The sequence below is a fragment of the Lygodium microphyllum genome, chromosome 12 (assembly GCF_053477565.2).
Source record: "Lygodium microphyllum isolate KBCC chromosome 12, Lygodium_microphyllum_v1.1.10, whole genome shotgun sequence".
In the NCBI taxonomy this organism is placed as follows: domain Eukaryota; kingdom Viridiplantae; phylum Streptophyta; class Polypodiopsida; order Schizaeales; family Lygodiaceae; genus Lygodium; species Lygodium microphyllum.
Genome location: NC_141146.1, coordinates 125,246,090 through 125,318,178, shown reverse-complemented (window position 1 = coordinate 125,318,178; position 72,089 = coordinate 125,246,090). Strand labels below are relative to the sequence as shown.

The 72,089-nt window shown below is 38.8% G+C and overlaps 1 protein-coding gene across 1 annotated transcript; it reads right to left on the bottom strand.

Annotated features, from left to right (window-relative positions):
• Window positions 1–17,127: 17,127 nt before the first annotated feature.
• Window positions 17,128–53,447, bottom strand: LOC148028227 (pheromone-regulated membrane protein 10-like). The gene is made up of 8 exons (XM_087690004.1): window positions 53,045–53,447; window positions 52,269–52,522; window positions 41,132–41,388; window positions 40,789–41,004; window positions 18,742–18,952; window positions 18,491–18,660; window positions 18,051–18,407; window positions 17,128–17,622 (listed from the first exon to the last, which is right to left on the bottom strand). Exons 1-7 carry the CDS (start codon window positions 53,132–53,134, stop codon window positions 18,112–18,114), a joined length of 1,494 nt encoding a protein of 497 aa, XP_087546130.1. The 5' UTR covers window positions 53,135–53,447; the 3' UTR covers window positions 17,128–17,622; window positions 18,051–18,111.
• Window positions 53,448–72,089: the final 18,642 nt, after the last annotated feature.

Below are 72,089 nucleotides of genomic sequence, written 5' to 3'. Positions count from 1 at the left end.
GGAGAACTGACTCATGGTGGGTTATCAAAGACTCAAATGTTTTAGCTCCATCCTTTACTCTTGGATGAAGGTAGGGGTATTTTTTCCAAAATTTCTCCTCTAGATGTGTCCCCTGACCATAGTATGGGCATTTAGGCTTCTCTAAGTCAGAGTCAAAGCCTAAAAATTTCTCCTATTATTTACCCTTTGACTTTCCTTTCTTCTTCTTACCCCTCCCCAAACTTGCAACAAAAGCTTTGGTGGAGGTGGATCCACTAGCAACCTCCTCCCATAGAAGCTTCTCATGGGTCCTCGATGTAATAAGGTCGATATAGAAGACATCAAACTAAGGAGATGGAAGCTGAGTCAAAATAATCATGGCCATGTCCTCTGAAGAGATCACCCTTCCAAGGAATGCAAGCTCATCTCTCATATCCTCCAACCTGTTGATATGATCCTTCAAGGAAGGACAATCATCAACACCAAGCTTTCATAATTTCTTCTTGAGAGTAATCTGGTGGGCAAATGTCTTCGAAGAGTACAAGAAACAAGCTTTGTCCACACCTTTGCTGCTTTCTCCGTAACCTGCACACATGCACTAAGATAGAATCTTGTAAGCTCATAAAGAGGAAAGATCGTGCTCTAGAGTTGAGCTTATCTCATATGGCCACATGATCCATTGATGATCCAATGATCCCCCATTGGATGGGCAATAGGGTGGGTAATAAACTCCCAAAGATCAAAGGTATCAAGGATACACCCCACTTACACGACCAATGTGAGTAGTTTGAACCATCAAGCCAATCTCTTTCGGCAAAGAAGGAAGTACAAGCACCTATATAGAGGGTGCCATAAATGGCAGTTTGAGGCCAATAGAATGGCGGGCCTTTTGTGAAACATGGAGAGACTGATAGGATGATGGTCAATCTAAATGATCCTAAGCCACATGATCCACAATAGCATACACATCGGCCATAGATGTCCTTCAATAAAGTACCTACAAGAGAACAAAAAAGATGTTTGCCACTTGAATAAAAGTGACCAATAAGTGGTACCTTCATGATAATCTGTGTCCGTCAAGGCCACAGTACAAAAGAAATTTAACTAAGCTAAGGTAGACAAGGAGTGTCTGATATTGAAGGGAACACATAATGCCAAGCAGAAAGAGGGAACAATAAATGTAAAGTAAAATAGGTCTTTAGCCCTGCACATTAATGTGGGCACTAGATGGTAGTAGGGGGAAGAGAGAATGAAGAGGGCTAGTCGATCACAAAGGATCAATGGTCAATAATGGAGTGGGAGGACAAGCCGTCTATATATAGCCAAAAAGTGGCAAAACCCTAAAAAGGGTCGAATTCCTAAAAATTGCCAAAAGTACCCAAAAATAAATGCACTAATGTGCCCTCCATTTGAAGTGTGTAAAACACATAAAATGACAAACAAATACAATGTTAGATCTCCTAATGTCCTCATTTGACTCAAACCGAGGCTCACAAGTAGGATATGGCATAAGACACACATGATTACTTACATCCCCTCTCTGATCCTAGATGTGGCAGAAGGCCAAAGGGGATGGGGATCCGAGGGTAGCAGGAAAAGTGTCAATGCTAATGAAGTCTGTGGATGAAGGATGCCAACCAAGGAGCAAGATTCTCTCCATAGAAAATATTGATCAAATGGAAGGCCATCAAAGGGCAAAGGAAATAGAGAGCCCTCCAATGAATCACACCTAAAAACTCCAATCACATGAATGGCATGCATACACATTAGCTCAAATATAATACTCATATGAACCATTGCAAAAGGGAAGTCCACATGGGAACAAGAGCCTAAACCAAAAACACAACCAGTTGCTACTAATGGTAAGAATGACAAATCGCATCACATCAACAACAGCACACAATCGACATAATAGTGCCCAATAGTGATGGCATCAGTAGTGCTACGCAACCGATTTGCCACCATTTGTCAATTGTAGCTAGCTTAACCACATAAGCACACATGAAAATACGGTAGTAGCAATAGTAGTAGTGCACGCAAATACAACAACCATGCCAAATCCAAAGACAACAAGGTCAGCACAACCTCATCCAAGTCAACAACCAAGTCAGCATCATAATTGGTTTAAAAACATAGTACAATTGGTTAAAACATGCAACATGACTAGCAACAAGCTCCACCTTTGATAAGTAGAGACAACCTTCACACATAGTCCAAAGTCATCAACCAATAGCACATGAGCATAGGGCAAATGCAATCAACCATGATAAGGTGGCCAACTACAAGACAAAAAATGTAGTAGCAATATCTTGGAAAACGCAAAAGAGTACACCTTAAATAGACCTCTTTATGGAAATTAACTTGAATTATCATAAATCACAAAAAGAAAAAAACCAACACAAGGATGAAATCTCAATCAACAAATCGTAAACATGTGATACCATGTTAGAATAGCAAAACATACAATGGAATAATGAAAGGCATGTTGCTACTTTGTGTGTTGGATATTATAGTTGTGCTTGGTGGAGCATGAGATTGAGTATATGTCTATATCATCTTAGTTCACTCAAGGCCTATCAATGGCTTGAATGGACTATTCTTCTTCGCTTTAGGATGTTACATGCCCTCATATGCTTCTGGATAGAAGGGGCAAGTGTGAGGGTGAAGAAAGGGCATGTTAATGCTCTTTCTTTACTAGTGGATTTGATGTGTGTCATCAAGTTCACATATTCTAGAAATCCAAGCCTTGAACTAGTGTATCTAATACCAAGTTCATGCGCGAGTACCATGATGTGTTCGTATGGTCTCACACGAGGGGACCCGAAAGGGTCAGGTTGATGCTCTAATGGAGGATTATTGGTTTCATGATGAGCTATCCCTGCCTTGTGTGGCTACAAGAGGTGCAAGGTGGCTAGCTGACCTACTTTGCTTTCAGAGAGGGCTTATGGCATTTGGCCTTCTTCAAGGTGATTTCTTACTGAGGTGCATCTAGTGGAGTGCACATTGTTGGAGTTTCCATGGTGAATTCCTGGGTGTTCTTGTTCAATGCTTGTTTACCTATGCTTTGAGTGAGGGTGTTAGAAGTGATCATATCACATCTTCACAGGCATCCATGGCCTAATTTATGGGTACTCTCTTATTTGGTTACTAGCCAACCTATTTCATGGTAGGACAAATTCCTTTATTTTTGTCTATAAAAGGAGGAAGTGTGTCAATACGTTCATGTACTTGTTACAAATTATTGGTGTGGAGAGATGGAGCTTGTGGAGTGTGTGAGTCAGCCTTCAACCATTGTATTCTTGTCATAGTGGATTCCTATTCTCGATTGTACCTTGTGCATTGTCTCTTTCATTGATCTTGTGTCTTTTATTATTCCATTATATGTTTTGCTCTTCTAACATCTTGTACATTGTCTCTTTCATTAACCTTATGTATTTTATTATTCCATTGTGTGTTTTGCTCTTCTAGTAGTATACTCCCATATCTTAAAGCTTTTCAATAGGATTGTCATCTTGAGCAGTAAGCCATACATCCCTATCACATCATGGCTCCTTCACAACTTGGTTGGCACATTATATGGGTCAACTTCATATTCCATTAGGATCTCTACTACCACATATCTCACAAGAGAAAAAGAAACAAGGAGGGTTTGAGAGAGTGCAAGTAGAACAAAGAGCAATGTGAGAAAAGATAAAAAGACAAAAAGAGGGGAAAAATTTCCTTCATTGAGTAGAGAGTAAGACAAGCCGTGTCTTATAGCACTCGCTAGATGCCGAACCTTATAAACCCATTTGTAGCTAATAGCTTTATTACCTTCAAGTAAGGGTACTAACTCCCATGTGTCATTATCCATAAGTGCTGCCATTTTTTTTATCCATAGCATGATCCCAATACTCATCACCTCTACATCCTCAAAAAAATTGGGTTCCTCATCCTACACAACCTTAGCCATGTATGCATAGTGATGAGCTACATAGCTATCATATGTCAATCGTTGCATTGTCTTTCTCACTATAATTGACCTACATGGGACTGGATCACTACTAAGTGCTTTAACATTCTCTTATGCCTTCCATACATTAGGTGTTTTAATAGACGGAATCCGAAACTCCTCATCCAAGCTTTGCTCAAAGCCATCTGAGTCAAGATCAACATGAGAGAAACTTGATGATACATTTGTCACAATAGGTGAGTCCCTGACTTTCTCTCTATCTTTTCTTAACATGTATGATGTGCTTGGTGGATTAACCTATGACCTCAATTTGCCACTCCAAAGTCTATCAATAGAACCATGATTAGGAGACTCTTATGGTCCACTCAATATCTATGATTGCTAACATATTTTCTACATAGCCAGACTCTTATGCTCGTCAACCTCAATTGTATTTTGCACATTACTATACCAGCTATTCATTTCATCAAAAAACATCCCTGCTAACTCTTCATCTCATGTATAACAGGGTTATAACATTTATATTCCTTCTACTTAAGAGAATATCCAACAAATACACATGTGTCTGTTTTGGGATCTAATTTACTATACAAGTCATCAGGAATATGAATATAAGAAATACATTCTAATGCTTTTAGATAGGATAGATTTGATTTTCTACCTGTACACTTCTCTTCAAGTGTCATACCATGTACAACAGTAGTGGGTATCCTGTTCATAATGTATATAGTAGTAACAACTGCTTCAATCCAATAGTAATGAGATAACTTTTTTTTTTCTCATATCAATGCACCAACCACCTCTACAATATGCATGTTTTTCCACTTAACAACTTCATTTTGCAATAAAGTATATCTACATGTATGTTTTTCCACTCACCAACTCCATTTTGTTGCAGAGTATATCTACATGTATATTACCTCTGTATACCATTTTCCTATAAAAATTTAGAAAAATCATTGGAGATATATTTTTTCCCTCCATCCGATCTTAGGCAACAACTAATCTTCTTCTCAACCAAATTCTTAAAGCTTTTAAAGTGAGTCAACATCTCACTTTTCTCACACATGAAGTAAGCCCATACTTTGCGAGCATGATCATCAATGAAGAAAATATAATGCCTACAACCACTCAAAGTTGTAGTCTTTATAGAACCCCACACATCAGAATATATCAATTCAAGTGGCTTCTTGCATATATGCTTTTCATGTGGAAACACATGCCTTACTTTCTTTCCAAGTTGACATGCTTCACATAATTTATGCATCCCATCAACTCTAAACTTAGACAAGCCATCCACAATCTATTTTGACTACATGTCTTTCAACCGCTACACATTCACATGACCAATTTTCTTATGTCAAATTTCAATATCAACCACAACACCTAAACCTTGTGCAAACATGGCAACATCCATTTCCAAGAGTAAACAATCTGCCAACACGTTTTTTCTTTTACAATCAACATGCAATCAATTTTGAGATCTTATACATAATAACCATCAAATATAAACCAAATTTGCAATGTATGTTTTACCATATGACCAATAAAAACCAAGTTTTTTGTAATATTTGGCACATGAGACACATCAACAAAGTACTTAGTTTTATCATTCTACATACTCGAAAGAATATTTCCAATATGAGTAATGGAGTGAGTTGTATCTATCTTCACATAGCCTAGAGACTCTGGACTGTGCATCTCTCTAAACCACTCTCCATGAGAAGTCATGTGGTTAGAGGCACCTCAATCTATATACCATACATCATTTTTTTATGAACAATCAACTGTCCTAGTATTCATCAAGTGTTACACAACAAAATATTCACTTCCGTTATGATTGTTTTTGCTATTGGATGTATAATTACCTTACTATTTTTTTCCAGAATTAATTTTTAGAAATATGGCATTTTTTACCACCATGTCAATGCTCTCTATTATCACCAAATTTCTATTGCCTATTAAAATCTACAACTTTCCCTTTCTCGGGATTGTCCTTCTCTATTTTGCGATGCATCATAACCTTGACCCTAACCACCACCTTGGCCTCTGCCACAACCTCTACCTCTGTTAGTAGAGTAAAACACTTGTTTAGAATTGTTTTTGCTTTGAGAAGAAGAGGAATCCAACCAAGGTTCTTTTCCTTAAGTATCAGTATAGAAATCAAGTCTGCGAAATCAAGGATATCATCCCTTGTCATAGATGATCTCAAGCTCTTATATTCATCTCCAAGTCCATCTAAATATGCAAGCAAAACATCATCATCAACTACCACAGAGATAGATCCAAGAGCTTCCACAATACTCTTAATATTCAAGGCATAATCATTAATGGACAGGTTCTCTCTTTTCACTTGGTTAGCTCTCCTAACTTGAGCTATAGCTTTCTAGCCTTCGTATTTACTTCGAACTCCCTTGCCAAATTCTTCCATGCAATATCAAGGGTTTTAGATTCCTACAAATAGCCCATCATGCTATCTGTGACACTAACAAACAACCAATACATGACTTTATTCTATGTCCGCTCCCAATCTTTCCTAGCTTTTATTTGTTCTACAATAGCATTTTGTGTAGGAATCTCAAGTGCTACTACCATGTCTCCTTCAATGTAGTTCCAAACACATTTGTCCAAGAAATTTGTCATCCTGAACTTCCATGTAAGCTAATTTTTCTGACTAATCTTATTACTAATAATCTGATTGAAGTTGTCTAACATTTTGATAAAATAGAAAACCTTGCAAAAACTACAATTTGCAAGCAAGTTGATACCAAGTGCAGCACAATTAAACAAATGGCTACACAACAATAACTACAATCTAAGGTTCATATGTAGTTTTCTTTTGTATCCACAATCAAATAACGAGCACCTAAAACCTTACATATTCAAAATATGTAACATGTACACATGTAAGCAATGGACACAATCGAAACTACAGTATACCCAAAAACTACTAAATATCTAAACCACTTGCAGGTCCAAAATGAAGGCCAAAATTGCCAAAAATCACAACAAATAAGGTCTAAAAGGCAAGCATATAGTATATACACCATTCTTCCTACTTGCCAAGTTTCATTGCAATCGAAGACTACAGCTCTGCTACCAACCTCAGGAGCCTCCTGCGGCTATAACCTAAGGCAAATCGAGTAAGGTGAAAGAGCTTCTTACCCATTGCTCGCTTTCGTACTCCAATGCCTCTACTTAGCCTCCAATTAAGCTCCATATAGCCATGGGATAACTTTGATACCATGAAAACATCAAAAGAAGAGAGAGGTGAAGCACCCAAGAGCGCACACACACACACACACACAAAAGCAATTGAGACTTGAGAACACAAAGAGATAGGGTTGAATCTTCTTCTCCTTTTTTCTTCTTCTTCCTCACAAAAGAACTAAGTCTACAACATGATAAAAGACTAATATGAAAGTACCACAAAGTATATACACAAAATCACTAAGTGTAAACCCACTAAGAAAGAAGAGGTGGCACAGTAAATGTGCCATAACCAAGGATGGACTACGTGGGTATAATCCACTTGTAGAATCACCCGTGTATCCTCACATCGGTCACCTAACACCCCAGTGAATAATATCTAGCCATATCACCAAGGCACGTAATAGATGGCAGCTCATGTAGAGATCAACATCTCAACACAAATGAGTTAAGACCTTCATTCCTTTCAAAGATATGTACTCAAAGGTAATGATGCCATAAAGATACATACAGAATATCACAACCAATACATGGTCAACAAACCTAGAAACAAGCAAAGGGTAGAGACTATTAGCCTTGGTACCTCCACCAAAAAACAAACTGGCATAGGTGATCTTTCACCAAAGGATACATGATACCTAACAAGACTCTGCTTGTCACATAAAGATCACAAATCTTTTCCATAAAGCATAAGCACCACCCTCAATGTCAATGTCAATGATATTAAAATACACACACTTTGATTATGACAAAATTATAGTGAGCTTGCATAACTCATCAAGTTCAACCCACTCCTCTACATCATAAAGCTTGGACGTGATGCCCTCTAACTTCCATGGCTTAGCCTGCCTCTTCTCCACCAAGAGTTGCCATATCTGTGTCTTTCAATATTGGACAATATTGTCAAGCTTTTCGATGTTAAAAATGGCTCTATCCTACTAATGCATGAGAACGTACCATAATGATTGCAAATGTCTACAAATGACAAGACTATGAGCTGTTGTAATTACATAGAAATACACCCAAAAGTGATCCAAAAGAAGGTGCAGAAGGGCAAGAACAAAAGTGGGTATAGCTATCCACAAACTACAATCAATAGAATACCAAAGCAAAGTGTCTACTCTCCAAAAGAATGCTCAAAATAATAATTACAACACTGGTATAATAAATGCAATAGTTTATATCAATCCAACTATAGGTAAATAGACAAGAAAGCAAGATCCCATTGCCAAGGATATTTGGGTAGCGACTGGGATATAAAGAATGCAACTAGCAATTAATGGAGGCATAAACCATTGGCACCAAAGATTGTCATGAGCTCAAAGTATCAATAAAAAATATATCCCATAAGCATATACATCATGCATGTAAAAGATCTCAAGAAGAACTGCAAAGATCTACCAAATGCATGACTAACTAAGCAAAGAGAAGTGACACTCGGTACATAATCAATATGCATGTATACATCATTGACAAATTACTGACAAGGTAAGTGCTAATATCCAAAGTGTACAAAGTCAAATTAGCCCCACATGTGGAAGTAATGGCATTCAATAGCATATACATGGACCTTGGAGTCCCACTGTCTCAAAGAACCAAGCTCTACCAAGTAACTATAAGCTCTCCCATTCAAAGTGAGTTCATCGAATTGCAAAGTGAGCAAACAAAACTCAAGACATATACATCAAAGTATCAAGGAATCCCAAGTGCATCCAAGATGCATTTAAGAGCATGAATATCCAATGAGTCTTCAATGCCCGTAAGCAATCATTGAAGCTCAAAGCAACTAACCAAAGCCCAAGTACATCAAACATAGCTCAAATCTAAGTGCCAAAGCATGTAATAAGCATATCCAGGTACGTACATCAATGGTAGACATCACCATAGGCATGTAGTACACTCGAAAGACTAATAAACACAATATACATAAAGCTTCTCAATTAAAAAAACTTATTGTCCATACTATTACAGTAATGAATAGCCTATCAAAACTAAGCAAGGTTATTTTTGCATTAAAAATCCTAGTCCTTACTTACAAGTGTCAATGCCATATGAGAATAGTTGTTTACCCCTATTTTTGACATAATAATTGGGATTGAGGATATTTACTTTTCTCTGCATATATCCATTCTACCACAATCGTTCATCCAATTATAAGAATCAATAAATACTAGTAAGGGGTGTCTAACCTACATTCTACAACCATAGAGAGAGAAAGAGGGAGGTGGGATAAAAAAGTAAAATAAAAGAGAGCAAATGCTCCACCCTATATAGAGTCACCCACTGTCCACTACACCTAAGGGGTCCTCAAGCTAGATATGTCTAATGGCTTTGATAAGTCAACTCCACTTCTAACCCCCTAGCACTTTCTCCCACAACACAACATCAAGGATGAGACACCCCATGATTTCTCAAATAATATATCACCTTGGGAGCTACATTGCACAAGAAAATATTGTACCAACTGTGTCATCAAGTATGGGAAAAAATTCTAAGCTTGACTCATCTCGTAATTACACTCGCATGCACACTTCACACTACATTGTAAGATGGTAATATCCCCAAGGATTGCACCACTGATTGCAAGTACATTAAAGAGGACAAGGGTGATCTAGCCACATTGGTGACCACTCGTCCTCCATACCTCACCTCTTCTACAACAATGACAAGCCCATGAAGATATCATCACCATCATCAAGCCATCCTTGCTAAGAACCATGAAGTCATCTTCTACCTCTTCATTAAGGATACCTACCACTCCTTCACAAGACTACTACTACAGAACTATCCCTAGTATGAAGCACCTACCTTTGGCAATAAGTTACCAAGGGAGTGGTACTCACCTAGGAGGGTACAATATTAACCATATTTTTAAGGACCATACTTTTGAAGGATTAACACAAAAAAGACAAAAGGTAAGTGCTAGAATCTCTACCAAGGATGCATAAGTTTTCAACTTCAACAAATTATTTTATGGGACACATACTTTTTAAAAGACAATATGATTAAGTCATATTAAAATGAGATCTAAGCTTTCTTCCATACAAATTGTATTTATTTCAATAAATCCACAAGGTCAACACAAGATACACAATGTAATTTCAATCTTAGAAAGAGTAATGAATCTTAATATAAGAAATATGTAACTAGATTAGAACCCATCATGAGAGCATAAAAGGATATACCCCAGAGGGTGGAAACCCTAAAGCTTTTATGAAAAGAATAGAACAAGCTATTCATGTGTGTGCAAAATTCAAGGCTTCTTGCTCTTGTTTTCTTTTTGAATACTTATGAGAGAGTGAAGAAGAGGAACAAAGTGAGAGTAAGAGAAAAGTAGAGGAAGAGGAAGAGAGAGAGAATAAGAGAAAAGAAGAGAAAGAGGAAGAGAGGGAATGAGGGACTAGGAAAGTAAATCCCACTGCCCCTTCTCATCTTCTTTCTTTCTATTTATCCCTTCTTGGGAAGAGGTGAAGTAGAGGGTGTATGTGAGATTGATTAAGAGAGAGTGTACAAAAGTGAAGTTATTGTTGCCTTCTCCTCTCCATGTGCACATGAAGTGGTGGCAACTTGGGTGATGTAAGTACCATCACTTGGATCATGGAGTATGTGATGAGACTTGAAGAATAACTACAATGAAGAGGTAAGTCCATACTCACTAAGCTTGATATTGATTTGTATCCATATTTCTTGGGTAAAAATGATAGATGTTAGATCAACTTTGAGAGAAGTGGGTGTCGTGGTTATATGAGAGACAGTTGCATGGCATACATGTGTTGAAGCTCTTGAAGGAATAGGTGTATATCCTTAAATCCCACATATGTTGAAGCTCTTGAAGGAATAGGTGTATATCCTTTAAGTCCCACATATTGCATGTGTGAAGCATAACAATACATACATATACACAACTAGAGAGACAGAGAGACAAAGAGAGAGCCTTGTTAAACAAACTATACATGTTCAACCTAAATTATGTAGTCGATACATGAGTTGATGATTATTTATCAATCTTGTACAATTGAGAGATTCTAACACTACTTAAATGGATATCTTCAATGACAAATCAATATAACGAGCATGGTAAGAATGCTTAGAATCAGTGAGCTAAATTTATAATTAAACCTAAGGAGCTAAGATTGCAATTACTGGGGAGACAATCAATGTCACAATCACATGCTTCAATCGTAGTGCTACCAAAATGTTGGCTAAAATAAGTAGTAGAATCGCAACCTGATTTGCTTTTGTGGTGTCAATGTGCATGATGATCAAGAGTAACAAGAGTGCTACTTCTACAAGGTGCAATTAAGTGATTTCTTGAGTAAAGATATTCTACTCATATGGATATAACAACTCATGCCAAATGATAATGATTTGTTATAATATATTGTCATGTGAACCAAGACAAAGATAGGAGAGCCATAGTAATAGCAATGGCAATACCAATCTAATAAAGACATAATAACACATCTTAGAACATTAGAAAGCAATTTATTATGCTATGATAATATTTTCTATATAATAGAAATCAAGCAAGGAAAATCCTTAGCCCCAGTTGCTATTTGTATTGTTGCCACTCATTTTGAAGGCATAAATTAAACTATTTGAACTATTAGACTATAAGTGGGACTACAATTTTTTCCAAACTGATATTGAAGGCATAAATCCAAATGTTTTGCCTTCAATGTTTGAGATATTAGCCATATGTGACCACCATTGCATACATGCTAATTAGGAGGTTTGCTTTTTTATAAAACCTTGACAAAAAGGGCTACTTTTTGTACTAGTACTCATCTACAAGTGACCGCCAATGAGTATGCACCACCTAAAGCATCAAACCTACCTACATTTTGAAATTCTAGTTGAGAAACATAGCTAGGACTACAAAAAAATCATGCCAAACCTAACTCCTTGAGAGGCTAGAATGTTTAAACCCTAGAAAAATGCAAGACAAAATCTTTGACCACAACTAATCTAACCACTATGAGGTATCATAATTATCACTTTCATTCTTCTTGCCTAGACTTGACCATGATTGCTCTTTGAACAATCCAAGGCAATTGAAATCCTAGAAAAACATAAAAGCAAGTATATTGCACTACCTTGCAAATTGTACTCTACGTTAATCACAATATGCAACACAAATACCAATTGTTTTTGTAAATTTATTCTCTAGGAATGTCCACGACTCTGTGAAGAATGACCACAGCTGTAGTGCATATATGCCAAATTGCATAGATGTTGTGACCCACTATTCTTCTTGCCTAGACTTAACCATGATTGCTCTTTGAACAATCCAAGGCAATTGAAATCCTAGAAAAACATAAAAGCAAGTATATTGCACAACCTTGCAAATTGTAGACTCTAAGTTAATCACAATATGCAACATAAATACCAACTATTTGTATTGGATCCCCATACATCAAAATACACCAAATCAATTGGCTTATTATTTACATTTTCTTCTTCTGGAAATGGATGCCTTGATTGCTTTCCCAATTGGCAGGCACTACACACTTTTGCATTTTATGAACCTTCAAGCTTAAAACACTGGTAACAATATTTTGCAACCGCATCTTTCTCAGCTTTTATGCATTTACATGACCATTGTGTTTATGTTACGTATCCACTTTGCAATCACTTAATTTCATCTTGCATATATTGTGTAACTTTTTGTAGGTTTAGGGTTTAGGGTTTACGTGATCATTGTGCATAGACAAGGGAACTTTTCCAATATCTACAATGGTATGGACTAAGTTAGGGATAACACAAGTGACATAACAAGTGCACTAGACCTCTTGCAGATCCATCAACATCAATGGCCTGCAACAACCATGATTTATCAATAGTCAGCTCCACCACTCCACCTCTCTTCAAGACAATCTGTCAAAGCATGAAATCCTCCAACATCGTCATTCCAAGCCTCTTCTCAGCTCTTGGGCATCAACCCATCCCTCCTTTATCAAGACTCCTCATTGGTCATCTCAACGCTTCTCACCTACATCAACAAGTTACCCTTGGCGTGAGTGCCATGGGACTATCACTCATCTAGGAGAGGAGCACTGTGGAGTCTAAGCTTACAACCAGGTAGATGATCAGTATTAGAGCAAGAGCATGATGAGATAAGGTGGCTACCAAAGGCAATGTCCCTCTAGAGATGCAAAGCTATCTTGCCAATTGGTTTTAGATTGTTGTACGTATAGGTACTGGAGCAGATATGCGTACTTGAAGTGGGCACACTACTACTATTGTGGTTGTAGATGAGGGGGCTCAGGGTATGAATAAGGACATGGGATGCAAGGTGCAGCATAGGTTACAGCCTGCAGTAAGGTGCAGAGATCTAGGCCTGAATGCTTTGTTATAGGCAAATCAACATTTCACATGAGAAGTCACTCCAGAGAATCTAGGCCAGATCGGTAGTGCAACAACCAAGCTATTCGAGATCAGTGGCAGGTGCAGGTCTTGCAGGCAGGGGTATAGCAGACGATTGCAAAGTGCCTTGGGATGTAAAATCAAGCCGTGGATCTGTGATTGCACTATCTAGTCCAAAGCTCAAGATGGAGTCCCCTACACAGCTGCTAGAAACAGATTCTCTATCGCTTAGTTGAGCTTGCCCAGTCTCTAACACTGTATTTGCTCCAATAGCTCCAATGATTGAGTTATCTCATGTGCATGGTGATCTAAACTTGTGGCTCCTTTGAGTAAGCTGATCGGATGGCTGTATTGGCACACTTTGACCTTGGTTTGGTGATTTCTCCCTGTTGAGTAGGCATAACTGACCCATTTGCCATTTGCCTGTCATACTTGATCTTGTTGCAGTCAGGGCACAACGTTTTGCCAAGAATACAAATCCTGATCATCTCAGATCCAACATTGATAGTTTTGACTGGGCAATCCCTGACGAAGACATGGAGAAGATTGTGAAAATCAAGCAAATCACTCAGCAGTGGAAGAATCCCAGATTTTGAAGTTGCACTGCAGAAGTGAGAATCATAAGGCCAAGCCATCATTCTAGTCTTCAACTCAGAGACATTGAGAGTTTGTTCCTCTATAGCATTCTCAGGAAGAACTCAAGAACTGCTGTCCAAATATTTCCTCTTTGGATATTTTCATCCCATCGTGGACATCTGCAACAATGGCTGGCTTGATGTAAAAGCCTTTGCTCCCAATCCGGGTACCAAGGAAAACACAACTATTCCTCCAATTGCAATTGTTTTGTGTTCTCTTGCTCTTGCAAGTTTACTGGTCAGTGCTGGAGTGTAATATCTCAACAGATGAACAATTGATCTTGGCATTTCCAAATATGTTTGTAAGGTTCCTGTGGAGAACCTGGCTCTAAATTCAGGGTGGTCCGCACCAGCAGAAGATGAATAGCTAGTTAGAATAGTCTGTTGGAAAGTTTCTCTCATAATTGAAGACTAATTACCATATGGTTGATATTTTTAAATCGTGGTGATCAATGGAAAAGAACTGAATTCAGCAAAAGCATAATCTTTGATAGAATCATATAGCAGAAGATCAGCATTACCATATGCAGAGAAACAATCATTGAAGGTCCCAAACTTAAGCAAGGCATGCTTGCATAGTGTTCCTGCAACAGGTAGAACTGAGTGGAGCTACTATAGTTTTATCTCATTGGAAATTTGAGACAGTTAAAACTTCCCGAGCAAGTTGTCATTGCAGTTGCAGTTGACTCATTTTAGTAGTAAAATATCTAGAGAGATGGAGTGGGAATCCAGATATGCCCAAGCATGAGCAAAATTTGTAGATGCTATCATGAGTTAGATAAACGTTACTCCTAGACGGCATGGGCAAGGACAATAGCATAATGTTCATCTTTAGCAATATCACAATGGCCATCCACATCTTTACCATCCTCATGATCAAAAGTTTTCAGGACAGCATTCATATGGTATGACATCTTATGGACATTCCTATTGTGGATTTTCTTGTGCACACTCATCATATGAGTAGCAACATGATTATCATGGACAGGATGATGATGATTATGCTTATCAAGTTCTGTCTTATTTGGACCAGCATTATGATTATGATCATGATTGATTTTATGGGCAACCATTTGTGTATGATGGTCATGCTATTCCTTTTGAGCATCATGCATACTATAGATAGCATGTATATGAAGACCATTCATACTCTCATGAGCAACATTATGGTCATGGTGGGTATGGACAGTCATCTAATCGTCATGGGCAGTATGAACATCGGCAACGTTATAGGCACTACCTTCTTAAATCATTTTCCTATGGGAAGCAAAAAATAATAATAATACATATTCTCTTGGGCAGTATGACTATGAGCAATGGTCACTCTATTCTCATCCATGTAATTGTCATGAGCAACATGGATAGCAGCATGTCGAACCTATAGCTGAACTAGATAGTGATGATGATGTGAGTAAAATGTTGTCTAATGATACTAGAGTTAAACACCTAACTAATTATAACTTTGAGATGTAGCACTCACCATGTGTTGCATAAAAAAGGCATGCTCATCATCTCTTTTATAAGTAAAGGCATGATCATCATGTTGAATGCGTCCACGATTTTCACCACTTGATCCATCGTAACACTTAAATACAAGATGACTAAACTTTGCACAGTTTTAGCAACATGCAACATTATCGCATTTTCTTTGTTGATATTCGCCTTGGTCTCTATAGCTCTCCCTTTCTCCTCGTATTTCTCTACCTCTACCACAAGCTACATGTTCCACAATCTGTTGATTTTAGATATATTGTTGATGGCCACCTCATCTTCCTTACAACACCCTTTGAGATCACCCCTGCCTCTACCTTATCTAAGTAGAAGGCTTATGCTTGTTCTATCCACTATTTCCTTACATTATCTTCTCAATAATAATGAGAGGTCATATATTCAAAATCTAGAAACATTTCCCATACATAAATGGAGCTAGCAAAACACTTCCAACTCTCATCATCCAATACATTCAACATTAGAGAGATCAAATTATCAACTTCAACAAATGTAGCAATAGAGCCTAATCTATATGGTTCTCATCATTCAGCTCATTCAACACAATAGACATAAAATCCATTGTCTTCAACAGATACACCAATAGAGCCTAATGTGTTAGCAATTTTATTAACTTTTGGCATATAGTCAGTTACTCACAAATTGGTTTTCTATATGCTACTCAACTCATTCTTGAGTTGAATATTGCACACAATTGTACTAGTATTGTACAACTTATTCAATGTGTCCCACACTTTCTTTGCAATGGTTAGGCCTTGTATGTGTCCAATCATCCTATTAAATACATTTGCAAATACAAATGTAACATTTTGGCCTTTCTCATTCTAGTCATTTCTTGCTTTTTGTTATTTTTTTATTGCATCTTCAAGAAGCATCAACTCTTTCTCATCTCCACTCACATAGCCTTTACTTATCAAAACACTCATCCTAAATTTTGAGGGTTAGTAGTTGCATTTATCCAACTTGTCTATGTTGATGTTAGCTATTCTCACCCAATTATATACCTCAATACAATCATCCTTTTTAATGTGAGTTCTTTAAACACACAAAGATTCCAAACACAATTTAATCATGAATTCATGTAAATAAATAATGTAAATTATAATTCCCATATTCTATAAAACCCAACAATGTTGCAAAACCTACATAATTTGGAAAACTAGTTGAAACCTACAATTCTACAAACATGCCCTACAAAAACCTTGTAAGTGCACAAATGGCCAAAAAAACAATGGAAAGGCCCTATGGGCCTATCTACATAACTTAGCACCCTCTTTATACCCACTAAATTTCATCTCAATCCAACATAATGATAGAACCTATACTTGTAGCCTTGCTCAAATAAGAAATTGTAAAAGAATTGGAGTAAGCTAATCCTACTTGTGTTTGCTTGTCTTCTCAATCTTCTAAAATCTATGCAACCTCCTTTTGCAAGTCTACATACCATACATTATTCTCAATTGGACCATTCTCAATCATACTATTTCGTAAATTGATACATATCAAATAGCTATTCACTTTTGTCATCATTGTTTCTAGTAGTGGATACATAATTACCTTGTTGCTTTTTTCATTTCTAATTTAAGTCTTCTTTTTGAAGTAATTATTACAAATGTGACATTTCTCACCATAATGCTAGCATTCTTTGCCGTCATAAAAATTCTATTGTTAGTTAAAACAAGCAACTTGCCCTTTTTGGCTTGCCCTTCCTTATTTTATTGTGGATCATAACTTCGGCCACAACCACCACTTTGACCTCAACCATAACAAGGAATGTTCCACCAATTCGAAACGCCGGCTTCGTGTCAAGGGCCTGTTCCGACTGTTTCCTGTCACTATGCTTTCAATGCCTCTTTTCCTTTTTATGGTTCTTCTTGCACATTTACTTCCTTACCTATACTCAAAGTAGCAACAATGCATTGAGAATTTATAATTGATATGAGATATAAGCCTATTTCCATTTGATTTTGCCTGCATAAAGAACCCAAGGATCAATTTGTGCCATATCTTTAGTCATATAAAAGGGCAAATTGATTTTTACTATTGCTAATCATTTGTGATAGCCCTTTGCATGGAAGATTGAAGGATATTAGTTTAAGAGGCTAGTGTGATGATACATTTAATATTTACCTAGACTGGTTGGCAGCAATTGGAAACTTAGTCCTAAGGTTTGGGTATGTAAGGTGTGTTGTAAATAGGTAGCCAAGGTAGGCTGTTAGTTAGGCTTGTGTTCCAATGCATTTTACAATAATGTTGCAAATTCTTACTTTTTAGTTAACATAATACCGACTGCATTCTTTTTTTAAAAAGGGCATCAAAAACTGTCTTGCTGAAAAGTTTGCAGAGAGGTTGAAGTGTGAATCTCCTTTCAAAACCACAATAGACATCCTTACTCTTACCTAAGTACTCATGTTCACTTTGGAAGCACAATGGGTTCGAGCTCTTAAAGTTCTTGCACTCCTAAATTGCCATATCTTCTTCCTCAAACTCAGCAGCAAGGGTAGTTTTGTCATTTGCAGACCGCTTGCCATGCCCAAATAATGCTGCTGGCAGGACTATCTTTGCCATGAGTAACCCGATAGTGATTGATAACCCAACTACTAACATCTTAAATACAAATCCCATTCCTGAGGGGACATCATCTTGAAGCATTGCTGTAATGCCTTGAACTCCAAGGCCTCCAGGAACTAATAGCAAAACCCCAGAGAGAATCATCACCAGTGGAAGGTCCCCAGTAAAGTAAGAGTAAGATGTCCCTAAGCATACAAAGAAAATTTGAATCATCAGTATGAATTTAAATACTCCATAATCAAGAGCTTAACAAACACAGAATTCTTACCTGTTATCCCTACAGCAAATGCTGCAAGTACAGATGATCCATTTGAACCAAGCTTCTGCCCAGTTAGGATGGAGACAATATAGCCAACTCCAGATGCTAGACCCATTCCTGGCCATTGCCTTGGTCTGGAATTGAGCAAGATATTTGAGCTCACCGTATATGCTGAGAACCTTTTGTAGACAGAGGCATGCTGAGAAAATTTTCAAAGTTGTGTGGATGAATGAAAGAAACCTTACAACAAGAACTCTCACCATATGACGTTCCACCACAATGATAAGCCTGAACCTTCGCAAGTTTCAGGAGTGGGAGTCTCTTCTTGAGCTGCCCACCACACAAGGCGCTCGCCAATTGACAAACCAAACCCAATTTGCAAAGCTGAAAACAGGCCGCACATTATGCATGAGGTACCAGTGACATGAGATCGAGCAACCATGTCACTTACACCTAATGTCAACATCATCCCTGCAACAAAAACCTCATTGTGATCTATGCTTCCTTTATCTTTAATTCATACACTTTCCAAGAGGCTTTTCAGCAGTCGTAGAAAGAGTATGACAGTTCCTTTCCTAAGCAAGCCATATCACATTAATCAAGACTCAACTGCAAAGGCAATCAGGCAAATGATGGTTATCATTACTTAGCAGTGTAAGTTTCAAACATTCTGAGGTTTCCTTACTTAGAACTCGATCCGGAATCATATTGTACAATATTGTAAGTAGTTGCATGCTTTGTACATTAACCTATTACTTAAAACCACTTGATTTGCAATCTTTAAAACACACATAAATATGGAGGCTGTGGACAATGTGAGGCCATGGTATGCACTCAACAGAGTGTAAGGTAATAATGAACAGAAGTCTGTCAGATGATCTTGCTGCATAATGTGTTTACTAAGAAAACATTCCTCAATAAAATACTATCACATAATGAGGCCTGCTGGCTGGCTCTCTAGGCATTAAAATCTCTAGCTAAGATTTGAGAAAAATCTTTATCTCTGTGTAGAGGCATATACTTCTTTAAGCTCAGCTTATGAGCCATTGCATCAGCCACCATTGAGTCTTGTAGCTATTGCTGCTCCAGATTTGACGGACTGCGTATCTTGTCTTTGCTACTCTTGAACTATTGCCTTCTATGTGCCCATTGCAGCCTATCTGTGTGCGAAATTTACATGCACAATCTACTTGTAATCATGTGCAACTTGTGTGAAAATATGCTAGGGTTTGCATTGAAGAAACACAAAATGTACGACCGCGACTAAAACACAAAGACTCAGATAATGACAAGCAAAACTCAAACCCTAAACGCAAAACACAAACACAAAACTCACACCCAGAGACAAACACAAAGACTAGAAACTCTAAAGTGAATGAATGTTGTAAACAAATGTCAGAGTGTATAGAATGCCCAAGCGCAAAGCAATGGAGTGTCAGAGAGTGATGTCCACCAAAGATGGATCCCAAGTGTTGTGACCACTAATCAGAGTGATGGAAGGTGAGAAAAACACCAAATGTTGATCACCAAAGAGTCAAGAGACTGAGGCAAATACCAAAATGGTGCTTGAGGAAGACGACAGTAGAAAGCTGCAAATGCAGCAATGTAGGAGCTTCCAAGAGGATGTAGATGGGCATCAGTTGCCACTTGGTGAAGGGAGGGGCCAACGCTAACAACAACAAGTTGCCTGGAGCTCGGAACTGTTACCAACTAGCGCCTAGCTAATGGTGTCAAACACAAGCAGGAGAGAGCAGTCTGTGAGCTTGTGATGGCTAATGAACCAAACACAACAAGAGGGAGGGCGCCAAATAGTGGGCGACAGCTATGGAAGAAGGCGCCAAGCATAGGTGGAGCTGTGAAAGGAGTAGCAACAATCACGAAGGGTAGACCGCCACATGGGTGAAGGCTGATGGCTGAAATCTGCACAAAAAGAATGAGGCTGAATGATGGGCAGCCTATCTGTTTATAGATGTTGAAAGGTGGCCCAAAAATTAGGGCTTTGAGGGGACCATTGAGACTCTCTCGAATTGCCTACCACTTGCATTTTTCATTGATGAAGCATGTTTCGGGATTGTTGAAATATACAAACCAATTGTAAAGCTTGTTTTAGCTCAACACCCCCTCAAGCTCAAAATTGTGAGTCTAAAAGGGAAGGCCGGCAATGTTTGCCCCCCAAAACGGCCTGGGCATCAAACAAAGGGTGCCCAATTGCCTACCAAGGCTACAAAGGCAAGGGTTATCTTACCAAGGGAGTCCAAGTAGTTACCCCAAAGAGAACAAGGCAACGGACAAAGGGTGCTTGTCAGCTGCCCAATGGCCTACTAGCCCTACAAAGGCAAATGGAACCACATTGAACTTTCGTTTTTATTTGTTTTTTCCTTTGAGTTGAAAGTTCATGTTATGAGTAGCGGCTGATTAAGTAACAATGATCCAAAAGACAGGAGTAGGGATGGTACACCCAACACATCACAAAACAATACAAGCTTACCCATCCACTCGAGGATGTCGATGACGAGGGAAAGGTGATGAAGTTTCATGTGAAGAAGGGTGGTGTAATCTGCCAATGAAAACAACTTAGGATCCGTCCAATGGTGCTCTGCACAATGGGATGCATAGTATACTACATTTGAAGAATGCTCATGTAACAAGTGCCACTTGGATAGTGTTCCTCATAGAAAAATTGTTCACTTGCCCAAGCCCCCTAGTAGTGGGGGGGGGGGGGGGGGGAGGAAAAACCAATATCAAAGACAAGTGCCGAAACCTATATAATACCAAGAAGGATAAAAGTCCCCCTCTCAACCTAGATGATGATGCTAAAGAAGGAAGAGAAGCCTGATGATGTCGGTCTTTGTGTGGTACCAAGAACCATGTGGATGAAGATAAAGAAGCATCCCTACTGGAAGAGCAAGAATAGAAAACACCGCCATAATAACATCAAGAGAGATGTTGCATGATCCACCGCGGGAGGGAAAGCCTCCATGCTGGTAGAAAAGCAAAACTCTTGAGTCCTACTAGATGGAACCATGAAAGGAATGACGCTTAGCTCCTGTATCCAACTCAGGAAGAACTGGTGTAAACCTACATGTGAGCCATGTAGTAAAAAACCAAACCTTGCAAAAGAGATCAAAATCCACAAGCATAGAGATAAATAGTGAGATGCTTCAAAAAACAAAACTAAAAATAAAGGAAAGCAAAGCTAAGTGCAATGCAATAAATATGTAAGTATGCAACAGAAGTCTGAAAAGGGAAAGGCTAAGTGTGTGGCCACCATCGTGTACGGCGAGGTGGAGAAGTGGTCCTAGAAGGTGCAATGAATGCCCTAGGAATGGATGCATAAAGTGCAATAGGTGAGCCACTAGCAAACCAATCAGCTAAGCCTTCAAGAGTAGTAAAGAATATAGGCTATTGAGGCTGTCTGTGTGCTACATGTCCAGTAGCCACCAAGATAAATGCAGCAGATGTTGCAACACAAGAGATGTAGCCCCATTGGACTGGCCAGCGAGAGTGGAGGGAGTCTCAACAATCTACTGTGGTTTTCGGGGTAGAAAACCTTGGGCCTTAGTACGACATTCCTTGTCCACATGGCCCAATCTCTGACAATGTGTGCAAAACCTATTTTTCTTAGGAATTTGCTAACAAAGGGGTCATGTTTCTTTGGTTCCATTGGAAGAAGGGGTGTCATCCTTAGTTTGTTAGCTTGCCTTCGCATCTTGCAAGTTCTTGCCACTGTTAGTTTTCCCTCCCGAAGAAGAGGCAACCAACCCTTGCCCCTCTAAATGGATGTGTGTGGAGGACTTCTTGTGAACCTGATCATGCAGCCTAAAGCAAGAACTGACACTCAAACTCGTAGAAGGTCGACAATCTAGAAAGTGAGATAATGTATTGGATAAAATGGAAGTATTTGTCGTACAACTTGTTCAAGAAGAACGTGACCCGTCTTGCCTCCAGAAGCCAATAGTAACAAACTCGACAAGTAACTGCCGATGTTCAACCAACTTGACTTTTAGATCTTCCCCTTCCTTAATGGAAAACTCCTGAAGCTCAAAATCTAGATTGATACAGCAAGTGCATTCCCATGCCACATAGTGGCCAATGAGATGACTCCAACGCTCAGATGCAAGGGAAAAATGCTATAACTGTGCAACCCTTGCATTAACTCAACATTGGTCACAGCATTGCGGGCTCTCCATTGACAGAGGTGATTAGGGGAGCTAACCAAGGGCCCATCATAGGCTCAATACCAACAGTGAGGACCCAAAGACCCTAAGATTTAAGCACGTGTTACATGAAGTTCAATCAAGTGGTGAAATTTGACATGTTAAAACAAGTCATATCAGCCGTGAAGGTGCTCTTTTAACTCCTACTTTTACCACTGCAATAAGATCCCATGTTAACAAAACATATGATAGCATTCTACGAGTACATGCCCCTCAAGGCATTTGCATGATGAAGCACCTATGCTAAGCAATGATATTCATGTGATGTGCATATTGGGAGGCATTGCTACTAATGGCATGTTTGATAGCCTTGGGTATATTCAAGAGGGCGCCCTAACACATTGCTATTTATGCATAGAACTTCCAACTTCTCTATTGACAACAATGACTACAGCCACCATAGTACACCGGTATGTTGAACCGCCTTCTACTTATCCTTCTATGGAATCGTGTTGTCAACATCAAACTTCTTGTGGACATCTCTATTTGTTTGAAAGTCCACATGATCCATAATGTTCTACAATCGACTACAATTGTTTTTTAAAAGTCTTCCATCTTTCTCTTATGCAATCTAGAACTTTGCCGAAAGTAGAAAGGTCGTTGCCTTGCTCATAATGTCTTGCCAAAGAATCTCGCCACCTTCATGTCATGCAGTCTCACTCCAGGACCTTTAGGAGCCTTGATTTGGCCTAAAACTACTCTCTCTAAAAAATTGGCGAAGAAAAAAAGCCTTAAAGGGAGGAGTGTTAAGAGACTTGTCATTCGAGCTTTCAAGTGTCCCTCCACTTGTCCCACTTCTTGACATATGGGCAAATCTAGACTCTTGCCTAGTGCTCTTCTATTTTTCCTATTTGCATTTATTTGAGTACACATTTCCCTTCAAAAAGAGTTGTCTCCCTCTTGTAACCTTTTGTACAAAAACGAAATATAACATCAAAGTTGCTCACAGCCATTCCCAGCACCATCTTCGGTCATCCAATCTCTCAAATTCTCTCTTCTCACCCTCTTGTTTTTCAAAACAGCTGACCTAAAAATTCACTTTTGGCACCTCTTTTCAATCTTGTACTTCTCTTCTTCCACTCTGAGATGTTGAATGAAGCCATGCCCATGTTCAATGTACTAACCAACTATGAAGGGAAGGCTAATTTTGTTTCTCTACTACTTCCCAATTTGTAAGGAACTCTCTCATTTGTTAGACAGTAATTATGTGCATTTAAACATCATCTATGAGAAAGAGTAATATTTCCCCTCACCATCAAATAGATTACAACTAAACTCAGCCCTAAGAGACTTGGCTTGAGTAGAAATGCATTCCTTTGGAAGGGGCTTGCCCATGTCCAAAACCTTAGTTTATCTACATCTTTTGTGTGTGTTAATGGCTGTAATCATATCTGAATAATCACTATCTTCAGCTTCAACTATTTTTCCTTTCAATTTCCTTAAACTAATTGTTAAGCATACTACGTTGTACAAGGTGCTTATAAAGGACATTCCATACCTAATCCAATGGCAAATTCTTGATCCATTGTCACTAGTAGTCATAAATTCATTAGGGATCACTTGCAAGTTTCCAATATATAGCCTCAAAAGGGGTACTCTTCACAAAAGCTTGCACAATATCCCTAGTTCTCCAAAGTATTGCATGCTTCTATTGAGCCTTCAAAATCTCCTACTTGGCATGTCTTGTAAACTAAATCCATATGACGATTAATTTGATGCACAACATAGACATTGCTTACACATTCTCAATGTACAACCTTGACAATGATCTACTTCAAAGAAGCTTGCAAAGTTTTGATCTGTAGCATGACTCCTCCCAAGCATTTTAAAGGTTTTTGTAAATATGCTTTAGTATGGTTGTCATGGTCTTTCTCATGCTCTCCATCTCATGATCTACCTAAGGGTAGAAAGAAGTAGAAAAGTTCCTTTCCAAAAGCATAAAAGAACTCATAGAAAGAAAGAAAGAAAGATATAGTTACGTCTACAAAAGGTCAATGTGGCCTAAGACAAAATCAAAGTATATCTATGTTCAATGTCATCTCATCATGAAAGTGAAAGAAAAATCCATCGGAGTATAGGCTAACATCTAAAATCTAAAGATCTCAATGTCTAAAAACTGTATGTATAAAATATCTAGCTATAATAACTCCTCTCTATGTCTCGAGGTCAACATGTAATCCCAACTATGATGTGATCCAAGGTTGCTCTGCTAATGACTCAAGCGGTGAGTCTCCTGTGTCTCGCATTGATAGCTCTAATTTGACTATGGTGTGGACCCCTCAGTCGTCAAGCAAGTGGTTGAGGTTTCCATGCTCAACAAAGTGCAATGGCCTAAGGTCGTCGTGCTCGACAAAATGCAATGGCCCTATCTAGTGTGACTCCAAGACGTGGGGTAGGTCCAGTTTAGTGAGATGAAGCTGTATCCACAAAACTTGTATGGGGTCTAATCTATGGAAGAAATTTTTCATTGCTCTCTATCTTGCACCCTCTAGGCGAACTGGTCTCCTATCTCGTAGCAATGTTGTGCGGTGGCTTTGAAGCTCCAAGAGGAAAAGCCCTAGATATCTTTGGTTCTCATATTTCATGACAGACTAGAGGGGTCCAAAGCCCTCATAAAAGAGGAAATGATATCTTCTCCTATATGTAATACTACACTATACATTTGCATATGTAGTGTTCCTTTGTCTCAAGCTCTCTGTCACAAAGCTTGCATATCCTATCTTCTACTAGAATATCTATTCATCTACCTGTCTTTATCCTCAACTGATGCGAGGAGGTGTACATCTGCCCAATAGCAGCCTGCATACCGTGAGAGAGGTGCATATCTGTGACATTAATGTGACATTAAAAGTGATATTTAATGTCACGTTAAGGTCATAAATATGGAATGTGACATTAAAAGTGACATTTAATGTGACATTAAGGTAAATCTAGGGGAACATGCACGAGAATGACCGTCCGGGCTCTTGGGCGCCCGAACAAGGTTAAGGGGAGCCTAGAGAGTAAGAGAGTCCAAGAATAGTGGGACTCCGGAAAAGTGGACGGCTAGCAAAGGAATACGGGTGAGAGGCGCCAGCACTTATCTAGGCGTGGTTGGGAGGAGAAGAATCACTCGTGCTCAGGATTTTTTCATCGTTTTCTCTCTGTCTTCCCGAAGTCATCTATCATTGATATCAGAGCCGTGAGGATTCCTGGAGATCTTCATCGAAAGGGCAGCGATGGACCTGTAAAGCTAGAAGTGCCCGCGATCTATTCAGTCGACAGTCGACGGGCAGCGACGGACCCGTAAAGCTGTTGGTCAAACGTCGAGTGCCCCGCCATTTATTTAATCGCCAATCGACGGACCATGAGCTGCTAGTCAAACGCTACGTGACACATCACAAAAAAACTTAACGTGACGTGTAAAATTGGTCACGTAACGTATCAAAGGGCAGCCACTTTTTCGCCTGTTTTAAAAAAAACGCGTAAGCTGATCGTGAGCCCACCGAATCCTGGCTGCGCTTGTTTGTGAATGCCCTCCATGAACACACCAATCAAAACACGCATTCTTCTCCTTTTCATGGACTGAAGTTGAAGTTCTTTTCTGATACGTGTTTGATCAGTCGACTGCGTGTTCGGACTTCTTCTTTTCAGCCTCGACTGTATTTATATCACAAGTACAGGTTCAGCAGGAAGCAAATTCAGGAAAGTGACATTGATGACCAGCGTGATTATTAAAGAAGGGGGCTGAATACTAGTCGTTCTGCAAAGAAGCTCCATTTTCTGCGTGACCGACTTTCTTCGGGCGATAAAATTTGTTCCTTACTCTTCGGATTTCTTTCCAAACCAGCAACCACTGTCTGCCATTAAAATCAGGGAAGTACTTTATTTTGTATGCAAATTTCTTATCTTTGCTTTCCAATTCCAGTGTATTAATGGCAGAAAAAGGGAAAGAAAGGGTAATGGAAACCTCTAGTTCTGGGGACCAACCTATGGTAGATCCCCATGAACCAGAAATACAAGAAGAACAATGGGAAAAAAAATTTGCTACACGAGAGCAATTTGGTGATCTTACTGCTCGTGTGCAAGCTCAGGGGGTTCAAATGGAATTTTTAACTCAAACACTCACTGAAATAAAATCTCAATTAACTTTATTGTTGGAAAGAGATAAAAATAAGATAGAAACCTCGGATGTCCCATCTTCATCGAAAGATTTAGATGTGACTATGCGAGATTCTAAGGAATCCCAACCTTATCATAAATTGAGGGATAATCCAGTTCTAAAGGATATGAAACCACCTCAATTTTACGGGGAGGAAAAAGATAGGAATAAAGACACAATCTTTAATTTCCTCCAAAAATGGGAAGATTTACATAAATTAAAAAATACCCCACCACATCTCCAAGCACTGGAGGCTAGTTTAACTTTGGGGCCCAAAGCATATAAGTGGTGGCGAACTTTAAAGGAGGCGAATAAAATACCTGAAACCTGGGCTCAATTTGAATCTGTCTTTTTGAAAGAATTTCTTCCTGAAAATGAAATGGAAAGAAATTGGGAAGATTGGGATTATGTCAGACAAAAGGGAAGACCCCTGCTGACATATCTGGAGGAATATCGTGAGATAATCCTCAAACTGGAAGGAATAGATGAATTCCAAAAAACAAGAGGACTCATTAGGAGACTAGATAAAGCCTATAAAAAGGAAGTAAAACGGAGTTTACCTAAGACGCTGGAAGAGGCAATTAAATTTGCATTAATTCATAAAGATAGTATGCGTCCAGGTACACTCACTAGTCTCACTGATACGGAGCCCAAGTCTAAGGAATTGGAAACCTCAAAATTTATGGGCAAATTTAAAAGGAAAATGCCATTTTTTAAGAGTAAAAAACAACCTTTTGAAAAGAAACCATATATAAGGCCAAAGTTAAGTCCTGATGACTTTGATAAGGCCAAAAAAGAAAAGTTGTGTTTCAATTGCCTATCCCCTAACCATGCTGCTTGGAATTGTCCTCAAAAGAAAAAGGGGGAAGACAAAGGAAAGGATAAGGACAAGGACAAGGGAAAAGAAAAACAAATCCATGTAGTGCAGACCTTAGAATTAAAGGGCCATAAAAAGTACAAATCTTTAGAGGTCTTGCACATGGATGTACAACATAGGTGTTGTATGTCAACTTCTATGTGGCAGCCTACTTTTGGGCCACATGATTTACTTAGAGTACATGGATTGATAGCTGGAAAAAAGGTTAGAGTCATGATTGATGACTCTGCCACACATAATTTTATAAATTATACACTTGTCAAAAAATTGAAACTTCCCCAACAAAAGAGTGGGCATCAATATGTTGTTCGTATCATGCAAGGCCAAGACAATAAAATATGGGATACAATGGTATCCAATTTGGAAATTGAGATTCAAGAATATAAAGACAAACTCGATTTCCAAATAATGAACATGGAAAGAGCTGATATTGCTCTAGGGAGGGAGTGGCTATGGGGATTGGAACCATCCTTAAAACGTAGTTATCACCATAATACACTGGAATTTGAAAGGGATGGTAAGACTTTTGTTATTCAAGGTGAACATGAAGTATCTGATAATCCTTTGCTGTGTTCTACTGAAGTTCAGAAGCTGATAAAGAAGGAAGTTTGTGAGGTATATATGCTATGGTCTCTTCCTATACAGAATACTTTTACTTTCTGTAATATAAAGCAACAATTTTCTTATGTTTGTGAGTTGAATGTTAATAATGAATTGAATAGTTTGTTAGATGATTTTAAAGATGTGTTTCCTTCTGATTTACGAAGTGGCCTTCCACCAGATAGGGGTGATATAAATCACCCAATTGATATAAATAAGGATACACACCCAATTTCAAAACCACCGTATAGGTTAAGTAAAACACAGCATCAAGAAGTTGAAAGACAAATTAAGAATTACCTGGATAAAGGGTTTATTCAACCCAGTAATTCACCTTGGGCTTCACCAATTTTATTGGTAAAGAAAAAAGATGGTTCTATGCGACTTTGTATTGACTATAGAGCACTTAATAAAATAACGGTGAAGAATAAATTTCCTATTCCCAAAATGGAAGATCTTTTTGATCAATTGCAAGGGGCAAAATTCTTCACAAAAATAGATTTAAGATCAGGCTATCACCAAATAAGAATTAATGCACAGGATGTTTCCAAGACGGCATTTCGTACTAGATACGGGCATTATGATTTTTTGGTGATGCCTTTTCGCCTCACTAATGCACCAGCTACCTTTATGAAGCTGATGAATAGTGTTTTACGGCCCTATCTAGGACATTTTGTAGTAGTCTTTTTGGATGATATCTTGATCTTTAGTAAATCAAGAGAAAAACATTTGGAACACTTACAATTAGTATTCCAACTGTTAAGAACACATTCCCTTTATGCGAAGAAAACTAAATGTGAATTCTTTGCATAAGAGGTCAAATATTTTGGGCATATTATCTCGAAAGAGAGAATCAACATGGATCTAGAAAAAGTAAGGGCAATTATTGAATGGCCACCTCCAAGGAACCTGGAAGAGCTGCAGATCTTCCTAGGTTTATCTGGATTTTATCGTAGATTCATTCGAGATTATGCCAAAATAGCTGTTCCAATGGCAGACCAACTTAAAGGGAAAGGAAAAAGTTTTAATTGGGTAACAGACCAAAATGAAAGTTTTCAAAAACTTAAGGTAGCTATTGCTACAGCTCCAGTATTATTAATAGTGGATCCCAATAAACCATTTGTGGTTGAAGCTGATGCCAGTGATAAGGCAATAGGCGCGGTCTTATTATAAGAAGGTCGACCAGTTGCTTTTGAAAGCAAGAAATTAGATCGTGCAAAACAGAATTATTCTGTTTATGAGAGGGAGCTGTATGCAATAGTACATGCAATGAAGAAATGGAGGCACTATTTGTATGGTGCCAAATTTTTTATTTTATCGGATCATGAAAGCATTAAGTAGCTTAATGATCAACCGGATTTACACGGGCGTAAAGCCAGATGGGCCAAACTCCTCCAAGAGTTCGACTATGAGATAAGATATAGAAAAGGAAAATATAATATAGTAGCTGATACACTCAACAGAATACCCATCATTAATGAATTAAGTTTTACTCAGTTCACTTCCAATTTGCTTGAATCTTTAAAAGGGAAATGCCAAGTTGATCCGGCATATTCCAACATATGGGAAGCAATAAAAAAAGGGGATCCAAATGAAAGTGCTTCTACTGAGGAAGGAATAGCTGAGGATGTTCAACAAGGAAATGGAGCATCAGGGGTTGCTCAAACTGGATTCAAGTGGAAGAATTTTATCATTAATAATGGTTATTTACTCTACAAGGGTAGGGTATGTGTCCCGAAAGATACAGAAATAAGGCGCCAGATACTCTTTGAGTGTCATGATACCCCGAGTGCGGGACATCCAGGAGTTAATAAGACTTATAGTCTTATTAAAAGGCAGTTCTATTGGCCTGGAATAAATAAGGACATCCTTGACTATGTGGTCAAATGTAATAAATGCCAGGTTAATAAAGCTGAAAGATTAAAAATGGGAGGACTTCTCCATCCATTAGAAATTCCTTCGGGAAAATGGGAGAGTATCTCCATGGACTTTATTGTTGCTTTACCTAGAACACAGAGGGGGCACGACTCTGTGTGGGTGATTGTGGATAGGTTAACCAAAATGGCTAGGTTCATTTCAACTTCAACTGATCTTAAAACACCAGAATTGGCTAGATTGTTCGTAGAGAACATATACCGATTGTATGGCCTTCCGGCAAATATAGTTTCTGATCGGGATAGAAAATTTTATAGCCATTTTTGGCGTGCGGTATTTAGGAAATTGGATACTAAACTTAGCATGAGTACAGCGGATCATCCGCAAACAGATGGGCAAACTGAAAGGGTTAACCAAATTCTTGAAGATATGCTTAGGGCATATGTAAGTAAAAGGCAAACTAATTAGGAAGAGTATTTATCGATAGCAGAGTTTGCATATAACAGTGCCAAGCACTCTTCCACTGGATATAGTCCATTTATGTTAATGTATGGGTTTCAGCCCAGAGCTCCTTTTGCAGTAGGACTGCATAAGGAAAAGGTTCAGGCAGCTAAAGACTTTTTGGAGGATATGAATAGTATGTTAAAATTTGCTCAAGAAAATATTAAAAAAGCTCAAAATCGAGCTAGAGCATATGCAGATCCTCACCGAAGAGACATCTCCTTTGAAGAAGAAGAATTGGTCTATCTTAAGGTGCCTGAACAAACTAAAACTATGAAAAAGGAACAATGTCCAAAGCTTTCACCAAGGTATTGTGGTCCTTTCATAATACTTAAAAGGGTGGGAGAATTGGCTTACAAGCTCCAACTACCTGTTGGTAGTAAAATACATCCAGTTTTTCATGTAAGTAAATTAAGGAAGAAGCTGGGTGATTTGGATAATCTAATCTTAAATGATGCTATTGAGGAGCTATTCTATGACCAATCTAATCCACATGAACCAGAAAAAATATTAAATGTTCGTAATCGACGAACAAGGAATACTATTTATCAAGAATGTTTGGTTAAGTGGAAAGATTGTTTAGAAGAAAGCTCAACATGGGAGCGAGTAAGTACTTTAAAGAAAAGGTTTCCCGATTTACAGTTAGACCTTCCAAGTATCGTTTTCGAGGACGAAACCGATTCTTAAGGGGAAGGAAATGTGACATTAATGTGACACTAAAAGTGATATTTAATGTCACGTTAAGGTCATAAATATGGAATGTGTCATTAAAAGTGACATTTAATGTGACATTAAGGTAAATCTAGGGGAACATGCACGAGAATGACCGTCCGGGCTCTTGGGCGCCCGAACGAGGTTAAGGGGAGCCTAGAGAGTAAGAGAGTCCAAGAATAGTAGGACTCCAGAAAAGTGGACGGCTGGCAAAGGAATACGGGTGAGAGGTGCCAGCACTTATCTAGGCGTGGTTGGGAGGAGAAGAATCACTCGTACTCAGGATTTTTTCATCGTTTTCTCTCTATCTTCCCGAAGTCATCTATCAATATCCATATACTATGGTTGAACAATAAATCCATCCTCAAAGAGGTAAAGGAAGTGGTTCCAATAGACTCCATCTTTGATCCTAGAGGGAGAGGCGACTATATCCAAGTCCTATCTATCTCAACTCTTAAGACATTGGCCCCAATGATTGAATTCAGCTCAAATCCACTGAGGGGGAGTGTAGGAGAGTCCAAACTATAGTCAAAGGGCGCGAGCCGGTTGATCTCCAACCCATGTAAGCCCATCCAAGTTGCCATCTATGAGTATTAACATGTATCAAGCAAGATACACACCAACTAGGGTTTAGACACCCAGTCACACTAACCGGGGTATATAAGGTGTAAGAGTCCCAAATTAGGGCAACCAGTTATTATCAAGAACATACTCTTCACCTTCATCTCCAACTTCCATGGCTTCCTCCTTCCTTCTCTCCTCTTTTCTGTCCTTCTCTCTCCTCTTCTAGTCTTCCTTTCTCTTCTTCTTGTTCTCTTTCTTTCTCTTCTACTCTTCTCCTCTCTCCTATCAGCTTCATTCATTACAAGTGGTATCAAAGCTTCAAGCTTTGGTCATTTTCTCCTTTCCCCTTTCTTTCTTTTCAAATCCCAAAAATCCTAGTTACTCAGCTTATAGGTACAAGTACAACAAAAAGGACTGCAGTTAACCTCAGCTTTTTGGAGCAAACAAGAGCTATGGCTAGAGACTCCGACATATTTGGAGATAAAATGGTTAAAATAGCAGATCACCACTTCTTTTCATGCAAATTTTAGGGGTCCCAAGCCAAGTTTGGAGTTCCAAGAGTTGGAAGAGGGCAAAAATCCCAGTTACTTTTCGCCTCAGCCCTCCTCTTCTCTCCTTCCTACAAGCTACCATGGCTGCCAACCAACACAACCTCTCTAAGCTTGCTCCAACCATCTCCAAACCATCAACCAACCCTAGAGGCTAATCCCCACCATCTCCAACTACAGTTTGAACACTTGGGTGGCCAAGGAATCCATGCCGAAGGAAGCAGACAACAGCCCACAATTTGCGACGCGATTTGCGCTGCTGCCCCTGGCCTCCTCCTGCCTCCTGCTCCTGCTCTTGGCCTTCTCCTTGGCACTCTTGGCCTCCTGGGGCAAGGGCCACGAACCCTCTTCAACACGATTTGACCCCCTTCTCCTCCAACATTGAACCCCTGATTAAATCCCCTATTGTACACTGCCTATGGGCAAGGGCTGAACCCTCTTCAACAAGATTTAACCCCCTTCCCCTCCAACATAGAACCCCTCATTAAATCCCCCATTGTACATTGCCTATGGGCAGCCATTACTCCTCAGTCCAAGCTCTTGATCCAACCCACAACCTCTGGAGCTCAACCCTCAAGAGATCTTTCAACCCCTTTCGCCCCTTCCCTACCGGATTGAAGACATGGAGCTCAACATGCATAGGAGCTTTGTGGGCAGCCATGAAAGCTTCACTTGAAGCTTTCCTTCTTTGAAGCTCAAGCACGGGAGCCATCATCATCATCATTGGGAGAATTTGGATGTTGAGTCTTCTTCCATGGGAATGCCCCAACCAACTGGGCTTGATTGACTGAGCAAATGGGCATCATGATGAGCTATGATTCAACGGTCTCCCCAAGCATTACAAAGGTATGTCAATCTAATCTTAATCTCTCAAATTTAGCCACTTGCTGAGCTTAATCCCTTGTTGGAGAGATTAAAGATTGCATAGGCTCAGTAGCTCAATCCCCTTTGCATGCATGCATCATATCTAATCCTGAAAATTCATTGTATTGGCTAACATTAACCCCCATTTTGTCTTGTGACCTTGGATGAGTCTCAAAGTGAATAATAGCCATTGTAAATTGGGTAAGTAACAGCCACTAAGTCACTAGACTACCAAGGTAACCCCTACCCCGACCCTTGTCCTTGCATCCCATGAAAAGACCCAATGTCTCCTTTCCAATGCATCTCATGCTGATTGCTTAATAAAAATGTCTACCACGTAAACTCCAATTGAGAAAAAAAGCCAATGCCAAGTGAGATGGTAAGACAAAAAAGAGGTGACCCTCCCTTACCACTTAAGACCCTGAAGGGATACACAACCCGGCCCGGGTGAAACTTTGCCCACCTCCCGATGATCCGGAGCCCGATACTTGTCTACAGATGCAGGTACTCATGATCTCCACTTTCCCTGATGCAATGATTTCCCTTGGACACCTTCTCAATGCTAATGGCACCCATATATGACACTTGAAGTGCATGCAGTCACAAGAGATATGTAATAGTGAATTTACTTGTGCATTGATGGCAGAGAAAATGGGTATGCAATGATGCTTGGGATAATGCTCAGTATGCTCAAGATGCTATTTATGTTGCTGATCAGGCCTCTCTAACTATGCTCCATCCATATAGGCTTTTGCAATAAGAGCCAAGCAATATTTTTTGTCACAGTCCTACAGGACAATCACGAAGATCCTATTGCAAATATTTTTGTTTTGAATTTGGAAGTGAATCCTATAGCTCACCTCGAAGAGGGCTTTGTCCCCTCCGGTTTGAATCAAAAATCTCCTCAATCGGAGCTATGGTTTGGAAATTATGCCCATTTTTATGCTCTAGGGTCATTGTAGACAAGGTACAGACCCTGCTCCAGGACAAGCACAATAATTCCATTGCAGAAAATTCTGATCATTTTTTGTTACAAAGGTTAATAGCTCATCTCAAAGAGGACTTTGTCACCTCCAGCCTAAGCCAAAAATCTCATCAATCGGAGGTTCCTACAAAAAGTTACGCCCCATTTATTGACAGCAGGTCCTGTGGACTACATCCAGATGACTGGCCAGAAGGGCAAAAGCAAGGCCCAAGAGGACCTCTAGAGGGAGATTAGAGACTCTGAGACCTCCATGAATGAGGAACCGAGCTGGGCACAAGATTACCATGGTGATGTATAGGAGGAAATGCCCGAAACGGACCCGTACACTCTACTCAATCACACCCTATGTCAGCATGAGCTTCATCACATGGAACGGCATAATGACATGGTCACCAACCACCGCCAAATGATGTTCAAGTTTGAAGAAGCCATCAAGCACATGGCCCTCTCAAACTCAAGGACTTAGAAGACCTTGGAACAACTCACTACTCTTGTTGCTCAATTAGCTACTGCTTCAGTCCAAGAGAAGATCAATGACTCTAGACATGAGTCTAGACATCCTCCACATCAAGAGCCATAGCATGAGCTTCATCACATGGAACGGCATAATGACATGGTCACCAACCACCGCCAAATGATGTTCAAGTTTGATGAAGCCATCAAGCACATGGCCCTCTCAAACTCAAGGACTTAGAAGACCTTGGAACAACTCACTACTCTTGTTGCTCAATTAGCTACCGCTTCAGTCCAAGAGAAGATCAATGACTCTAGACATGAGTCTAGACATCTTTCACATCAAGAGCCATTGCATGGTCCACAGGGTATACTTGGTGCTAAAGGAATTTCCCCTTCTACCTATGAGATTGGTGAACCCTCTCATGCATAAGATGAGCCCTTGTTGAATTCCCCCGTCAACCATGTAACCAACATTCCACTGATGCCCTCCCCCACCCTTGGTCGAAATTCCCCCACTCTCCCTAGAAGCCCCTATATACCCTATATGAATCAGCCCCATCATGGATAATATGGTACCAATGGCCAGCATGGCAATCATGGACGGCCTAGCTATGATGGACAACACAGGATAAATCCACCACATGGAATGTATGGACAACAGGGCATGTATGGCCACCACGGGATGCATGGGCAACAAGGGTTTCAAGGGCAGCATGGCCCTAATGAATTGCGTGACAAGATCATCCTCACAAAGTACAATGGGCAATCCCCCTCACCATCTGACATAGAAAAAAGGACGTAATGTTGTGATTCAAGTCCATCACAGTCCATAAGTGGCATCCATCTAGTATGATAAAGGCTTGGGCACTTAGAAGGATTTGCCCACAATGGCGCTATATCAATCAAGAGAATCATCAATTCATTGACTAGGAAGATTTTAAAATGCATATGGTCCAAGTTTTTGTGTCTCTTGTGGAAAAAGAGCGGTTGACAAGACGATGGTACACTCTTAACCAACATAACCTCACTATACGTGAGTACACAAATCGGTTCATGAACTTAACAATATATGTGGAGAGCATTAACAATGATACTAAATTGCACAAGTATATCTATGGGTTGGAACCAAGCCTACCGACAGATGTCATGGCCTAAGAACCTACCACATTGTTTGATGCAATTGAACTAGCTGAGAGATATGCAAGAAAGTATCATAAAAATGAACATTTTCAGCAAGGTTTTGAACAGCCCCGCATCCCTTCACGATTAGCCCCATATAGAGGTGGTTTCCGAGGCACTTCTATGCCTAATGACAACCCCAAAGTCCCCCACTTATCCCTTCTTCCATGCTGAAAGAAAAACGGGCACTTTTGGAACAGCATTTGAGTCTAATACTGAAAATAAATAGTCCATTGCATCACCTTCCCATGGATCCAGTAGCCAACGCTTCATTTCTCCGGATGTTGTGAAGGAACGGATGGAAAAGGAGCTATGTTTTAAATGCGGAGATAAGTACACTGCTGATCATGCCTCCAAATGCCCCTATAAGACAACTAAGATCAAAGTCCATAGCATGTATGTCATGGAAGATCGGCACAATGATGAGGATGACCTACCCACTGACCAAGCTAAGCCTACGGAGGATGTTGATCACGAGCAGTTCTATGACCCGAAGAATGGATTTCCCTTCGACCCAGGCGGTGATCCATCATGGATACTTAATCTGACATCCCACCCACCTACCACTTCCCTTTGCTCTATCTCCTTGGATGCTTGGACGGGTTCCCGAAGCCCTAACACCCTTCACATTCAAGAAAGCATCCATGGAAAGCATGTATTCATCCTTGTGAACAGTGGTAGCACTCACTGTTTTGTCAATAAATCAACCACTGATCGGTTGAAATGTATCCCTATGGCATTATACCACTCCTTGAATATTAAAGAGCAAATGGAGAAGAAGAAATCAACGCACATGTATGTCCCGCGGTTCCTTTATGCTTGTCTGAAAATTATATGGCACTAGTTGATCTAATTGCCCTAGATATAGGCCCCATTGATGTTGTCTTGGACTGTGATTGGCTAAAACAATTGGGGAAAATTGCTATGGACTTCTCTCAACTCTACATGGAGTTTATGATGCATGGACAGTCCATCCACCTAGAGGGAGTTCAAGATCATGCTGATTTTCAGCTCATTACAACAAAGCAACTTAAAAGGAAGTTTAAGAAATGCTCACAAATCTTTGTTTTGTAATTGAATGAGGACAATTCAAGTCAGCCCTCTGCAGTATCAAATGCTTCAGCCTTGCAAACATTACTTGAGAAATATAGTGACCTATTTCAAATGCCTACAGTCCTTCCTCCTAAGAGACAAGTGGACCACCCACTTGATTTAGAGCCCCATTCCAAGCCAGTAAACAAACCCCCTTATAGACTCTCCAAGTGTGAGCGTGAAGAGGTTGCAAAGCAAGTCAAGGAGTTGTTGGAGATGGAATTCCCCTTATACATCCCATGTCCTGTTAGTCAAGAAGAAAAATGGCTCCTTTCGCATGTGGATTGACTACAGAGACTTGAACAAAATCATAGTGAAGAACCGCTACCCCATTCCATGGATTGACAATTTACTGGATGAGTTAAAAGAGGCATGCTTTTTCACTAAGATTGACCTACACTCTGGCTACCATCAAATTTGTATGAGAGAGAGAGATGAGGACTAATCGTGGACTTTATCATTTTCTAGTGATACCTTTTGGGTTGACTTACGGCCCCGCCACATTTCAAAGCCTCATGAACAAAATCCTACAACCCTTTCTATTCAAGTTTGTGCTTGTTTTCTTTGATAACATCCTCATTTATAGCAAGTCATCCAAGGAGCACTTGACACGTGTTAGAAGGATGTTTGATATATTGAGAGAGAATCGACTCTTTCCTAAGGAGAGCAAATGCACCTTACACCTGTGGAATACTTGGGACACATTGTGAGCAAAAATTGCATACAGACTGACCCAAAGAAAGTGCAATGTGTTAGAGACTAGCCCACTTCTTCCACTACCACTTCTTTGCATGGCTTCCTTGGTCTCTCTTCATTCTATAGACGCTTCATTAAGCACTATGCCACCGTTGCAACACCTTTGGCTGATTGCTTAAAAAAAGAGTCATTCTTTTGGAATGCCACTGCTGATCATAGCTTCAAACAGTTAAAGGACGTGCTTACTTCCGCCCCCATCCTTGTTTGCCTTGACTTCTCTAAGCCGTTTACCATTCATTGTGATGCTAGTGACAGGGGTATTGGTGCAGTATTGTTGCAAGAGCATGGTGTGATTGCATTTGAGAGCCGCAAGCTTGATAAGAAGGAGATGCAAATGAATGTATATGATCAAGAGATGTTGGCCATTCTCCATGCCATCAAGAAATGGCACCACTACTTGTATGGTAGTCGCTTCAAAGTAAAAAGCGACCACCGAGTCTTCCAGTAGTTCTTGACTCAGTCCACTTTGACTCCTAAGCAAGGGCAATGGGTGGCAACCTTACAAAACTATGACTTTGACATTTCGCACACTCGGGGCAAGGATAATATTGTGACTGATTCACTCTCTCGAATGTGGGCATAAAGAGTATCCTCTATCTCTAAATTACACAATGATTGGGTTGAAGAGCTTCAAGAGGCTTACTTGTTAGATGATCACTTCAGCTACATATTCCAAACATTACAACATGAGATCATGGCTGAAAATTCCCAATATCAACTCAAGCATGGCCTTATTTGGTCCCATGGCAAGATTGTCATCCCACATACTTCCCCCTTCACGCAGAAGATCATGGAAAAGATACATTCTTGCTCCACTACTGATCACTTGGATGTTTTCAAAACATATGACAGTATTGCCAAGAGCTTTCATTGGAAAAGCTTATGGAGCGATGTTAAGGACTTTGTAACCAAATGTGTTTCATACCAACAAAACAAGGACAGTACTCTCAAGCCCACTGGCCTCTTGCAGCTTCTCGCTATCCTTGAAGGGAAATGGACTCACATCACAATGGACTTTATCACCGGCCTTCCCACAACCAAGAAAGAATGGTACAATATCTATATGGTAGTTGATCGCCTCACCAAAGCTACCCACTTTATCCCCACTAAGACCCAATACACTGCCTCTTAGGTGGCCACTCGGTTTATGGAAAATGTCTTCAAGTTGCATGGCTTACCACAAGTCATAGTACATGATCGGGAAGCAAAGTTTATGAGCAACTTTTGATAGAGTTTATGAGCAACTTCAGATTGATGGCCAAACTGAAAGAGTGAACAAATGGCTTGAGACATATTTGAGGCACTTTAGCCACAATGTACAATACAGATGGGATACGTGGCTCCACTTGGCTGAGTTTGCATATAATAACTCCACACACTTTAACATTGGAGTTTTCCCTTTTGAGACCTTATATGGATATAAGGTTCTCCTCCCCATAGTCTTATTTAATAATAAGATCAACCCTCAAAGTCAAGCCGAGTTGGATCGCATACAAGCCTTACTTCAACAATGGAAAGTGAACCTTCAAAAAGCCCAAACACACATGAAACTCTATGTTGATGAGCAAAGAAGACATTTGGAATTCCAAGAAGGGCAATTGACCCTTTTGAAAGTGCCTAAGTCCCATTACCCGACACTTAACGAGGACAGCAATAACAAGTTGGCCTACCGCTTCTATGGCCCATACCGGATTCTGAAGAGAGTTGGTGACTTAGCCTACCACTTAGAACTTCTCCCTACCACCAAAATCCACAATGTATTTCATGTCAGTCAGCTGAAACCCTTCATGGGCTCCTCAGTGGACTATGTGAAAAAACTTCCCCCCATAGATGAAGAAGGCATCACTCAATATATCCCTGAGGCAATCATTAGGCAATGAGATAAGCACTTACAATCTCAATCCATTAAAGAATACCTCATCAAATGGCAAGACCTACCCCTAGAAGAAACCTCTTGGTGCCCGACAACCATTGTCAATGAATTCCCCTATCTCCAAGAAGCCCCACGGCCTAAAGACTAGCCGGTCATACCCCATTTGACCACCCTCTGCCTGCAAACTGCACATTGTTTTAGAACAATTTTGTACCTATCCAAATCCCAAACATGTGCATCCTACATAGGCTAAAAGTACTCGTCATAAGCTCTATTTCAACATGTGGTACATCCTATTTGAAACAGCCTATCAAAAGTTATGACCTGTTTACTTCAGCAGGCCGATCTTGAACAGCATGCTATCCATAGTCTTTACCCACCCAATTTTCATTGTAAAAGGGCTCAGAGTAGCACTCTGCAACCTTCCCTTAGCCCACCCATCACTCCCCTCTACTTCTTGTTTTTTAGGGCAAAAACCTTCAAGGTGGGGATGGATTGTAACAAGCGGGATACACACCAACTAAGATTTAGACACCTAGTCACACTAACCGAGGTATATAAGGTGTAAGAGTCCCAAATTAGGACAACCACTTATTATCAAGAACATACTCTTCACCTTCATCTCCAGCTTCCATAACTTCCTCCTTCCTTCTCTCCTCTTTTCTATCTTTCTCTCTCCTCTTCTAGTCTTCCTTTCTCTTCTTGTTCTCTTTCTCTCTCTTTAACTCTTCTCCTCTCTCCTATCAACTTCATTCATTACACAACATTCCTTCTCACCTACCTTTGCTAGCTATCTGGAGGAAGTCAATGCTAAGTTGGGGCATCTATGGTGTGGAAGATCCCATATCTTGTGTTAGAAAGTCACTGCTCTAAAGAGAGCTCATAGTACAATTAGACACCAACCCATGAGCCCCTATCAGTCTTGCCAAAAGACAAACTCACTGCATGGACCCTATGTTGATAAAGGTATACAGCATTATCTATCTTGTACTGCCAAAATTAACTAAGAATAAATGGTCAGTTAGTAAGTGAATCAACTCAAGAAGCCTCAATCAATAGAAGAGATACCTGGAAGAAGTTGCACTAATGATGACAATGCAATGTTAGAGAAACAGATCCTGAGTGAACTCAAGTGAAACGAAATCACACGTGCCAAGAAGGAGACTACTAAAGCTGCTGTAAACCCAATAAGATTGGCCAAAATTGCTGAACTTTGGGCAGCTTTATCCAGTGCACCAACTATGAGACCCAGAATAAGAGAAAAGCATGCATCCCACAAGTTACCTGCCACCAGCCAGAGACTATATAAGCATGGCTGCATTCAATACAAACAAAACTGACCAACTTTCCAACTAGCTTGCACATATACAAATATTGATCTCCATTTGAGAAAAGTTTTTATTATATATACATGAAAAGTTACATGAACTCTCAGAAAAAGGACCATTAAAAAACAAAGGAGCCGCTGAGGCTGCTGACAAAGCAAAGCTGAAAAGCCGCCACCACCATGATGCAAAACTGGAGCTTGATGTAGCAATGGCCTTGAGTCTCCAATATGCTGCTAAAAGTCGCCCTTCTTCCTTTCCAACATTATTTGCAAGCGCATCAACTCTCCCAAGTTTATCAACATCCAGATCACTTTCCACAGTGATCAAATGGCATTCATTCCTGCAGAACAGTTCCCATATAGTAAACACTGATCTTGCTCAAAACAATGATGCTCTCAATGGTGAAGACTTAACATTTTTTGTAAAAAGTAAGATCAATTGCTCAATACCTGCACTAGATTATAAATGCTCGAATTGATGGATAGAGTACAGTTTATGAGATGTGCCCCCTCCCTCTGGCCCTCCCCTTGGCCATCCTTCAACCTCCTTATCTATTACTGTGTCGCCCCCGCAGCCCCAAGAACCCCCCATCTATTTATCTATCCTGCCCTCCATGCTATTTAAATATAAAAAACCATCTGATTTCTGTAAAGGGTTTCAAACAAGTGTTTATTTGTAGCAGCTTTATATACCAAAGCCCCTGTCTATCTCTAAGGCGCACATGCTAAACTCACAAGTCAAAGTGTAAAATAGTGAACAATGGTGGAAAATCTCCTCAATAAACATGGAATATATATGTGGGGAAGCAGCTGCACAACACAATATCCACCTTGTAAATTTTACACAAATTCCACAAATACAATTTGTTTAGAAAGGAAATGGGTGGGCTTGCCTGGAAACCAACCATAACTGCAATACATATTCAAGAATACTAAAGGAGAGGTCCATAAGCAAATTTTTGCAAAGAGATAAAGCCATACTCAAGGAAATGCTATGCTAAGCACACACTGTATACACAAGAGGAAGCTCACTCAAGAACACAAGAAGAGAGATGGAGGCCAAAACGTTTTCTTGCTGATTTTTCTTCTTCTTCCACACACTATACAATATACACAAAGTATAGATAAGATACAACATAAAGAAAAGTGGCATTCTAAGTCAAATAGTGCATAATCGACTACACTAATCGACTAGCACTATATCCATAAAGATAACCAACATGAAATCTAAATGCAGAAGAGGCAAAGATGGACAAGAACTCAAACAAAATCCCTGAGATTATTCCCTATGATTAGTGATAATCCATGTTGACATGTCAAATGTTTATAACACAAGTTCAAACACATTTTTTAGGGAAGGGCTTTTCATGAAAGTTTAAATAGGCATTTCATACGTTTATGAAACACCCAGGTATAAAATGAATTTCCTGACTTTATGAAATGGGTACAGTGGCAACAATGAAAGAGTGGTCTGCCCCATAATTCCCTCCTATAGTACTTTTTGAGCAAAACTCTTAAGTTTCATATTTTGAGTAAGTTTTATCTAGAGAATGTTCTGGGGCTATACAAAAGCCAAAAGATATTAGCCCTTAATTTTAAATTAACTTCTAGAATAATTCTAAGATAACTTAACAACCTGTCCAGACCCAAAACAGCAACTTAAGGGAGAGAAGTAGGCCTTGCGCTTGACCCAAAGGTGCTGCCAAAGAGACCAAGGCATTGGACCACAAGTCTCCGAATGAACTACCTAAGGGCCTTCCATGATTGCAATGATGGTGGATATCTTCTTTTAAGTCAGCCAACATGTCCAATCCAAAGAAACCAAGACATCGGACCAAGTAGGCTGGAGCCCATGAAGGACTGGCCTAGGGCCTACCCTAATTACAAAGATGGTGGAGCATCCCATGTGCATAATTTCTTTCCCTTGTTTAAACCTCAGATTTGGCTCACATATACATGTGTAAAGCTATAATGAATGGAACCATGTCTCCCCAAGAGTAAATGTTGCATAACCATTGATGGCATGTTTGGGATCACTGCAATCAATGTGCCCATGAGTCTTTGCTTGAGAAGGTAAAAGGAAGAGTGTGACAATGCACAGGTTTTCACTTTGAAGACTGCCCATTGAGGGTTCACATCCTTCCAAGCTCCCAAATTATGTAAAAATAATGCAAATGCAAGGACTATGACAATGCTAATGCAGCATAGGTGCCACTTGAAAAATGTCATCATAGGGGAATCGCTCACTTGCCCAAGAGACCTTGTAAGGTAAATAATGCATAGACACAAATAGACAAGGAAGACAATGTTGAACACAATGGAAAACAAGCTGAAACCTGGATGTAAGAAAAAGGGAAAGCAAATCCCTCTCAAACCGTGGAGTTGATGTTGCACAACAAAGAGGAGTAAACGCAAAGCTAAGGATGTAGATGAAATCTAAAAGTATAATTTGAAGAGCTAAAGTCCTACAACACATCAAGCTAAAGGTGCTACTCAAGCTAAGTACAACTTGCCTAGGTGTCCAACTCAACAATTAGCCTAAGTGTAGATAGCATGACTAGCCCAAGGATCCTACTAGACAATCAAACTAACTAGCCTAAGGACCCGAATGGACAACTATCCTAAGGATGATGCCACCACCAGATAAACGCAAAGCTAAGGATGTAGATGAAATCTAAAAGTATAATTTGAAGAGCTAAAGTCCTACAACACATCAAGCTAAAGGTGCTACTCAAGCTAAGTACAACTTGCCTAGGTGTCCAACTCAACAATTAGCCTAAGTGTAGATAGCATGACTAGCCCAAGGATCCTACTAGACAATCAAACTAACTAGCCTAAGGACCCGAATGGACAACTATCCTAAGGATGATGCCACCACCGGATTTTGCCTCCTATAGCCTAGGTTGTGCAAGGAAGGTGTCACACGTAGTTGTTGCCTAAGTAACCAGGGACATATGATATCTACTAGACTTGTTAGGCAAGCCTTCAAGAGACAATATTTTGACTAAGAGGGTTATCCATGCATAGGATCAAAACTCTTCTCAACTGCTAAGGAGGGGCATCTTTTCTACCGCTTGGTGTGCTCAAGGTCCATTTTGGTAGGTAGCTAACTTTTGGCCATCCATTGATTGCCTTGCCTTTCTACAACACACACCGGTGGATTCTAGTAATGTGTGCAAAACCTATTCTTTTTAGGGATGTGATGTCAAGTTAGTTTATTGGATCTAGGGATGAATTGCACTTGGGCATTGATACCAAAAATCCCACCATGCAAAAGAGGGATTCCTTGCACTATGGATCCATGGGCAGCATGGAGATTAGGATATGTAATCAGAGTAGCTATTGGGTGGTTATGATAAGGCTAATGGTGAATAGCCAAGTGAAGGGGGAAGGGACTGGAAAGGCAAGGGAATGAAATCCCTAACTTGAGCTCCCTAGGATGGTGTGGTCTGTGTAAGTGGGATTCCCACAATAACAACACCTTCCACCAAGAGTCATATTGGTTCCTGTTGGCCTGAGTGTGAAGTAATTGTGTTACCAATTGAAGAAAATGAATGAATAATCAATGTAGAGCACATCGCTCAAGGCGATCGCAATGAAAATGCTACACTTGTGTGCTAATGCAGCATAAAGTGTCTTTTTATAGTAAGATGTGACCCTAAACCACTTGACCATCATAGGAAACCCTAACTAAAATCCTAAGCATATTTTCACACTGTGTGACACTAGTGTCCAAGACACTAGGGGCAACAACTGCATTTAATGATAGTTTAAATGCCTAGGGAGCCCGAAACATGGATCAAAGGGCATTAACATGTAGCCCATGAGATGGCCTACAAAATCCCCTCCATGGAATGGTTGGATCGGAGATACAAGAATCTTGTGGCCTAGAGGGACCCATTTCTTGCTCAAAACTCACATTTTCTTCTTTCTACCCATGCTGCAAGCCTATTCCAAGATTAGGCATTGCATTTAACCGAGAAGCAGACCAAGGAGGCAAATTTTGTTCCAAAGCATCTGATTTGTTTTGCAACGAACATGGGATTCGGATGGAGTACGCCCACCCAAACACACCATCTAAGAATGGTGCAGTGGAGCTGTGAATCGAACCATGCTAGAGATGGACGTTCAATGCTGGCGCATCGAGGACTTTCTCACACTCTTTGGGGAGAGGTGGTCTCTATTGCGGTTCATATCCAAGACAGCTCTAATTGCTGCATTTGCTACACTCACCATCATTGCAACCTGTCCACATCATCGGCTTGCAGTCTCCAACCCCACAGGCTGCGTTTACTATTATTCGGACCAGTTTGGCTGCTAACACCAGCAGTTGAGCAATTACCAGCATCACACTAGGCAGCAGAAGGCTGTGTTTATAGTTTTCTGCAGTTACTTGCATCACTCAGCATTCTCCAGCCTACTGTCTACTTCTTGGAACTGTCCAGCCTGCATTTTGCAGCCGCCATCTCGCATTTTCTCTCCTATGTAGGCTACCCTACTGCTTGTGCCACCAATCAGCCTCATCCAGATAGTTTCTCCATTCTGATCTGTGTTTGCACCTGATCGCACACAAAGGCTGTCTGCTGTGATTCAGGATGTATTTAGAAGTACAATCTATTCAGAGTACAATACACTCTTTAGTTCATCTCTGCCCCAGTCCATTCTAAGACACGAAGGTTGGAAGTCTAGTATTCACTCTTGCATAGTTCGTTTATTGCATTCATTTATTCATTGTTCTCTTACTTTGAGTTACTCTTCACCTTTGAGTTCTACTATTCTACATTTGCTGTAGATGCCATCATTACTGATTGTCCACATCATCATCTTACAATCACCAGCCCCAGAGGCTGTGTTTACTGCTGTTCGGACCGGTTTGACTGCTGATGTCAACAATCAAGCAGTCGCCGGCACCATACCAGGCAGCAAGAGGCTGCATTTACAGTTTTCTGCAGCCATCTGCATCACTCAGTGCTTCCCCAGCCTGCTGCCAACTTCTCAGAGCTGTCCACTCTGCATTTTGCAACTGCCATCCAGCAGTTTCTCTCCTATGCAGACCACCCTGCTGCCACTACCACTGATCAGCTTGATCCAGATAATTTCTCCATTCTGATATGCATTTGCAACAGCTGATTGTGTACAGGGGGTGCCCATTACAATTTGAGATCGATTCAGAGTGATAAACTCTCCAGGTCATCTCTACCCTAGTCCATTCTAAGGCACAAAGATTCAAGGTTTTGTATTTACCCTTGCAAAGTGTGTTAACTGCATTCATTCATTCATTCTTCTCTTTCTCTAAGTTACTCTTCAACTTTGAGTTCTATTGTTCTATCATTGTGTTTTGTCATACACTTTTTGTTTTAATTTTGTACTGAGTATTTCTTTGTACAAGGGGATATTTAATGTCCCTAATCAATCTAACTCAAGTACCCACTTCATTCGCACTTGTCCACAACAACTTTTGCCAATGTCCCACCACTGCTCAAGCTAGCATTATCTATCACCATGACACATGCAACCGAATGTCACATATGCACCTCACATGTGCACATAGTTGTCCCAACTTAAGTGTCCAAAGAACATTAAGTTTAAAATTCACATCCTCATGACAATTTCCCTCCCATCCATATTGAGCCCCAAGTGTCACCAAGATGGCCACATGATTTGCACAAATGCAGACATGTAGAGGGTCATCGATCCTCCATCAAGAAACTTCCCCTACTATTGGGTAAGGGCCACAAGTCACCATGCCTAGCCATATGGTCCTTCACATAGCATTGGGCCATAGCATTGGGCCCCACATCTTCCATCCCAACACATTTCACATATGACACCTCAAAGTTCATTCCATACATTTGCATCTACCACGAATGCTTTCAATGTGGTAAGACTCATTTCAACACATGATCGAATTTGATGCAATGTGTCTTGGATTCACAAGACGTTGGGGACCTTGTTCAAGGGCTAGAACCACAACCATGTCCTCATACGAGATTGTTTGCTCTTGGAAAAGTCATAACAATACAACCATAATCCAATTGATACAAAGTCTACTCTTTCAAATTAATTCTTAGTTGTACACTTTGACCTAGCATTTAACTTTTGGACTCTCTTGACCAACTACATGTGGACTTATGATAGGACACGTCAAATAAACCTAGATCATGAGTTCCAAGAGTTCAAAATTACTAATTGTGATAAGCTTAAGGTCAAGCTAGAACAATACTTGCCATTGGTTGAGTTGTATACAATAACATTGTGCATCGTTCCACTAGAAAGGCTCCTTTTGAAACTTTGGAGGGTGGAAAGAAAGTTCTGCCTATTTTGCACACAAAGGATAATATCTTTGAAGTTACAGGTATGTGGAAAACATGGACATTGCTGACCAAAAGGTCAAGCAAGCTCTTTCAAAGATCACAAGAAAAGCGAAAGAGGACAACCACATTGGAATTTGTGGAGGGCAATTGGAAATTGTTGCATTTTGAAAAGACAAGACTGAAAAAGATGAAAAGCAAGGAATACTTATATACAAAGCTAAATATGCGCTATTATGGGCCCTTCTAGGTATTTAAAATGATAAGTGATGTGGTATATAGGCTGAAATCGCCTCCACATTCAAAGATACATAATGCCTTTCATGCTAACTTGTTAATCCCTTTTCAATTGAATCTATCTTTAGATCGAACTCATTCAAGTTCAGTAGAGCAAGGGGTCTAGAGTATTCTTGATACTCAAGGTGCAGGTAGCACTTCCACACCTCTAATGATGAAGAGTTCATGTATATAATGGATCTCAAATTTTCTATGTTTGCATCGTACTAACTGTTGATAGTATTTCTATCATTAGGATCACTATTTATTGTGCTGATTATTGTGGTTTGGTATGCAAATGGGTATGGTTTGGACCTAGGCTCTAAAGTTGTAGTTCTAACAACAATTATGGTTCGTGTATGTGAATTATAACTTGGTTTTGTTGGCTAGAAACTTTAACATACCGTGAGCATCAATTGGATTAAGCAATAGGTGCACATATTTAGCAATGATGTTGCATGCTTTGCTAATGCTCACACACACTTTTGTCATACTACAATGCAATCAAGAGCTATTGCAAGGATTTAAGGGGAAGCTCTACCATGGTGATGTGAACCTTTAACTTAATGCTTTGGGATACTTGAGTTATGCACGTGTGAGGTGCATATGTGCATGTAAGTGAAATTATGAGCATGATGAAAATCGAGGCAATGAGGGGCTTTGGCAAAAATTGCAGTGCTAGTGGTCACCTGCTAACAAATCCTCGCTCTAGTATTAAATGTACCCTTGAAAATGACTTTTGGTGTCATGGGGATTACAAAATCAAAACATTTAATGCCAAGGACTAAGGTTAATGACAATTTGAATAGTTTCAAGTCCATAGGGCTTAGGATTTTAAATGAAAGTGGTAATGGCCAATTTTGGAGCAAGGCCAAGCAATTTTATATTTTTCACAAATATTTGATTGCAAGCAATTTATTTCTGGAGGTGAAGTTACACATGGGAAAGTTTACCACTTGGCATAGGGAGAGGAATCATGCCATGTAAGATTGGGATGGCCTGCAATCTAGGGTGGCTGAGGGTCAAAAACATACCATCTAAGCTAGGAGATTGCTGATTTGAGGAAGTCCAAGGTTCCTAGGGTTTGTTTGGCTAGAAGTGCTAGCATTCATGGCCTCAAAAACAATAAATGTCAGCATTTGTGGACTCCATGACAACAAACGACTTGATTTTGATATTATTTGGCAACAAGAGACTGGTGTTGGAGGACTAGTCTAGCATAGATTTGAAGATCTCTCTCTCCTCTGCTGTTCTTCTCTTCCATCTCAACACATCTGAATCACATCAGCACTGATTTATTCTATTGAAACGTAATTATAGTTGTGATTAGAGTTTATCATCTATTGAGGGAAGCATGCCAACAAATCTCAGCCATGCAAGAAGGAGATTTACTCAAAAATTGAGGATTTACAACAGATCTAAGAAGGATTGCTCATCTATAGCAATGGTGACTTGCATGTAAGTGGAGAAGACCCAATTTGTACCTACAAGTGCTTTGAATCAAGGGGCAACTTTTGAGATTTTGGTGCTGGTCATTCTCAACACCTATATTTACCAAATCTTATAGGGAAATTGACTTGATCAATAGAGAAAGTGGAGACTGAAGGGCACTTCCCCTGAGTTTATGGCAAGGCTTTCCATCTTCCTAGAATTCAAACCAATTCTTAATTTTACTAAGATTGTGGAATACAACTTAAAGAAACACCACAAGGGGGGCCAATTTTAGGACAATTGTCTATGTTTAAGTGATAATGTGTTTATTTTGGTTTATATTAAATTATAGCTTATTGTAATTTGCTGGTAATTAGGTGTATCACCATCTTTTCTACCAAGGAAGGCTGCTTTCAATGAGTCTCAAGAAGGTAATAGGTACAAAGTGGTTCTCTCATCAAAGCTAAAGCAAATGGGACTCTAGACAAATACATGGCTTGCCTTACTATGCAAGGGTTTCACCAAAAGCATCGTATTGATTATGATGAACCTTTGCTCTTATAGCATAGTTGGTATCCTTACGCATCCTTCCTGCATTGACCTCTCGGGTGGCAAAGCCTGCATGGTCGGCTGTCATCAACGTTTTCTATTCCATGCCATGTGAAAAAGGTCCTCCACTTGCGGAAAGCTCTTATTGGCTGAAGCATGCACCATGGTCTGAGTTTCAACGGATGGATATATAATCTTTTAATCACAGATTCAATACTTCCACTATTTTCTACTTAAAGGTACAACTTTGCTCCACTTTTGAGATGACAAATCTCAACCTTCTCTCCTATTTCTCAAGTATGGAGGTTGTCCAACATTCGGAGGATATATTTGTCTCACAACAAAAGTACGCCCTTTCAATTAATGGATTAATATTGGCCTCCTGATACACATCCAATGGCCACACCTTTAGGTTCTACTATGAAACTAAAAACAAAATCTGAAGCACGACTCGGCAACAAGCATTGTTACTGTTCAATAGTGGGTAGGTTACTTTGGCTCATACACACCCGCCCTGATTTAGCTTATTTTGTCTATGTATTAAGCAAATACTTTAATGCACCAAAACTCTCTCACAAGTCTCATGTTTGTGTATATTGAGGTATATCAAATGTATTTCTTCTTATGCCTTGTCTTTGAATGAACGACTAACCCTACAAGGCTACACCGACTCTGTCTAGTAGACCAAAGAATTGGATACTTGAACTTCCCATGGCTGCCTATCTTTTTCTATTGGGTTGGGCTCTGATCATGTGGTCAAGCCAAAAACAAGATATTGTAGCTGCATCTTCAACATAAGGTGAATCCTTTTTGTTGGGCTTGGCTGTGGTCGAGACCAAACACAAGATATTGTAGCTACATCTTCAACAAAGGGTGAATAATGCATGGGGGGAACCCTATGTATACGAGCACCCATCCAAGGATGAAAACTTCCACATTGTGTTAGCATAATTCTCTTTTACATTATCAAAGTGTGGTCAACTTGGATAATACAAGTGTCTACTATGGTACCTTACTATGGCAATACACATCATACCCACCACCATTACACCATCATTTCTTTGTCTATACCTCTTCATCCCATCCTTGCCTTGCAATGATTTTGTTTATAAAGGATTGTGTTGTTTATTTTACATCCATCAAGAGAAATGAAAAGACAAATGTAAGATCTGTTAAGTTGGGTACTTGAAAGAAGATATCCACCACCTCTATGATCATGATAGGCCCTTCAGCGGCCCATCAAGGCACTTTTGGTCCAATGCCTTAGTTTCTTTTTGGGACAACACCTTTCAAGTATAAAAGAGAGTGGAAACATGATTACTCGTCCTCTCATAGGCATGTTTCTTTTTGGGCTTGAGAGCTGGTGTTGATCCACTAATTTAAGAGTTTGCACTGTTACGTAATTACTGCACATCAGTTTGTAATTAGTTCTCCATAAAACATCCCCAAAAAGCATTCAATGCTAAATTGTCAAAAACTAAATGGCTTTATTTTTGAACCATAGGACAAATACACCAAAATCCTCAATAAATAAAGTTAGTCTTTCAGTACATCATTCATCCTTGATAATTCCTGTTTTTAGCCTTAAGCCATCAACCTATCACCCTCACACTACTGCCCATACCCTATCCAGGGGAGCATGACCACCAGATTAGTAGGTAGCTAGCAGGAATCTCAAATAGTGGGCGGTAGGAGCAGGGTCATGGGTACTGCCTTGTGGCAATCTGATGGTTTTTGGTTGGCTAGGTCACACCCAGCTCCACTCTACCCACACACACCCAAAAAAAACAAAAAAGCGCTTCAATACAGATAGAGAGATGCAAAGTGTATGACAAACACAAGGTGTAATGCAGGACTCAAGATAAAGGGATGAGGTGATCTGAGAGTGGTGTCAGAGACGTCAGTGGTCACACCCGCATATTATCTGTCTGCCTTTCTACTCTTTGCTTGTTCAGCACTACCCACCATCTTGCCTATGTTGCCCACTACCTGCACTCCTGCCAACTACCTGCTAATCATGCTCCCCGGTCTAGTGGTCACCTGAAATACTCTCTCTCTGCTCCATGTCTGTCTCTCTATGCCATTTGAATGTATAAACCCCACAGTGGATGCATGTAGAAATTTCTTTTGTGCATATGACGTAGATGTAGTTACACATCAAACACCTATTATGTGAATAGTAGATGCAGAATTTCAAGGCATAAAACAAGGATGTAGATATAAGACATGTAGCAGACTTTAAAGATATAGAGCATGCTCAACTATTTTAGAGAGACAATTTTGGACCCCTCATGCTAGTTGATCACTCATTGAATGCTCCTTAAAGTTACAAAATTGGAAAATCAACTCTGCTGTTAGAGTAGATAGAGCAAATCCTACAACAAAAAAGTAATGTACTTTGCACAAATGGATATAAAAAGCCTGAACACTTTAAGAAAATGTTGAAGAGATCCATATAAACATCTGTATAGCTTAAACACTCATAGTAAGCGACAAATGGTGTCTCTGAACTAAGAAGAGGACTATGCAAAACATTTTACAGAGACTTCCTAAAATGTGGTAAAAATGATGCCCACATCACAGACTCACTAAGTAGTATAGAAAGTCAAACATATCTCAACCAAATTTGGTGCAGTAACAGTTTAGGAACAGACCTTGACTCATCACCATGGTCCAAGAAAGAAAGTAAAATAAGAGATGGAAACACAGCTATCTTGACATTTATATCAAGCCGCTCAGCTGCCCTCTCTATCAGGTATTCTGTTCTTGAGGCTGAAGATCCATATGAGTGTAGGGCCACTGCTAGCCGATACAAGAATCTTCGGCGAAGACATGAATAGTTGGTCTGAGTTTCAGTACTCCTTCGCCAGTTTTTTACTGCATTTGAGAGTAAGGGTATGCATTTCAACTGCAGCAGCTAACTTTTTTCAACGTTAAAGAGATTAACAGGCACTCGATTGACAAAATCTGAATTACTACAAACCACTTAGTCTGAATAACTACAATACAAGATATTGGAAGGTCATTATTACAGAAAAGCTTATGAAGAAGAACTTCCAGCAGCGGCTCAAAAACTACTGCAATACCACTTGAAAACAACAAAAACTTGTCTGTGCTGGCTATAGTACAAAATGTTGGAATGTCATTACCACAGAAAGCTTGCAAACGGAGTTTTCCATTATGCTTTCAAAATATGTTAGTCTGAATTTACAGAAGAGAAGATTAATACTACAGTAAGCTTACAATGAGAAATTTCCAGCCATAATCAACTACAAAAACAAGACGTTGGAAAACCGTTACGTCACGAAGCTTACAAAGAGAAACTTCTACCTGTGATCCCATGAAAGTACCACAACAACGTGAATTCAGTGCTCGGCTACAGCATCAGGAAAAGATGGATAACAGAGTAAGTAAACGGACAGAGTCTTACAAACGTCTCTCTCCGTGAGCTTCTTTCTTGGCTTGGTTTCTTCCGCTTGCGGATGGTCCAGTTGTTGCTGTGCGTGATCAAGGGCTCCATTGTCGTGCGCCACAAGCTTCTCTTTTAGAGCCGATAACATTTTAGGACGGGGTAGCATCAAGGAATCGGGAGCAAGACAGGCATTTTGATGACTCGGCCTCTCGAGGTTGTTGGAGAGACTGCCCTGTTTGGGCTTTTCGCTTCGGCTTCTGATGATCGAAATATGGAGTCCGGTGGCCGGGAAGGCAGAAGAGCCGTTCGGTTGGGACTGGAGGGAAGCCGATAACCTGAAACGACGAACGTTCCAACATGAGAGAGAGAAGGGGGGCTTGGGGGGGAAGGGGCTTGAGTCAAGAAGAGGTGGCAGCCCATACGTGATTCTAGCGGCAATTGCGTTTCCTTTAAACTAGGTTGCGAGGTAAAGCTTAGTAAAGGGTAACTAAGTTCTATATGCAGTTTTTGTATGTTTGTTATAGGCCATATGTCGCATCAATGAGGTGGTTGTAGAGAGCTTGTTGTAATGTCGTTAGAGTACTGTCAATAATTGTTCGAAACTCTTTTGTGAGTTGCAACATCTTTATCCTTATTGATGTGACGCTACTTTTGATGTGAGAAGTTGCTGGAGGTACTATGAATGTCATTGGGTTATCTTTTATGCAAGAAAGCTTTTGAATGATCATGTTCATCAATTGGTGGGTTTGGTCCGAGGTGAGCAAGTTTATTTGCTTGTAGTTCGTGATGAACATTTCGAGGTTTTCCTCATTGGCCACGAGACCATGGAGTTGGCACTCGATGTAGTATGATTATGCTGAGTTCTTAGTGCTTATTAGTTTGCTCTCTGACACCTAAAGGTTATTCATTGCAGTAATGTGTTAAAGAAGAAGCCTTCAGTTTGGTGTCCTAGGTGAAAATCGATGAAATGTACCGTCTTGTATACTCTTTCACTATATTGCCATAAGTGTCTTGAATAGTGAGTTTGTGATCAGATGTAGTGGTGGTTTTGGTGATGTTGTATTTTTTGTGGTAGTGATAGAATGTTAAATGCTCTAAGCTTGATGGCCGGGCACAGTAAAGGTCTACAAGATACATGATGATATTCCATACCCTTGTCAGCTTCTGCTATAGTATGCAGGAAAGCTGTCAATGTACTCAATGGACTTGCTTCGTGTGACTATCGAGATCTATAAAGCAATTTAATGCCGCTTTGGTGGATGACACTAGCTTGCACAATATTGCAATGGAAATTAATTTATGCTTGTTTGAGTCCAAGTCTTGCAATCCCATTCTATTGGCATCTTTTGTCTAGATGTTTATCTTTCGTATTGGCTCTACCTATTGCGTACTTGAGCAAGTAGTAAGAGATTGAAGAGTTTGTTACTTGTTGAATATTCATGTGAGCTCTCCATAGGAACAGTAACATTGGGTGATAAGGCACAACATGTGATCATCTCCAAGATGGTAGTATATGTATCATTGAGTTTCAGGGTCTATTGTTGGTTTCAGATCATCGCATGAGGAGTATGGAAATTCGTACTTGCATTTACCATGGCCATTACTTTTGCTTATATAGCAAGCATGATGGCACCTATGAATTTGCTTTGCCATGACGAGGGCTCTTAGTTTTCTTGTCACACTGCACCGATCATCGTTGGATAGAATGTACACACATGTCTTGTTTGTTATATTTGCAAAGTTTGCCTCATGTAACCATAGGAATTGTATGCATGTAAGGAGCCCCTATGTTGGATCTCCTACCTAATGACATGGTGCTAGATGCGCCAATGCAAGCAGGTCTACCAAGGATGTACTGGTTGAAGAATAGATGGAACGTGGTGTAGAAGAGGATGGTGCACTCGAGATGATAGTCTTTCCGTGAGAATTGAGGATTGAACTCATTTGCGATGCATTCAAACTTGTTGATCTCGATCCACCTTGTATTGATGACCTCGTCTGCAATGAACATAAGGAAGAAATGAGGCATGCCCAATGCGTTGACCATTGTGATAAGGTCCTTTAAGTTACGTCGGTGCCAAGATGGGGATTCTAGTATTTAGGCGAGAACACTATACCGAAGGATGTGCTTGACGACCTCTTCATTGGAACTATGCTTGTTTGTGTGCCTGTAGTTGTCAATGTCCCTTTGTAGGCAAGTCGTGCTTGTGCTATTTGCAATCAAGATAACCTGTTTTAGCTAATATAGAATTAGGATATAAGGCTTGTGGTAAGATGTACATAGAGAAGAGGGTTGAAGCTCGCATCTTGATGTATTTGCTCTAAGATAGATGTTGCCATCGTAGGCACCATGGCCAAGTGGGAATAAGAATGGAAACATTGCATTTTTCAATGTGATATCTAGGCAGAGTGAGTTGCCAACAAGCCATCCATCCTGAACGTTGTTGTTCTTTCAATGAAACGGTTATTATTCCGTAATATGATGCATGCAAACTTGTGATAATCATCTCTTTAGAATGCGTGTCGTCAACTTGGCTTGACTACATTGTCGAGCAAGTTGTAACCTTTTTCATTCTCATGTTCTACTTGGAGCATTGGGTTGAATGGAGAGCTTTCATGATAGATCAATAGATTGCCTACTATTGAGGATGCAAAGCCTTGTCCTTGGATGTGGATTTTCTACTATAGCCATGTACTTCTGGATTAGTGGGTTATGTAGCATGTTGAAAGCGAACACATCTGCAATATCGAATGTAGTCAAGTTAATTGTAGTAGATGGCTCTATGAAAGCGATCCATCATTTCAAGAGACTAGAGGGCTATCAAGAATAGATTGACGGTCCAAAGTTCTGTTTGCAATTGCTCTTGTCATTTTGCAGACTGAGAAGGATGTATCAATGATGCTCAATAGTTGAAGCTGTAACGGCTTTGCATTGAGAATTCATTTTTTGTAGTCTAGTAAAAGTGACACCACATATTTGTTTCTCTCATTCTTCACAAGACATGGCCGGCATTTAGTTATCATCATGTTGACTTCGTGTTGTTGGCATGCAAGGATGAGAATAGTGCTTGACAAAGTCGTTTGTTACTTGTATTTCTTCTATAGATGGATCATTTTTTTGCAAGTTGACATCATGATGTTGCATTGTAACTATACCATAGGATGCACACACTGTTAGTCTTCCAATTATGCTTTCACAATCTGTTGCCTAAGATGATTCAAATTCTTCTATGTCATACCAAGTTGCAGCAAAGGTTTTTAATGATGTTTTTCTACAAGCCATAGTTTTCCTTTTTTTAGAAGTCCTGAAGGATGTCCTATGACTTTGTTTCTTTGTAGCGTCCATTGATGCTGATGAGAACAATATGTTTTTATCATAAAATTGCACTACACTTGTTCACAAAAAAAACATTCTATACTTTGTAATTACATTTTTTTAAAATAGTTTATTTTTTTGACGTGCAAGGATGGTGATTTTTTCTTCTTTAATAGTAATTATAATAAATAAATGAAATTAATAAACAATAACAATACTTCAAAAACTTTAAAAACTAAATGAAATGAGAAAACATGCTATATAGCACGTCAAAGAGTTAGCACAAGTCTCTTCGTAATTAAACAAATATGGGAGAATGTGTCATTCCTCCATCCATTCAAAATATCTTGTTTATTGAAGTTTTACGTTTTCTTTTTTTTTAAAGTATGTTTGAAAGATCGTTCTGCTTTCATTTTTGCTATACATTCAAAATATCATTTTCGTTTCACTACTATTTAACTATTAACTAACATGTCTATCTACTTATACTACAACTATTAATTACATATTAACTATTACAAATACTCTTGATATTACAAAAGTGTAACTAATTTACTAATTATACTAGAACTATTAAAATTACTAATAAGTCTAACTAATTAAATACTACTAATATTACTAATAAGTCTAATTACTAATACGACAACTACTAATTAACTATTAACTAATACAAATACTATTAATACTACATAAGTCTATCTAATTAACTACTACTAATACTACATAAGTCAAACTAATTAACTAATAATAGTACAATCTCTCTCTCTCTCTCTCTCTCTCTCTCTCTCTCTCTCTCTCTCTCTCTCTCTCTCTCTCTCTCTCTCTCTCTCTCTCTCGTTATGGTAATTAGAGCAAGCCTTTTCAATTAATCCTAATGAGTATTTAGTGTTTTCAACTGGATGTATGGCAATTATCCACAAGATGGCTTAGGTGCTTTGATTTGAAATGGTACCACTAGTTGCTAAAGGTGATGAAAGACTCTTCTCCCACTCAACAAAGATAATATGCTAATTGCATCATGGGGGTGACCTTTGAGTGGCTTTGTATAGCCCCTTGTCAACTCAAGCGGCCTCATTACTTGAACAGCATATGCTAAGGCTCTTCTCCCAGTTAATATAAATAATATATTTCTTGCATCATGGGGGTGACCTTCAAGTAGCCCCATTACTCAGACAATGTATGCTAAGGCTTTAAGGTACCTCATATTGACAATCCTAGCACAAAGGCTCAAAGCCTTAGCACTTTGGATGAAAAAGTAAAGGCTCAAAGGCTTGCTTGGATGAAAAAATAAAGGCTCAAAACCTTGCCTTGGATGTAAAATGCAAGGCTCAAAGCATCAACTCGAGCTATTAGTTGGCAGCAATCTTAAGGCTTAATGCATCGGCAATTCGTACAACATGTGCCTTGGCAATTCAAACGGAATTTATTGTAAGGCTTAATGCCTTTGTCAATGGTCACTTGGATGGGTCATCAACATTATGCTTCATGGGATAGCACCAAAGGCTTCTTACTTTAATCAACTCAAATGGAATCAATCACATAATGCATGCCCTAGTCGATGGTCACTCGGACACCTTCAATAACTATTACTAATACTACACGAGTCAAACTAATTAACTAATAATAGTACAATCCCTCTCTCTCGTTCTGGTAATTAGAGCAAGGCTTTTCAATTAACTCCAATGAGTTCCTAGTGCTTTAAACTAGATATATGACAACTATTCACGAGATGTCCTAAGTGCTTTAACTTGAAATGGTAGCACTTGTTGTTAACGGTGATGTAAGACTCTTCTCCCACTTAATAGAGATAATATACTTCTTGCATCATGGGGGTGACTTTCAAGTGGCTTTTGTACATCCCCTTGTCAACTCAAGCAGCCTCGTTACTTAGACAACATATGCTAAATGAAAAAGTGAAAGCTCAAAGCCTTGCCTTCAATGTAAAATGCAAGGCTCAAAGCATCAACTCGGGCTATCTATTGGCACCAATCTTAAGGCTTAATACCTTGGAAATTCAGACAACATGCACCTTGGCAATTCAAACGGAATTAATCGTAAGGCTTAATGCCTTTGTTAATGGTCACTCGGATGGGTCATTAACATTATGCTTCGTGGGATAGCACCAAAGGCTTTATGCCTTAATCAACTTAAACATAATCAATCATATAATGTGTGCCTTAGTTAATGGCCACTCAGACGCTTTCAATTTAGACTAGTGTACAGGCTCAAGGCTTATGATGACCATCAAATGCCTTCAATTCACGGATTTATCAATGTTTGGGCTCAATGCCTTAGCAATTCAAATATTTAGACTCAATGCCTTGGTACCTTATGCTCACTTGCTCAATTCGGATGGTCCTTCATTCATTGAGCACTAAGGCTCAATATGTAAAAACGTTGATAAGGTTGCTTGTGTTCATAGGTTTGAAGAACAATACACCTCAAAGAGACTCAAGAGTTCAAAACACTAAACCTCAATACACCTCAAAGAGACTCAAGAGTTCAAAACACTGCAAAAAGTCTTGAGAGATCTATTTGCTATAGAGTAGTGTCTCAATTTGCTCTAAAAATTTACTAAAAAGTGAGAAAGCCAAAGACATGCAATGTCAAGTGTCACTAAATTGATTGCTTATTACACATTCTCTATTAAGTAAATTTATATCAATAAAGTAATGACTCACTTTTCTATTCTCTATTTAGTAAGTTTATATCAATAAACTAATGACTCACTTTTCTTTAAGTGTTGATGATGATCTAGCATGGCCATGAGACCATTTAGAGACTAGTATTCCTAGTGCATCACTTAATGGGATGATTAGAGCACTGTGACGGGGATATCTGGTACAGATAGTACAAGTATGAAGGGGGAAGAAAGTGTCTGCCAAGTGTAAGAGTATACACAAGAACCAAGGAGTTACACATAAATGAAGTTGGATTAAGTTCTAAGAAGAGGAAGTGCATTTGCATTGTGTATATGTATTTATGTGTGTATTCGGGGATGCTTGGGAACATTTACTTGTGTGTAATGAGCATTGCATTCATTTGGGGTCATCCTCTCCCTTACAAGTAAAGGTTTAAGGTCTTTTCTCTCTTAATGAATTAAGAAGAAAAGCAATTATTTCACCAAGAAAAACGAGAGAGGTAATTCTCTCACTAAGAAAGACAAGAGACGTGATCCTCTGTAAGTGAGGAGAGAAGTGATTTTTCTCGTTCTAAGGTCTAAGATGACACAAGCTTTTGTGGGAAGTCAATATTAAGGTTGAGGCTCAATGCAATGTAATAAACTCTCCTTATCTATGGCTCAAGGTGGTTGCATGGACCATAAGTTAAGAGTAGAGTTTAAAAAGCTGCTTTTCTAAAAAAAGACATGGTGATTCCATTTTTTAAATATCTCACGATAGAAAGTTGATCTCTAAAAATAGTCTCATACACTTATCGAAAATGGCGAGATCTACAACTTTCGTGTTGGACATTTTTCCATTCGAGCAACGCACAGAGAGATATTTCAAAATTAGTGCTGCAGAGTAGGTCCTGGAACAGCCACATCTTGCATGAAGATCAACCTTTCCAATCTTGGCACTCAAGTCTCTCTTCAAAAAGAGAAGCTCTTGAAGCCTATAAAAGAGGAGGATCTCCTTGGGTGTGGGGGAGGTGAAGTAAGCATCACTTTGCATAGATCCATGAGGAGAAGAGAAGGTGAAAGTGCTGTGGAAGCTCTACTGAAATTAAGCTCCAAGAGAAGATCCCTACACATATTGTGTATGAGAGAAGGTGCAAGTGATGTGGAAGCTCTGCTAAAATCAAGCTCCAAGAGGGGAGCCCTACACATATTATGTAGGAGAGAAGGAGAGACTCAAGAAGGATCAAAAGGTGCCAACTTCCAAGTTGTGCAAGTGTTAGCCGGTTGTATACAGTTCAAGGAACCGTGATCTTGTCCCCAAGATCTACAAGTTAAGAACTCGTTTATGTGTAATGGAGAAGCTTGCTCCTTGTCAATAATATAAGTCCACAAGGGGAGGGGGAGGGGGGGACTGGCCCATCTTCCAATCCCTAGTGTGTTGTCAATCTCTCTCTCTCTCTCTCTCTCTCTCTCTCTCTCTCTCTCTCTCAAAATTGAATATAGTAAGCAATTAATAAATTTTCAATCTATTTTTCTAATTGATATTATATATTTTTACTATAATACCATATGTTAATATTAATATACATAAGATAATGTACTACAATAATGTATTGATATTAAAACATTGCTTTTAAATAACAAAAGTATTATATTGGTATTCATGTTGAATATAATAATGTAAATATGTATATTAACAAGTAGTTAATAGATTATTGTTTATAACTTATCTATATTTTATATTTATACTACTATATTATTTTGGTTGTAGGTTTGGGGAGCCCTGAACCACCAGAGGGCTTCTCGAACTTACCCCTTTTCCAAACTTTCCCTTTTTAATTAAAACCCCCTTTCTCTCATGTGTAATCTCTCTCTCTCTCTCTCTCTCTCTCTCTCTCTCTCTCTCTCTCTCTCTCTCTCTATTTGTGTTAGATTGAACTTTTTAAATTAAACTATCCTCTATTTTTTTCTATTTTAATTAAATATTTTTAAAAGTTTTAAAATTTTCTATTCTTTTAATTAAATGTGTGTAAAATTTTTTGTAAATTAATATTTTTTGATAATTTTTCACACTTTGAGAGAGAGAGGAGAGAGAGAGAGAGAGAGAGAGAGAGGGAGAGAGAGAGAGAGAGAGAATTATAGAGAGAGGAAAGATAGACTTTAAAACACACACACACACACACATGCTTGCTGAACCTATCCCCTTCCCAAATCTCTCCGTTTTAATTAGAGCCCCCTTTCTCTCACGTGTAATCTCTCCCTCTCTCTTTCCCCCTCCCCTTTTTAATTAAACCCCTCCCTCTCTCACGTGTAGGTTCTCTCTCTCTCTCTCTCTTAGTTAGTTTAAACTTTCCTATTTAGACATTTCTCTCATTTTTATTAAATATTTTTAATTTTATTATCCTTTTAATTAAATATTTTTAAGAGCATTGTTTCAATTTAAAAAAAATTGGACAGTTTTTCACATACTTTGAGAGAGAGAGAGAGAGAGAGAGAGAGAGAGAGAGAGAGAGAGAGAGAGAGAGAGAGAGAGAGAGAGAGAGAAGAATTTAAAAAACAATGTAAAAAGAGGAGAGGGAAAGAGAAGCAAAAGAGAGGAGAGAGGGGGGAGAGAAGAAAAGGAGAGAGAGAATAATAAGAAGAAAGAGGAAAAGAGGGAGAGGGAAAAATAGGAAATAGAAAAATCTTCTTTAAATTAAATCTTTTTTGATAGTTTTTTACTTGAGAGAGAGGAAATAGGGGAGAGAGGGGAGAAGAGTAGAGAGAAAAGAGAGCGAGAAAAAAAACTTGAGAGAGAGAAAGAGAGGAAAAGAAAAATGAGAGAGATAGAGAGAATCAAAAAAGAAGAGAGAGGGGGGAAACAGAGAGAGGAATGATAAAATTTGAGAGAGAGAGAGAGAGAGAGAGAGAGAGAGAAGAAAAGGGAGAGAGAGAGAAGAAAAGGAGAGACAAAGAAGGAGAGAGAATATGAACCAGATTAAGAATTATTAAAAGAAGAATGATAAATTTTAAAAGAGAGAGAAAAAAATAAAATATTTAAAGAGAGAATGAAGGAGAGAGAGTGTGAGTGAGAGTGAGAGAATAAGAAGAAGAAGAAGAAAAGGAAAAAGGAGGAGAGGGAGAGAGAGAGAGAGAGAGAGAGAGAGAGAGAGATGAAAAGTGGGGAGAGAGGGGAGAAAGAAGAAAAGGGGAGAGAGAGAAGAAAAAGAAGAAAAAAGAGAAAAAGAGAGAGAGGGGAGCCAAAGAGGAAAAATAAGTATTTTTTAAATTTAAATATTTTTTTAGACAGGGGAGGGAAGGGAAAGAGAGAAGAAGAAGAAGAAGAGAGAGAGAGGGGAAAGAGAGAGAGAGAGATAGGGAAGGAAAAGAGAGGAGAGAGGGGAGGAGAAGAAAAGGGGGGAGAGAGAGAGAGAGAGAGGAAACATAGAGAATTATAAAGAGAGGAAATAAAATTTAAAAGAAAAAGAGATGAGAAAAAAATGAAAAAAGAGGAGAGAGAGAAGAAAAGAGGGAGAGAGAATGTAAACACATAGAGAGAATTATAGAGAGAGAAAATATAAATTTTAAGAGAGAGAGAGAGAGAGAGAGAGATTGATTTTAGACAGACAATTGGGGGGAGAAAGGGAAAGAGAGAGGAAAAAGAGGAGGGAAAAAGAGGAGAAATGGATTATTGAGCGAAGTTGCCATGTGATAGCATGGCAAAGCACAGCAACTTTTCCTACTGCTTCATAGTAGCGAATTTGCGGCAAGGCGATCACGGAATGCTAGTACTAATAATGTATGCATAACACCTATAGTAAAAGTTATGCTAATAGTAACATATTTGCTATTATTAATTATATTAATATCAGCCTATTGACTCTAATCTTAATATTAATATTATTAATGCATATTAATATAAGTTATTAATAATTAAAGTAGATAATATATTAATATTAATATAAAAATTATTAATAATGTTAAGGTTCATAATAATAGAAACTATATTAATATGTTATTAATGATATATTAATTATTAAAAACAAAACATACTAACCATCAATTATATCAATAGAAAGATCGTATTGATAAACAATAACATTAGAGTGGTTCTAAAATAGCATACTGATCATTTGAGTGATTAAGTTCTCTACACTAAATAGAAATGAAATTACAAAGATTTACTAGCATGGAAAATGTTGGAAAATGAAAATGCATAAAAACTCTGCATAATAAAAAAAATATAGAGTTAGCATGGGCCAATTAGATTTGCGTTCTATTATTGGTACAAGTTTTAGATCACAATTTATAACTAACAATGTATTTGTTATTACTCAAGTATATGAGAGGATATAGCAATGAGAGTTTTAAAAACAAACAAGATAGCATAAAGATGGCTAAAGAAATTGAAGCAAGAGTAAGAAAACCTTTATGAAAAGGTTAGGATTTGCCTTGCAAAAAGATTCATACTTACATTATCATATATTCAAGACTAGATTGAGAAGGTTTAGGGACACGATGAACTCAATTATTCATGATTGTTTTGGTGGTGTACTAAAAAGGCTATTGAGAATAAACAAATTTACAATCGTGTTAAAGGTTTCTAGTTTTGAACAGGAGCAAATATTGAAACAATTGAAAAAAGTGTGTGATATGAAGAGAGACCTAATTGGGACTTCTGTAGAGATTCACTTCTCCCTTATCTTAAAGTTGAAATTTAATAGAAATGTCCAAGGATTGACTTTACACAATTGCATAAGTTAAGATAATGTAATTGGCATTACACACTGTACCTTAGTCCCTTACCAAGGATCTTTCCTTGACTTGTGCAGTGGTTGTCCATTTATATGAAGGAGAGTTTTCCCATCTTCAAATATCCTTGAAAACTCACTTTCATACAGACATATTTTATCCTTAGAGTGAACATCAATTATGCAAGTCAAAGAAAGATCCTTAGCAAGGGACTAAGGTACACTTCATAATGTTTAGGGTCTTTCCTTGACTAGTGTAATTGTGCAAAGTCAATATCTAAGCACTTCTTGGTATATCCAAACTCTAAGATAAGAGATGGATGAATTCCTATAGAAGTCTCAATTAGGCATTTCTACATAGAGATTCAACAAATGCATTTTTCAACTATTCTAAGATTTGCTCTTGATCAAAAGAAACCTTCAACATGATTACGAAACCATTTATTCTTAGAAACATTTTTTAATGCATCACCAAAATGATGATGAATAAATGATTTCATCGTGTCTCTGAACCTTTTCATAGTCCTCTTGGATTTAGGATTATCTAAGCATGATATTTTTTATAGTCCACATCCTATCTTTGCTATGAACGTTTTTTTGGGTCTTGCTTTAACTTCTTTAGTACTTATTATGTTGTCTTGTCTGTTTTGAAACTCTCCTCATTGGATGCTACTGATCCATGTGGTACCTCAAGGGCATCAAAGGACTTCCATTCTGAGTGATTAGAACTACATTATAATTGTTGTCAAATGAGTCTCAACCTTCACCAGGCACCCTTGCTAAGCTTTATTTGATGTTGAGAATCAAGTTTTTAATTTTCTCTAGTCACATAACATGTTTAATTGATTATAGAACATCTTGAGAAATAGCCATTGAACCAAGCATTTTGTTTGTAGAATAGACTAACTTCATATTAACTTAGGTGGAATATCTAATCATACCAAAGACCAACTTTATTAGGCAAATTTAATGCATTTCAAGTATTAGGGTACCTAATCACACCAAAGACTAACCTTATCAGGAAAATCTAACGTGTTTCAACTTTGTCGGGTAGATTTAACAAGATCTCAACTTTTTCATCTAATGAGTGTAGGCAATATAATATAGATTTCTTGGATGGGCATTACAATTATGAATTTGTCGTAGTTTCTTAGGCTTTGTTGTCTTTTCTTTGATTCTTCTCACTTGTTGATTTTGACTTCTTGATATTGGTTATCTTCTTATTTTGAACTTTATACTTTGCTTTGACTCTAGCATTGGTTCCATTATTAGTCTTCTTCATTTGATCTTCTTTATTTCCTTTGCCTCCTTGGACTTCTTTTTCCTTATGTTCTTAATATTTGCTTGGTTGGGGATTTCTTGCATTTATTCTTAAAAAGCAAACATTAAATATATTTTTCTTTTGGGCATAATGCTCATTGGATACTTGAGGTTTACATAGCTTGGACTTATTTGCTCCATAGACTTGGGAAAGACTTAGTGATTTATGGCTTTTTGGAGCATTACAAATTTTCACGATAGCTTATTGACTTTGAAATTCAATACACAAGTCATTCTTACATGGCTTTCAATATGCATTTTATGCATCAAAAATATGGGGAGGTCTCACCACTAACTCACATGACAATGACTATCTCCATACTAAGGAAATTTCAAAAATTACAAGATTTTTATCAAACTTTTAAAAGGAAAAAGCCCACACAAAACAATCATTTTTCAATATGCAATTTCTAGGCATGAATAACTTTAAATGCAAACTAGTCTTTTATATGTAGTGTGAAAGCAGCTTAATGTGAACCTCTTTGAGGAGAGGAGCAATGTGAACATGCACTTGAGTCTAACTAGTTCAACTTAAACTAGTTTGAATAAGTGTCAATATGAAAGGGATTTTGAAGGGAGCTTTGTTTAAATCTTGGTGATTAAGGTTTAAGAGATAAAGGCTTATTAATAAGGAAGATAATTGTGATAGGATATGTGAAATAAATTTTAAAAACTCTCAAAAGGAGATATTAATTGCCTTTGAGGTCCTAGTAGACTGAAGGGATTTCCTTCATGGGTGCCCTATGTCTGATGCCTTACATCTCTTTGGTGTGGGACCTTTTGAGTCTGGCTAAATGAAAATTTATATTTAAAAAAAAACTAAAGACACAAAACCTCCTATAACAACAGGGATAGAGATTGCAATGATATCTACCATACTCAATTAGTAAGCTAAACAAGTTGTTTCTTATGTCATGGAAGGTTGGTAGTTTTGACCATAGAGACTCTATCTAGTAGTGATGTACTAGATTATTTTGTTGATGTCTAGTGTTTGGTCTTGCAACAAAAAGCAAATTATTGGCATGGACATCTAAAAGAAAAGTAGTATCACATTTCATTGCTAAGAGGGATTTTCTTGTTACCTAGCAATAATAGTGGCTTTCTTCTTGGCTGGATTTCTACTTGGCAAGAGTTATATTGTGCATGTTACTAGGGAGTGATTAGTGTAGTACTTAAATAGTCACATTAAGTTAGTCATTAATATAGGAGGAAGAGAGAGTTTTGTCTATTAGTATATACTGGTTTTCTTTGTGTGCTTTGTAGATTGATTAAAGTGATGCTATGCTTACGATGAGGACCCTTATAACTCGAAGGGATAGAGTATGATTATATTTTTCAAACATCTGGCCATGAGACTTGAAGGATTTTGTAGAAGTTCTTGAAGCTAGATGCAATTTCCAAACTTAGTAGTTCGCAAGAGTTCACTAAAACCAGTGAGGTAGAAATAATAGTTCTTAATTTAGAACCACTTTTATGACATTTTTCATGCAAAATAGATGGTTTTGCTTATGTGTTAAGCAAAATTTCTTACAAAATTGATTAAAAATAATTGAATTGTTGGATTTGGTTATGTAAAAGAGTAGCTAAAAATGAAAATAGATTGAGATATTATTATGGTAATTTTTAGGAAACAAAAAGTTGAATGTGTTGATGGTGTTTGAAGGGGTTAGAATATTATAGGAAGACGTGGAAATTTTGAGTCTAGGATGACTAGGTGTTCTAGGTAGAGTTTAGCATGTATGCATCAAATTTGGGCAAAAGGACCATGGGTGGAGCCGGAAATAGGTCAGAGATGTGGAAAGTGGTCACCATGTTTCATGAGGCTTGTTAATTTGTCGCTAGTTTTTACTCTCTATTCTCTTACATCAACAAACCATATCATTCTCTTCTTCTCTTTGTTAGTTATTCATTTCTTGTAACATTTATGAACAAATAATAACAATAGGATCAAGAGAAGATTAGCAATAATTAGTGAAATGGAAAATATATTGGCAAAGGCCGCTCAAAGCTTGTAAAATTAGGTAAAGAAAGGAGAGATATTGCTCCCCATTAACCATATTGCATAGGGACAATATAAAAATGGACATTTACATTTTTATATTGCTTTTATTGGGGGTAAAGGTGTCTATGCCCAACCACTCATATATTCATTACACTAACAATACCTGCACACATGTACACTATAAGGTGGTTGGCACCCATCACTGCCACTTCATTTTTTATTTTTTTAGTGATATTTAAATAAGGGAAGGCTTGTCATACATTGTGACTGTTGGAGTTTCCACATATGCTCTCTCTCTCTCTCTCTCTCTCTCTCTCTCTCTCTCTCTCTCTCTCTCTCTCTCTCTCTCTCTCTCTCTCTCTCTCTCTCCATCGACTATAGCTCTTACTTTGCTTTTACTTCCACTTGTGTGCTTCCACTTGGGCTCTACCTTTCAACTGGTATCAAAGCCAACCATTCAAGGGGCTTTTTCATCCTTTGCTTCAGCTTGGATTCAAAGCTTTAACTTAAGGTTTCATGGTACTCATTGTTTCTTTCTCTTGAGGTATGCATTGAGTCTTTCCTTCTTTCGGCTCGTTCCAACTTGCACCATGCTTGTTGAGGAGATTCCTAGTAGTTGAGCCTTGTTGTGAGTGCTTATTGAGCTAAAGAGTATCCATTTTATCCATTTTGAGTGGATATAGAGCATGATGTAAAAGTCGTGGACAATTATGGTAGCTTAACAACATTGACATATTTTAACAATAACTTTTGTATACATTATCAGATTTAGGCATTCTATAGATAAAAACGAAGAGCACAACAAGAGCTACATATCTAGACACTCATAAAGTTAATTTTGAGTAGTTTTTTGTTCTCTATTTCACAAAGAATATAATAGTTTTGGTTTGGATAACAAATAGTAAATTTCATAATGCATGTTTAATGCTTTAGGGATGCTATTTTGGTACTTGGATGGTATGGTTATGCCTTTGGGACTAATTTGAGCTTAATATAGCTCAAATTTCACTATCATTTTAGTATTGTAACAATAGGGAAGCAAGCGTTTATAAGTGAAATGCTTATGCCTAATTCTTGTTCATGCTTTAGGGGATACTCATCAATGGATGTACCGCTACTTCGGTTGTTATATATACTTCCTGATATGCTATGTCATGCTTTTGAGTTGAGATTTGGGCTCCATTACTTGATCTTGGTTGTGGTTACATGCCTTGGTTACTTCATTAGCTTATATAATTACGGACTTGAATAGTCTATTGGGTTTTATGCTCCCAAGTTACGCTTCATGTATCTTGGATACTCGAATGTCATGTACTTGATGTTTTGAGCTTGTGTTGCTCATTTGGCATTTGATTTTGTTCAAATAGAAGTTACCTACGCTACTTTGGATATTACATAGAGCTTTTGGTTTTTAATGTTGAGCTTGAGCTTACTTTCATTGAGATCATGGGACACCACATGTCCATGCTCTCTTGATATGTATTGGATGTAGTTACCCTATAGTGGGCTGATTTTATCACTTACTTTGGACCTAGCACTTATGTTTGTCAATGTGTTTTCAGTTATATTTATATGCTTTTGGGTTATGTATTGAGCTTTGCTCAGTGAATTATGCATTTGCCAGTTCTCTTCTCTTTACCCTGAGATCTTCTATGTGTGTGATGTCTATGCCTACCATATGTATGGTTACTAACCCACTACAGTTGTGACAGCTTTCAGTGCTGGTTGTTCTTGGTCTTTCTTTCTTGGTTGCTCACACTTGGTTGTTGGCATATTGCTAAAATTTATTACAACAACTTGTCATTTCAGTTTTATGCATTCTATCTTAGGGTAGTCACTTGGATTTGATAGTTATTTGATTACATTACAGTTAGTGGGCAGCTCATCCTTCAAGTAGTTTCTCTTGCTCAACCCTTGATTTGGCCATAATTTTGGGGCTATTTCATTGTCATTTAAAATAGCTTGTTTGTCTTGGATTTTGCTTTTATCTCTTGCACTATGGTTGGTGGGTCGAATAACACTGCTATCTTTAACATTGAGAAGTTAGATGGCACAATTTACAGGTATTGGAAGGCACAAACCTGATAGGTTCTAGTGTAAAAATTATAGATTAAGTAATTGAGACATGAGGATATAAAGCTCAAACATTTTGATGCAGAGGATTGGATTGAATTGGATGAGTTATGTAAATCTACAATCATTTTGTCACTCTCCAAGCAAGTCTACTATAATGTTTTCTCTGATGGACAAACTACTTGGTAGTTATGGGATGAGATTCATAATGTCTATGATAAGCAGAGCCATGCCTCTCAAATGTATTGGTCGAAGAAACTCATAGACCTTCGTATGAAGGAGGGGAGCTCCATGTTGGCCACTTAAATGAGTTTCATTAGATTTTCAGCCGCTTGTCTTCATAGGGACTTGAATTTAAGGACAATCTTCCTCCCTTGTTCTTGATGGTTACATTGCTTGAGTCATGGGACACATTTCGTACTGCTATGTTAATAAATATACCTTCTAATGGGTTGAAATTGCAAGATGTAGAGGAAGCTCTCTTGAATAAAAAGGTTAATAGAAAGAATGTAGATGTTTTCCATACCTCTAATGCTTTGATAGTCAGAGGCAATAATGGTAGGAGTGGTAATGACCGATGTGGGAGAGACTCTCAGAGTTCTCATTCTCAATCATGTAGATAGTCTCGTAGTAAGTCCCGTGGCCAAAAGTCTCCATTTACTTGTCACTATTGTTGGAAGCAAGGTCATATTCTGTCATAGTGCCATAAAATGCATACTGTGACAAGTGTAAAAAAAAAGAGAAAGAATAAAGTGCAGGAAAAGAATGATGATTGCAACATTGTCCCTAGCAAGTCCAGTGTTAAGATTGAAGATATTAACGCCATGTAGATTGGTTTTGATGATGACACATAATTGTAGCTTCTTCTCTTGATGCTTCACAATTTATTGATGGCTACTCTGCCTATGCTCAGTGTTGGCTGCTTAATTTAGGGGCTTCACTTCATGTCACCCCTCATCGAAAGTGGTTTTACGTCTATCATAGCATGATAGGATATGTCAGATTGGCCTTGGATATTGTTGGTATTGGAAATATCCAACTGCAGTTTCCTTCAAGAAATATATTTACTTTGCACGATGTACGCCATGTTCAGGTCATCTTGTATCTTTTGGTGATTTCTCATCAAAGCTTACCCATTGAATCTTGTCCTGGCACGAGGTGCCAAGTTTGGCACTCTTTATCCCTTACTTGTATCTAGATCTATCGACCATGTTTCAACAGTGGCTACCATACCAATGTATCATTATGGCATCACTACCTTAGGCACATGTCATTAAAGGGAATGAGAATGCTTACCCATTTTTAGTATCTTCCACCCCTTGACTATGTGTTTTGATTCTTGTGATCATTATCTTCATGGTAGACAAACTCGTAATTCACTTAAGAAGTCTGGCATTACGCGCATGGGTGAGCCTTTGGCTCTTGTTCATTTTGATTTTTTGATGCAAATCTTTAGGTGGTGCAGATTAGTTTGTTACTTTCATTGATGATTACTTGCATAAGGTTTGGGCATACCCCATTAAGCAGAAATTGGAAGTCTTGGCTACATTTTAGGATTGGCTTGCTTTTGTTGAGAACAAATCTGGGTATAGGTTGAAATGCATATGATATGACAATGGGCGCAAGTATATATCTAAAGCCTTTGAGCTGTTTTGTGATGAGAGAGATATTAAGCATTAGTTGATAGCCCCGTACATCCCACCTAGAATGGTATGGTTGAGTGCATGAATATGACAATTTAGGAGTGAGTTTGTAGAATGGTTAGCCATGTAATCTTACCACAACACTTTTGGGCTGAGGTAGTTACTATTGCCATACATTTGATTAATCAATCCCCATGTACTACTCTTGATTATCAAGTTGTAAAGGAGGTATGGTTTGGAAAACCTCCATCATATGCTCATTTACATGTCTTTGGTTGTGAGGCTTTCTGCCATGTTCTTAAGTCCAAGAAATGCATATTTCTTGGTTATGGGGATGCAAGTGAGATGGGCTATCACTTATGGGATCCACATGCTCAAAAGGTCATCCACAGCCATAATGTATAAGTAGCATGAGTAAGTCGTTGAGGTATGCATGATGATATTTTGGAAGGAGCCTTCTCTTACTGTACAACCAGCTAGATAGCCTATAGCAATTGATGCTCTAGTGGCCTAGGGCCGTGATCACTACAAGGATATAGGAGAATAACAATGGCCAATTCAGATGCAAATTAGCGGCGTTGTTATTTGCATCGCTATTTGTGTCATAAATGCGATGCAAATAGCAACGGTACTCAGACAAAAAAAAAAAGGATCAAAACCTGAGCGCGGTATTTTGCGCGAAAGAGCGAAAGAGAGAGCGAACTGCATCATGTGTTTGAGAGGGAGAGGGAGAGAAAGAGAGAAAGAGGGAAATGAGAGCTTCTCACCGACGCCGCCGCCACCATTTGCAAAGAAGAGGAGGAAGTGCACGAAGGGCGAAGAGGAGCCACCGTCATGAAGAGGAGCTACCAAATCCATCCTCGGACCTTTGTGATGAATGTATTGCTCCCTCTTGGTTTGTTTTTGTTTTTTCTCATTTTCTTTTGCTTGTTTTTGTTAAAAATGATGTGTACTGAGAGAGAAAGAGAAGAAATGAGAGAGGGAGAGAAAATGAGAGAGGGAGAGGAAGAGAGAAAAAGAAAGAAGGAATGAGAGAGAGAGGGAATAAACATGAAACATAATAGAGAGAGAGAGAAAGAGAGAGGGAGAGAGGAGAATGAATGGATAAAAAACAAAGAGAGGGTAAGATCTTGTTCTTTAATTTCTTCTTTTCTTGTTTTTTGTAGTAGTAGTAGTAGTAGTTTTTTATTTTCTTGTTTTTTTATTTGTGGTGGTAGTGGTAGTGGTAGTGGTAGTAGTAGTAGTAGTTCTTTAATTTCTTCTTTTCTTGTTTGTAGTAGTGGTGGTGGTGGTGGTGGTGGTAGTAGTAGTGGTAGTGGTAGTAGAGAGGTGGTGTAGTAGTAGTAGAGATTATTTATA

What these genes read in the sequence shown, in the direction of transcription:
- LOC148028227 (XM_087690004.1), bottom strand. Translation starts at nt 53,134, where the DNA reads ATGGAGCCCTTGATCACGCACAGCAACAACTGGACCATCCGCAAGCGG. An exon ending in ATTAGTGCAACTTCTTCCAG is followed by an intron (nt 18,953 to 40,788) that starts GTATCTCTTCTA and finishes TTTTTGTTGCAG; the next exon opens with GGATGATGTTGACATTAGGT. An exon ending in TTGTGGTGGAACGTCATATG is followed by an intron (nt 18,661 to 18,741) that starts GTGAGAGTTCTT and finishes TGTCTACAAAAG; the next exon opens with GTTCTCAGCATATACGGTGA.